Raw genomic sequence first — 72,089 nt, 5'->3', positions numbered from 1 at the left:
GAGCGGAGTTCGCCGTCTTCCGGGGCTTTGCCCGAGTCCGAGCCCTGGGTCGGGCGGAGCGGAGTTTGCCGTCTTCCGGGGCTTTGCCCAAGTTCGAGCCCTGGGTCGGGCAAAGCGGAGTTTCCTATGGCGCGCGGGCGGGCCTGACTGCCTGTCAGCCTCACTCTGTCAAGTGGTACTGCAGTCGGAGCGGCGCAGGCGGCGCTGTCTTTCTGTCAGACCAGTTGGCGGAGCGGCGAAGTGACGGCGGTCACTTCGGCTCTGTCAGCTGAGGGGCGCGCGTCGGGATAAAGGTGTCAGGCCACCTTTGCATTAAATGCTCCTGCGATTTGGTCGGGGTTGCTTCTTGGCGAAGACAGGGCCTCGAGCGAGCTGGGAACGCATTCGCCGCTGAAGGGGGGCCTTAGGTGAGGCGGAGATCCTCCAGGGTCGGCTGCCCTTGTCCGAGGCTAGGCTCGGGCGAGGCGTGATCGAGTCCTTCGAATGGACTGATCCCTGACTTGATTGCACCCATCAGGCCTTCGCAGCTTTATGCTGATGGGGGTTACCAGCTGAGAATTAGGAGCCTTGAGGGTACCCCTAATTATGGTCCCCGACAGATGTCATTGTGGACAAAAGTCACACAATACAACAACAATCATTACAAAGAAGCAAATCAAACATGAACTCAAACATATCAGCACAACATAACTCGATGTTATTCATTCAATCAAAAGACAATCTTGCCTAGGGAAAACAATTTCATATAGTTTTTTTTTGAAAGGTGGGACAAGGTTAGGAATAAGGAAGATATTATAAAATCAAGGAATCTGATCAGAAATAACAAGGAGGTAGACAAGATCAAAACATTATTGTTAGTGACCAAGAGTGAAATAAGATAACCACTAACTGGTGAAGCAAGGATTAATTGTACAACCAAGGATATGAGAAAGTTTTTTTAGGGATACAAAATACAAGGGCATTATCAAGGAGAGAAGTAGAGAGACAAAGGGTTCAATATATCAAGGTAGATATTGTCCAAGGATGACAATACAATGGCAAGAAAACAAGAGTAGAAGAAATCAAGGGTTATATAGCAATATTATGAGTTAGAAAACAACCACAATATAACGTCGTCTTTACCGATCTAGTCGAAAACTTAGCACTATAGAACTATCCTATTAACCTATCCAAGAAGTCAAATAATAGATCCAGGGGATCCATAACAAAACTTCTTGCGGAGTGGGGATAAGACAGAGAATAGGGCATCATCGATAGCTTCAAAAGGGTTTCTTCTGGCAAATTTTGCTTCAAGTTCCGCAATCCTAGCTTGATCATCTTACAATGCTTCTCATTAGAACCTTCTGATAAACGAAGAATCAGATAAGAAGGGTTGATGATAAAAGAGACGAGTTTTGATATAAAGTAAGTTTTTTATGAAGACAATTAAGTCAAGTTTTGAACGACTGACTGGGCTTTCTATTTCTAACTAATCTAGTGACCTACGGTCACATTGCTTTGATACCACTTCTGTCACACCCAATTCCAAGGGCAGAGCTGGGTGCATAGCATATGTGTGCTAGGATCTATTTCCACACATATGTTGACATCACAAGTGTAATATATCAAAAGAACAATGCATAAAAGCATAAATAACGATTATATTAACATATTACACTTCGAACAGACATAATGTCTTAACCTTTATTCATCAAAGTACAACGAGACATGGACATCCATCCACAGGAAGATGACCGGGGGTATCACTAGACTAGCATCCATGGAGTTCAGCATCATATCTTCATCTGCAAACTTCTGATCAAAATTAAGCAAGGGTGAGCTCACTTATGGTCGGGGCTCAACAAGTGGGGGAAAAACTAATGCAAGGTAACAAGGTGAGGCTAAGGTTGAGCAGTAAGCATTTTAGTTGGTCAACATTTTATTAACAACACCTATCTTACTAATAAGTGTGAATCCCAAGTATTCCCATTAAGCAAAGGTATATGAGTATATCAAAAACACTTAAGTGAAACCACTTAAGCAAACCATTAGCAAATCATCGGATCTCGATTTATTTCCATCTTCAAGTTTAATTATCATGTGAGGAGTCCAGGCTGCTCTTAACCGTGAGCACGGCTGATATATCAATTTTACACTCTGTAGAGGTGGTACAACTTTACCCACAAGCCGTGTATCCCCTCTAGCCTGGGTCGGCCAAAACCGTAAACACTTCCGAGGTGAGTGGCTAGGGATCCACTATGAGGCTTTCACAAAATACACTTAATACGAAGCAACCCGCTAAGGTTTCTAAAGACGACGGTGGAGGCCCCCTGGGTGAGGTACCTTAGCCAAGAATACGTCCCCATGTTAACGTGGGCTGCCAACACCTACCGCTCCCCCTCTTGCCCATATTTCAGGTAAGGTTGCCAGGCACTAAGCATATAAAGCTAATTACCAAAGCCAGAGCCATGATAGCACTCGTGGTTGCACTGTTTTCCCAGGTGGTCACTCCATGTTCCAATTAATATGCAATAATCTTGTTTAACCATTGGGTTAACAACAATAATGTAAACTTACCATTTTGGAACATTAATATCATAAGCGGGAGTGACTGCATAAAGTAAAGTTGTAGCAATAGCATAGCTACAAAGGTAGAGTATAATTCCCAGGTTTGATCAAGGAATAAGGTTGGAAAGGTTATCTAAATAGGTAACCCGTCAAATTATGCATATATATTCAAAAGAATAAACTTTATTAAATGTATTGTTTGGGATCAAACAGAGTATGCAGAGAGAGAAGTCCACTTGCCTTGCTTATTGAAAACTTGAGGTCCTTCCACGGATAGGAATAGATCTTGATTCTTAACTACTAGATCAACCACTGAATATCACACAAACAAACAAGAAGAACAAACACCACTCAATAACATGCAACATTCACCATACATAAAGCTAAAAGAAAGCCTAACGAAAAGAGCGTTCGCTTTTCAAAAACGTCACAAGTAATGGTTATAATAAGAAGGTATTCTTTTCAAAAATGTGTGATCTATACTTTATAAAACAAGACATGAGCTTAAAAATATCTTAATTAAAATATACAAATATTGGGTTCATCAATTTTAATCTTTTATAAAACGTCATACGTGATACGTCTAGATTAAGGGTTTATAAGATGATAAAACACGTTATAACAATATTAAACCTTTTAGAGAAGATATATGTTATATATCTAAGGTTAATGGGCTACTAATCACGTTTTTAATTGTAGAAGCATTATGGAGCATATTAAAAATATTGTTAATCAATCACTTATGACAAATTACGATATAAGTCTAAATAGGTTTTATGTGAAAAGATCATTACTATTAAATACCTATTTATGGAAAGTTATGATATATGCCTTAAATGAACTTTTATGTAGGAGACAATGAACAAACAACTATATTTTATTTTTATTAGAAAGTACATGTCCTATATTTTATTAAGAAAGCTATATACAAAACAATATATAAACTAACATTTTAATTATAAAAAGGACATGAACACTAATTTTCTTTATTTTATCCTTTAGGGACCACTAAATGATATAAATAGATAATATGGATTCAATGTGATGAACAAATTAATCGCGCTTGCATTACTAGTTACGGATAGATATAAATGTAAGTTAATTATTAAATTGTGAGGAAATATAAATAATCTATTGATTACATTTAGTTTCAATTTAGGAACATATGACCTAAATCATTTGAAAGGAAAAAGTATAAACTATCATTTTAGTTTATAAAAGCAATGAATCTTATTATCTTTTAATTAAGAAAATATAAATAATCTATTAATTGGACATATATTTATCTTCTGTTTTTACTAAGAAACATATGATCCACATAATCTTTTAAGCTTCTATTTAATACGGCTATACTTAAATATCCATAACAAACCTTATTAAGTCAAAAATATGATATCAATTAAAAAGGTCATTCTTAAATTAGAAACAAATTATCTATCTTATTAGTAAGAAACCTATGTTTAACAACATAATTATCAATTTCTTTATTAGAAAAGTATAAGCGCTTAGTCAAGTCATTTTAACCTTATTATAAATTCTACTATTTCGATTTTTCCTTTCTTTTCTAAATAGAATTTATACGTATAACTAAAAAATGTTTATTTATAATTCCTCTGCCATTAATATACTAAGAATTAATTGTATATTACTAAATAAGACTTTAATAACATATTCATGGTTATTATGACATAAATAAGTATTTTACTAATTCTAAGTAATTAACTGCTATACTTATGAATACATTTATTTTTGACTAGTAAAATTTATAGAAATGCGTGGCTTAATTCCTATTGCAAAATTATACTTATAACAATACTAACCAATTATCGCTCCACACATCAAATCCGTAAACGTATTCTACTATGAAAATCGCCGCGGTAGTGACTAGTGACCGTGCTTATTTTTAGAATTATAAAATCATACGCATATTAAAGCGTTGTCGCGGGGTTTGATTTCAGTTACACGTATACATCGCAAATCTATAAAATCGTACAAGTGAATCGCCAAATCACATCATCTCAATATTAGAACAATAATTCATAAATTAATTCAAAACATGTTTTAGAACATAAATCAACATTTGGGGTTGTTTTCAACCTTGTGGTGAATCGAGGGATTCGGTCGCGGTGAGGCGAGGCGCGGATGGTCCAGTTGGTGTGCTGCGTGGTCGCGTCGACGGTGGACGGTATAATTCCGGCGAGGCGTTTGGACGGCGGGGCGCAAACCTTGGCGAGGCTCCACGGATGGTGAATGGCGTACGACGCGCAAGCACGGGCGGAGCTCCGGTGAACAGCGGATGGACGTGGACTGTCCGGCGACGAGCTGGGCACGACGCGAGCACGGGCTCAACGACGGGTATGTGGCGTTGCTGCGGGTGCTGCGCGGACGAGTGGGAGTGTGTGGAGAGTGTGAGCGAGCACTGAGGTGCGCGGCGAACAGCACTAGCAGAGAACTATGGGGGCCTTGAGTAGCAGGGCGAGCTCTGGCGACGTACAGCAGCCCGAGCAGAGAGCTCGATGCAGGACAGGGGAAGAGCTATGTGCTGCTTTTATAGGGAAGAAAAGGAGAGATTAAGGACAGATTAACACTCCTTCATGCCTAATTAAGCGCTACTTTAATCATCTAGGAAATTGTAGCCATTTAAGCTCCATCAACGCAAGGAGAAACGGAAGCGTTGCAGCACTTAACGCCGAGGGAGGGAGAATGGACGACACGCGGTCAGCGGGGTCGGCTTGGCTTCCTGGCGCGCGACGCTTGGTATCCTGGGCGTCGCGGGACAGTGAGCGGCGCAGGGCGCGTGAGCTGTGCGGGGTCAGGGTGTAGGGCACTTGGCCGGTCGGGCTAGTTCCATGGGAGCGGTCGGTGTTGGGGCCTGGGCACGTCGAGCGCGGGCGGCGTCGGTTCCTGGGCTTTGCGCGGTAGGAGTGCAGGGCGCGGGCAGGGCTTAAGCGCGCGGCTAGAACTTCGTGGCGCGGCGCGGCATCGGGGTCGCGGCTCCGGGCTGGGCTCGGCTTGAGCACGCGCGTCCTGGGCGCTCGGATGAAGCAGGGGAGAGGAGAGATAGAGAAGAGAAGGAAGAGAGCAGGAGAGAGGGAGATGGGAGCAGGCGGCGGCTATGCACGGTTGGGGTGGCTGGAAGATGTTGGCGCGTAGGGGCTCGGCTGATGGGCCTCATGGGCCTGTTCGGCTAGGGTAGATTAGGGTTAGATTTTTTGTTTTTTTTTCTATTTCCTTTTTCTAATTTTGAAATACATATTTAAATACTCCTAAAATTTATACAAATTAACCTAAAATTATTTATAAATATAATATTTATTTTTGACTAATAATTATATTATTTTTGTGAATTTTCATTCAAGAAGGAATGTTATTAAATATTCAAAAACCAATCGTGCGCAATCAAAATTATTCCAAATGCAAATAAATGACACATAATTAAATGAAAAACTTATTACCCTGATTATCACTAAAATTATTAATATACATATTTTCCGAAAACCTTATTTTAGCAATTCATTATTGTTTTGTAAAATGAGATTTTCTTCACAAGATCAAATCCATAGATTGGTTTTGCAAATCAATTCAAACAAAATTTATGCTTTGGCATGAGTGCAACAAACACTTGGTAAAATTTTATCTATTCAAAAATTTCTTCAAATCAATGCTTCCTTATTTGAAAACATAAATATTTTCCTTTCTACTGAAATTTAATAATTCAAATAGGTTCGTTTGTATTTGCTAGATTTAGGGCGTTACACAAAGTCTCTGCATCTATTACAAATAGAAACATGCTCTAATGATGGACTAGTGTCACACCCGGATTTAAGGGATAAAGCCAGGTGCATCTCATATATGCGCCAAAGAAGACAACACATATAATAACAAAGTATATAGAGATAAATGTCACAATATCATCAGAGTACTTATTACATAGTGGAAGTCTTACAAAATAAAAGATAAATATAAACCGAACTAAAGTCCATCCTTGGCACCCTAAAGTCGACTGGGAGACGCCACCTAGAACATGTCAAACTCCTCGTTGTGTGGCTCCTCTTGAACCACTTGTTCTTCTCCTGTGGGGGTGTGAGACAGCAAGGGTGAGCTCACATATGTTCATCGCTCAACAAGTTGTGGGGAAAAATGTGCATGAACTCACCAAAGGTGGAAGCTCATGTGAAGTGTAAGGCTTACCAAAGGGAATGGTTAAAGCTGAGCATTGCTTTTAAAGTTGGTCAAAATTTTATTAGAAATTACTAGATGAGTTAATACCAACCCATAATAATAATAGAACAAAATTAATAACAAATCCCAAGCAATGCAAATGACAAATTGAATTTAGTTCCATAATTTAATCATGCGAGAGTCCTGAGCTGCTCATGACCGTGAGCTTGGCTAGTATACCAGTTTTACACTATGTAGAGGTTGTGCCCTTTACCCACAAGTCATGTTACCCATCTGCCAAGGGGTCATGAACCCCATACACCTCTACCAAGGAAGCGAGGCAGGGTAACACTACGAGGCCTTTACCTAGTTGCACTAGCTTCAGAAAACCCGCTACAGTTTCTAGGAAGAGCAATGCAGGAATCCCCTGTCTTACCGCCATCGCAGCAAAATCAACCCGAGAACCTCCCTACACGCCTACTCCCTACTGCCCTTGCCCCTATCGGGTAAGGTAGTCCTCCACTAGCTTTCCTAGTTAGTCAGCCAAGGGCGTCCCATTCCACCCTTGTGGTGGCACGTGTTTCTCAAGTTAAGCTCCATGTTCCAATTAAATATAGTTATCTTGACATGAACATAAATAACATAATAGAATAATTAGAACATCGATATAATGAAATATTAACCCAAAACCATGTAAAGCAATAGCATAACTACTCAAATGATTCAGGGATAAACAAGGTAAAGGATAACCAGTCTAGGGTGACATATTGGGTCCCATCAAAATTAAACCTATGCATGAATAAGTGATGTTAAAGAACATTATTGGGTATAAAAGTGACCAAGGCCACAACTTGCATGGGACTTAAGATTCCAAGTACCAAGATGATCTTCAGGTGACTCGTAACCTCGCTGCTAGTCGTAACAATACAAACAAATATGGTATAGACAAAATTAATATCACACCAAACATAAGAATAAATCGCATAATAATAATCTATGTGTCGCTACAAGATCGTGGGATCGAGATCTACTAAGATCCAAGTTATGGTTAAGGAGATATGATTTATAGAAGATCTACGTGATTTAAATATTAAAGTATATTATACATTGATTAGTACACATCATATGAGCAATTATTCCATAAATAATTATATCAACTTTAATCTAAGTCATTATTTGATTAAAGATCATCTAGTCAAATTATAACCATAAGATCATAATACTGTATTAATATTAAAGAAGTTAATCCAATTAACATAGGATAAACAAATTAATTATTTACAACATGTCTCATGATAAAATAAGGTTACCAAAGTGTAGATAATTTTATTACAAAGCTAACGCAACTGGAACGAGTCAATTCGGAATTAAAACGGAGGAGTTATGATTTTCCGAAGTATGTATGTGCTTGACACAAAATTAATTAGGTGATCAAATTTAATATGGGTTTCATGTTAAAACAGTGGTACTAAGTGATAAACAATATTATTACAAAATTATAGGAACTGGAATGGATGAAAAAGGATTTAAAATGAATTTTCTATGAAGTATTTAAGTTCTGGAATTATTTTGGCACTAGAAATTCATTTCTTAAAACCTTTTCCCTATTTTCTTGGATTCCAGGACTGCACGTAGGATTTCAGAGAAGTGCAGGGTCTAATTCGGAAGACTCTCAAGGCTCAGGCTACAGCTGGGGTGGACTACAAGTTGAATAGTTTAAAGTGGAGGGTCTCTTTAAGAAAATACTCGGTCGAAGGGGTATATGTTATTCCTAATTGTCCGATCCACAATCGACGATCCTGATTAGATCGAAGCCCCATGAAACGGTACCTAGGGACAACCGTTAGATTTGATCTCGACGGCCTGGGTTTAATGTTACCTACATCGATCACAAGCGCTAGATCTAGATCGGACAAACCAGATTGGTTCAGCCGAACCGGTACGGGTGGACTAATCCTAGCCACTCACTCCAAGATCTACGCCTCAGGACTCATCGACGAAGGGGATACGCTAGATTATATTTAGGCCACCGATCCAGGAATCGACGGCAACAACGTTATCTCCTACCTCCGGCTCGGCTGGCAATGACACCGTGCCTACCCTAGGGTCGCGACCAAACAGAGCCGAAGAAGCAACCTATACGGGCGAGCGCGATCCTGTGTATCACCGCCGGTGGGTGTCCCAGTAATGATGTGGGAAGAGCCCGTGGTGGCGCCCGTAAGCTGCGGCTGCGCCCAGCCGATGAAGGCAGCAAGAACCCCGATGACTACAACCCAGCGCAGGAAGGCAAAATAGGAAGATAGGTAAGGTCGCATGGGTGCCTTACCGTGATCCATGTCAAGGCAGTTCTCCGCTCTCGCACGGTGCGGCCTACGGCACCAGCGGCACCGAAGCACTAGGCGGCCATCACATTCCCTCTGGATCTCTCCTTGCGCTCGACCATGGTGGCTGTGGCTCGGGTGGAGAGTGAACGTGGGAGCGGCTTGAGCCCTATATACCCCGTGATGGAGTCTGAACGAGGGCGGCGTTAGTGGTGGAAATCCTAGATTCCATGGGGTTTGTTGCGCCAATCGAGGGAAGTCCGCGGTGTTTGTAGTTTGGCCGCTCCGAGCGAGGGAAGGAGAAACTGATGGGGATGGCCCACTGGTAGTGACATCTTACTATTTGCGTGGACGCTGGACCAAGGCAAGGCGGACATGCATCCGTGGGCAAGATCCGCGGGTGGGGGAATGAAACGCCTGGACGTGGGCTGGCATGGAGTGGAGAAGGAAGGTGGGCCGGCTATCGCGGGAGGTGGGGGAAGAAGATAGAGCTGCCTAAGCAGGCCCACCCGTCATCGCCACATCACGAAGCAATCCACGCGCGCATCGCGTTTTGACTGCTAGGCGGGACCTGCGTGGCAGTGAGTGCGTGTGAGGCCAGCCCACATGGCAGAGGGCATTCTGCCGCGCACGGGCCCAACAGTGAGGGATGGCGAGCGAGTTGGGCCGGCGAGGTTCGAAATCCGACCCATGCGCAGGTTAATGTTCTTTTTTATTTTATAATTCCTGATTTGTTTTCCTATTCCTTATTCTTTTGAATTTGAACTTCAAATAAATTCAATTCTGAGTTTTAACAAACAAAATAATCCTAGCATGATGTGATGATATTTTATTATTTATTTTATTATTTGAATAATATCGATGCCTAATTCATGAGAGAGAGAAAAGAATAATTCACTCATCCGAAATTTAGAAATATTTACATTTATTAAAAGATTTTGAACTCTGACTTTTTGTTTTGAGACTCAAATCTATCTTTGATAAAATAAAAATATATAATATTGTCATTTACTTAATTCCAAGAAATATTTACTAAGCTAATAAAATTCTTATTCATTTGTTTTCTAGTTTCAAGTTGAATCCCAGTTCCAAACTTTAACTCAAATATTTTGGAAAAACTTTTATGAAATTCCAAAGTTAGGATTTTGGGATGTTACAAATTCTACCTTTCAAACTAACTTGTCTCAAAAATCTGAGTACACATGCAATCATACTAGAATTCCAGCATGGAATGCACATTCACATATTTATTTATTTGTCATTTGACTACTTTATTTCCTTTAGTTGATTATGCACAAAGAAAAGAAGATCAAGAAATCTTTAAAATTCTAGCATATGAGTATATATATTTATTTATTTATCCTATTACCTTTCTCTTATATCAATTTTGGGCATTACAACTAGCAACATTTAATTTTTCTGCTCTAACATTTAAATCAGCATTTAAACCTTAAGGCTAGAAATAGACTCATGGCAGGAAGACAGATTTTTTAGCATTAACACATTTGTCATGTTCTTCATATACAATATCTTCTTGTTTTTCTAATAATATATCCTTCTCATTAAGGGCATCAATTAATTCATTAATTTGTCAACCTTGGACCTATCTAAGCCCTTAAAGAGATCGTTATAATCTATCTCATCATCGGAATCATCATCACCAGAAGAGGTATACTTAGGAGTGTCTCATGTACGTGCCTTCTTCTCTTTAGCCATGAGGCAGATATATTACTCGTTGAGGAACAGGGAGGATTTGTCAAAGGCGGAGGCAGCAAGTCCCTCATCGTCGGAGTCAGATGAAGAGCAGTACGAGTCCTATTCCTTACCAATGTGAGCCTCTCCCTTTGCCTTCTGATAGTTCTTTTTCTTCTCCTTCTTCCATTTCTTTTCTTGTACCTAGTCATTTTCATTATTGAGACATTGCGCAATAAAAATGACTGGACTTACCACATTTGACTTGTTCTTATTGGGGTACTCCTTGCATCCCTTCAATGTGGTCTTGAAACACTTGATTACAAGCATCATTTCTTCCTCATTGAGCCCAGCAGCCTCCACTTATGCCACCTTGTTAGGTAGCGCCTCCTTGCTACTTGTTGCTTTGAGAGCAACAGGCTGTGGCTCGTAGAGAGGAAGCGGTCCGTTGGCAATATCATCAACGTATGTTGCCTCCTTCACCATCATATGTCCACATACGAATTTTCTGACAATTTCCTCGGGCGTCATCTTAGTGTACCTAGGATTCTCATGGATAAGGTTTACAAGATGAGGATCAATAACGGTAAATGACCTTAGCATGAGTCAAACGACATCATATGATCCGTCGATCTTGTACTTCCATAGCTCCGGATCTTGTTCACCAGGGTCTTGAGCCTGTTGTAGGTTTCAGTTGGCTCTTCTCCCCTTTTCATGGCTAACCTCCCCAGTTCCCCTTCCACTAGTTCCATCTTTGTAATCATGGTGGCATCATTTCCCTCATGAGAAATCTTGAGGGTGTCCCATATTTTCTTGGTATTGTCCAAGCCACTGACTTTATTGTACTCATCCCTGCATAGAGATGCTAACAACACAGTAGTAACCTTGACATTCTTATGGATTTGTTCGTTAATAAATACAGGATTATCACTACTATAAAAATGCATTCCATTTTCCACTATTTCCCAACTGCTAGAATGGAGAGAAAATAAATGACTACGCATTGTATGACTCCAAAAAGAGTAGTCGTCTCCATCAAAGTGGAGGGTTTACCAAGTGGAATAGATAATAAATGTGCATTTGAATTGTACAGAATGCGAGAATAATCAAATGAATAATTTTGATTTACCGTTTTCTTTTTCATGGACGAGTCTTCTTCGTCATCGTCCCTTGGTGAAGAAGAGGAGGTGTCACTGTCGTAGTAGATAATCTTCTTGATGCGCCTTTTCTTCTTCCATCCTTTCTCCTATTATTTGAGCCTGAGTCGGTGGGTTTGCCACCTTTTGGCTCATCAATGTTGAGAGTCTCCTTCTCCTTGTCGTTGATCACTATCCCCTTGCCCTTAGGATCCATCTCTTTGGGTGATTAGTCCCTTGAAGAAGAGAACGACTCTAATACCAATTGAGAGCACCTAGAGGGGTTGAATAGGTGATCCTGTAAAAAAATAGCTCAACAAAGCAAACTTGGTCTAATATTAGATTAGACATATATCAAGGGCCAAGTCCGAATAAAGGGAGTGTGGGGAGAAGACTTCTTCACTTAATTTCTTTCACAAGGTGAGTATTGAACTTATAGCAATTATATAAGTGAAGTGAGAGAGACGAATCGCAATAAAATAGAGACAAGTGACACGGCGATTTTTATCCCATGGTTCAGTCAAGTATAATATACTTGCCTACTCCACGTTGTGGCGTCCCAATGGATGAGAGTTGCACTCAACCCCTTTCAACTGATCCAAAGATCAACATGAATACCATGGTTCTCTCTTTATCTCAAGAATATCCCTTTGTGAGGAATATCTACAATTTGGAGTCTCTCATGGCTTACACAATTTGATCTCCAATGAACACAAAAGTAAGGGGGAGTAGAAACACACACAAGAACTTAAGTTGCAGCAACACCACTCACACAAGGCATGAAAAGAGCACAGGAAACAACACAGCGGAGTCACAGCTCAAAGAAGTGCTGAAATCTCTATCTCAATGAAACGATGGTGTGATTGCTAAGTCTCGACGTTGTAGGATGTTCAATGGGTTCTTGGTGTGGTGCTCCATGCGCCTAGGGTCTCTTTTATAACCTCAAGGGACCTAGGAGCCGTTGGAGCTCCATTTGGAAGGCTCTGGTTGCCTTCTGTCTGCGGGTGCACCAAACTGTCCGATTCACACCGGACAATGAATAGTGCACGGTCAGAGAATCGTGTGATTGGCTGGTTTCCTTTTCCAGGGGGCACCGGACTGTTCGATGCACCACTTGACTGTTGGCCCTCAGCCGACGTGGTAGCTAGCCGTTGGCGGCTGGCAGACCGGACTGTTCGGCGCTCCGCGTGGACGGTCCGGTGATTTATAGCTGGCACAGGCTAGAATTCCCGAGAACAGGCAGTTGGCCGGATCGTGCATCGGACTGTCCAGTGCTACGCAGTCCAGCACACTTTTTTCCTTTTTCTTTCTTGTTCTCTTTTGCTCCTTTTGACTTGGTTTCATAAAGTCCCTAGCACTTAGACAAATATGATTAGCACACAAAACAATTGATTAAGTGTCCAGAGCTTACCTTTTTACTTGGTCCATATAGATTTGCACTATGTCCTCTACCAAGCTCAATTTGCTTCATGTACCTTTGCTCATTCATCATGTTAGTCTAAACATACTGTGTTGTGCATTTAATCATCAAAACAATATAGAAATGGTCCAAGGGCACATTTCCCTTTCACTATGTTTTGTAGTTCACATGATGTAATTATGCTTTGGACTTAGGCACTAAGGATGCAACGCCTCAAAAGAAGATATTATTGAAGATCTACAATTATCAAGCAAAGTCCAAGACATGAAGAAAGTGCAATCATTGGCGGACGGTCTGCCCTCCCTGGGTGGATGGTCTGGTGGCTCACTGAATAGTCCGATGCCACCTGGCGGACTATTCGGTGCACCAACGGCTAGCGCGCCAATGGCTAGTTTCTAGTGGCAATGTGGAGGAGAGCAACCAGACAGTCCGGTGCCAAGACTGGACAATCTGGTGTAAAGCTATAGAGTGCAAATGATCGAATTCAAATGGCTATCTCCAATGCCTAGGTGCACCAGACTATCAGGTGCCAACCATCGTTCGGTGTGCCAAAGAGGCAACAACTTTTCTCCCAATGGCTAAAATTGTGTGGGGAGGCTATAAATACCCCCTTAGCCAGCCATATGGAGTGTGTGGAGCAAAAGAAACCAATCCCAAGCAAAGAGGCACATTTCCAAGAGCTCCAACACACAAGTGCTAAAGAAAATCACTCGGCGATTAGTATAGGTGCTTTGCAAAGTGCTTAGACTAGATAGACCGCTATTGCGCTTGCTCTAGGTGTATTCCTAGTTGTGTGAGTGAGGTTAGCAAAACCCACAAAACCCCTCGGCTATCGTGTGGGCTATTGTAATTATACCGAGTGGGGTGAGAATCTTCTGAGATCGTACCAACTGTGTTTGTGGTGCGGCCGCCAACGTGTACCAGAGGGAATGAGCATGTGGCGTTTCAGTCGAAAGCTCAAAAGTGAAGACGGCGGGGGAGTCCGAAAGGAGGCCGGAAGCGAAGCACCACTTGTGCGTGGAGAAGGCCCGCAGCTCTCTACGAAGCTACTCGTCCGTGGCGCTTGGCCCTTACGTTGGATACCCTTTGCGTATGGGCACCAATGAGGATTAGTCGAGACCTTGCGTGGTTTTGGATACCTCAGTAGAAATATCGACGTCGTCCATGGGAGTTTACATCTGTACCTTTGCTCTTTACCTTCTCATTTACATTAATTATTTAAGTTTCAATCTCCCAATTCTAGTTAGATTACTTAGGGTTGGAACTTAGGTTGCAAAACTCCTATTGCGGTAGAGAATGCTCAGTTGTCCAATCCTTCGTATGCTCAGCTATCCAAATGTAGCGTGGACTCATGGTGTGTGTATGAATGATGAACCCTGTAGCAACTGTTCACCTATTCACGGGGTCAGACTAGTATACATATTCGTATATAATTACATAAGTGCCCCATGCCAGGACGCTGACCCAAACCTGCCTCAGCACCGCAACCCGAGGCCGCCACGACCCCGAAGTCACGCACGTCCGTTGATTACTCGCCGTTATTGGAGCATGAACTCGTTCGTTACTCCTTCTCCCATTTCTCTCCATTACGCTCGATAGAAACTGAAGCTTATGATGGCCATTGAAAACCACCAGCGACCTCTCCTCTCCCTCCTGCTCCCTATAAAAGGTAGCAGAGCTCTCTCTCCATTTTCCCCCTACCCAAGCTCGCCCCATCTCTCTAGCTCTCCTCGCTCGCCAGTGTACTGCTCGCCGTCGTTTGTTGTCGTTCGTCCCCGGAGTTCATGGAGCCCGCAGTTCGTCGCCGGAGCCACACACTCGCCATTCGCCGTCCGTAGTCGAGCCCTGCTCTTCTCCACCCGGCCGAACCCCGTCGAACTCTCCCCGTCACACGTGCGAACCCAAGGTTGAAGATGACCCAAATTATTTTGTATATTTTATAAACTACTTTTTGATTCGATTCATGAATTGTATATTTAGTTTGTTGTAATGTGAACATGTGTGATCCACAATTTATGTGTATGTGCGTTATAGAATTTTTGGTAGAGATATGCGATCATTAGTACACCTTGATATTTCATATTAGTCGTGGCATTGATTTTTTTATTAGAAAAATATGACGTAGATTTAGTAGTCACACGTTGGTGATAAAAATACTGGATAAGAAACTTTGTAGTCAAATTTGGTCACAATAAACTTTAGAAACTAATTGGAGAATTATAGTCATAGGTTCATTTTAATGGATTTGGAAAATGGTATAGAACTCATGTCATATGAATAATATAGGATTTCTAGATAATTTATCTAATTATTTTAATAATATTTTCTTTTTATAAAGAAAGGAGAAAATATCATTAGTAGGATGGAAAATAGATTTTTGCTAGTCAAATAAACATGTTTGCAAATTTAGCACTTAAATTTTTAGAGTAAGCAAAATACTAGTTTATGTCAAAATAACCTCACTTGTGTTATAAAAAGTTCGATTAGTATTTATAAGGATTTTTAGAATGTTAAATTCATTTTTGGCTATGCTCAATAATTTGAGTTAGAAATAAAAAGGATAAAAGGTATTAATTTATTTATTAGTATTACAGACAATAATTATCATTTAATTTTATTGATGATGTTAAAATATATTAATACTAGTTAAAACTGTGTTTATTGCACCCACTCATAAATTCATCGTTTAGGACTCACAATAATAGCAATAATCGAATTAATAAGTATTTACGCGATTAGGACGTATTTAAGATGTGATAAGTGCGATATGTTAATGTGCATGTAATGGTGTATGATTATGAAATGGTGCGTGTTTATTTATTGGTGTATGCTTTCTTTTTTATGGCAACGTGTAACGTTATTAGAGGCAGACGATGTGGTAGACGAACCAAATTCGTTCGAAGACGATCCGCAGGACGCATTTGAGCAAGGCAAGTGGATTCTCCCTCTGCATATTCTTTTTGTACCCACTCATTGCATATAATAATGTTTACTTTTTGATATATTGCATAATTTGATGGCTTTGCAAAATTTATGCTACCACTCAACTTAACGATTTTTGATGTCACTCATTAATTGGTTTTAATGTTCCAAAAATTTAATTGGCAATTATGACATTAACCCGATGGTTAAAACGACATTATTTCAAATTAATTGGAACATGTAGTGACCACCTAGGATAACAGTGTAACCACGAGTGCTATCATGGCTCTAGCTTTGGTAATTAGTTTTATATGCTTAGTGCCTGGCAACCTTACCTGAAATATGGGCAAGAGTGGGAGCGGTAGATGCTGGCAGCCCACGTTAACATGGGGACGTATTCTTGGCTAAGGTACCTCACCCAGGGGGCCACCACCATCGTCTTTAGAAACCTTAGCGGGTTGCTTAGTATTAAGTGTATTTTGTGAAAGCCTCATAATGGATCCCTAGCCATTCACCTCGGCAGTGTTTAAGGGTCCGATCAATCCGGGCTAGATAGGATACATGGCTTGTGGGTAAAGTTGTACCACCTCTGCAGAGTGTAAAACTGATATATCAGCCGTGCTCCCGGTTAAGAGCGACCTAGACTCCTCACATTATAATTGAACGTGAAGATGGAATTAAATTGAGATCCGATGATCTGCCAATAATTTGCTTAAGTGATTTCACTTAAGCGTTTTTGTTATATTCATATTCCTTTGTTTAAATGAGATGTTTGGGATTCACACTTATTAGTAAGACATGTGTTGTTAATAAAATGTTGACCAACTAAAATTCTTACTGCTCAACCTTAGCCTCACCTTGTTATACCTGCATTAATTTGTCCCCCACTTGCTGAGCCCCGACCATAAGTGAGCTCACCCTTGCTAATATTTTGATCAGAGGGTGATGCTGGAGACTTTGATGGAGATTTTATCGACGACGATGAATTCTAAGTCTAACGATGCGTCGGTCATCTTCCTGTGGGAGATTGCCCTGTTATTTATTTCCGCTTTACTTTGATGTGATACTTGTTAAAGATACAATGTTTCAGATGATGTAATAAAGTATTCTACTCTCATTACGCCTTTATTGCATTGTCTTTTGATATATTACACTTGTGACGTCAACATATGTGTGGAAATGGATCCTGGCACACATATGGTATGTGCTCGGTTCTACCCCCTGGAACCGGGTGTGACATAAGTAGTATCAAAGCTATGCTGACCCTAGGTCGTTAGATTAGTTAGAAATGGAAAGCCTAGTTTCTTCAAAACTTGCTAATTTCACTCTTATAAATTATTTTATCAGCCTTACCTCTTTGAAATTTCAACTGAGTTGACTCTTCTCTTGTAGATGGTTCGTACTCTCCAAACTACCCGCACCAACACCAGCTACGCCCCTCAGCCCCGGCAGATCCCGGTCTACCCAGCGGTAGTCGAGGAAGTTCCGGCGGATCTCCCTCCCATCCGAGTGGAGAATGTAGTCAATCTGGAGGACAACTCGGAGAAACAGCTGCCGACGCCCACCCCATTGGCAGAGTCCCTGGCCTTCGCAGCTAGGTCATCGACGTCAGCACCGCCTGCACCAGCCTTCCAAGCACCTGCACCCGGAGGCGACGACCCCGACGACTCCGGAGACGACGATGACGAGGACGAAGAAGGTGGAGACGAACACGTCCACGAGGAAGCTGACTACGCCCAGCATGACTACTTCATGGGGTTTGGTCCTGTTGTCGAACATTATACATCAATGTTCGAGACGGGGCACTTCCCCAACCTGCTGCAAGAAGTGCTGCACGCGCTAGGCACCTACGTCCACCCCCTGTACGAAACAAGGCGAGTGAGCGAGCCTCCCGGGCTTGCTATTACATCACTCGCATCCACGTCAGGGTGATGGATGCAAGGGACAGGGGATTCAAGACTCTGTCTGCTCACGAGTCCCTGACACCACTGTCCACCTACGCTGCCTCGGTCAGCGATGCTGCCCATCGGACCCTATGGTCGCTCAGCCACACCTACCGGCAGCAGCTGCAGAACACGAGGTTCAGGCATCTTCCTCAGCGTCTGCGTGGAGGAAGTCAGACCAGCATCGTCCCAGGAGAAGCTGGTGAGGATCGCCTCAACACTCTAGCTGGTGTAGTGGCCGGTCTCAACACCGACCTGGACAGTGCCACCCTGGATCTCTATAGGGTGCACTTGGAGCTGGAAAATGCCCATGCCAGGATTGCACCCTGGAAGCCCAACTGCAAGGACTGGATCCGCCCGAAGCTCAGGTCCCTGCCATGGCGTTGTCTCCTCCCCGCAAGAGGTTGCGCTATGGGGAGCCCGGATCCGTCACTAGGCTGCTTTAGGTGTTTTGAGACATGATGTAATAAGTTATGCTTCACGTTAGACGATGATACTCTTTTAAGTTATCATATTAATAAATAACAACCATGTGATGGTGATTGGTTGAAATGTTTTGATTTGGATCTTTGTTTGAGTGCCATGGTCTTATGGAATGATGGCCATAAGATCATATAAAAAAATAATAAACTTAGGATGTTCCCCTCTAGAATCTTTTCTACTCCTCTAAGATGTTCACTTCCTAACCAATCAGATGGTGAACGCTCGTCAAGGACCCAACAACAACCGGAACCAGCGTGGTCAACAAGTACCACCACCACCAAATCCCAATATGGAGCAGTTCATCGCCGCCAAGATGCAGATTCTACAAGGACTCACTGCGGCTGTTCAACAAATTCAGCAGAACCAGCAGAATCAGCAACATCAGCAGCAACAGCAGTATGCACCCCCGGCCAGAGATAAGCACCGGGATTTCATGAGTCATCACCCGCCGACATTTTCTCATGCGGTTGATCCTCTGGATGCCGATGACTGGCTCAAAGTCATTGGGAAGAAGCTGGACATCACTTAGTGCAACGACCGGGAGAAGGTATTGTACGCCTCGGGAAGACTCGAGGGTTCCACATCCGACTAGTGGGATGCCTTCACAGCGGCACACCCCAACGCGGATACTATAACTTGGCAGGAATTTCAAGAGAACTTCCATGCTCATCACATCCCCTCAAGAATTATGAAGCTGAAGAAGAAGGAATTCCTTTCTCTTACTCAAGGGAATATGTCTGTCAGTGAGTATCGTGATCGCTTTACTCAGCTTTCACGCTACGCACCGGAAGAAGTGGACACGGATGAGAAGCGCCAAGAGCGTTTCCTAGAAGGACTGATTGGACCTCTGAATTACCAACTTTAGAGTCATACATATCCCAACTTCCAGACACTGTTGAAAAAGGCAATTGGCCTTGAGAGTAAAAGAAAGGAGCTATCTGACCACAAAAGAAAATTCCAAGGTCAGTCAAGCAGGAACACCCACCCGAACAACGCTCAAGGTTCGTAGTTCCGCTCTGGAAATCAAGGTGGAAACAATTATCAAGTGCAACGTTCTAGACAGCAAAGCCAGAGAAATAATCAGAGTCAGAACCAACAAAGGAGTAACTCTCAGACCAACCAGAGGTCTGGTGGAAATTCACAGAATCATCAAGGTGGCGCCAGTAACACGCAGGCTAGAAGCAACAACGCACCTGTCCAACCCAATGGCTGCTTCAAGTGCGGTGAGCTAGGCCACTATGCTAACAACTGCCCAAGGCGCAACCAGTAGACACCCCAAAGGAGCAATACTCAGAGGAATGACCAGAACACCCTCGCTCGTGGATCTGCTCAGAACAAGACACCGCAGAACCAGAGCAGAGGAAGGGTCAATCACGTCACTGCGGAATCAGTGCCTGAGGATGCCGACATAGTGTATGGTACGTTCCTTGTAACTCCATACCTGCATCAGTTTTATTTGACTCTGGAGCATCGCATTCGTTTATAACTGAGTCATTTGTGGAAAAACACAACATACCTAAGTACCCCCTTAAGAAGATATTACATATTAGTTCACCGGGAGGTGACATGTAGGCCACACACTCATGCCCCCATGTTAATATCAAGATTCAAGGGATAGATTTTTCAGTCAACCCAATGGTCCTAGGATCCAACGGTATTGATGTGATTCTTGGATGCAACTGGTTGAAAAGTTGTGATGGAGTGATACAGTGTGCCAATGGAACAATTATGTTGACAAGTCCTCAAGGTGAAAGAATCCAAGTTAACATAGAGAAGTCAACAAATGAAAAAGGGAAAACAGTGATCAATCACTTGGAAGAAAAACCCTTGGAAAATATCAAGGTAGTGTGTGAATACCCAGACGTATTTCTGGAGGAATTACCAGGTATGCCACCTGACCGTGATATAGAGTTTTCTATTGAATTATTACCCGGAACCGCACCTATCTCAAAAAGACCTTATATAATGGATGTCAAAGATTTAGTAGAACTGAAGAAACAAATAGAAGAATTACTAGAAAAAGGTTTCATTCGCCCAAGTTCATCCCCTTGGGGAGCCCTAGTTCTATTTGTGAACAAGAAGGATGGTTCGAGGAGAATGTGCGTTGATTATAGAAGTTTGAATGAAATAACCATCAAGAATAAATACCCGTTACCTCGGATTGAAGATTTATTCGATCAAATGAAAGGAGCTAAGATATTCTCGAAGATAGATCTGAGATCAGGATATCATCAGTTAAAGATTCGAGCAGAAGATGTACCCAAGACAGCCTTCACGACGAGATATGGATTATATGAGTTTTTGGTCATGTCGTTTGGACTGACTAATGCACCAGCATACTTTATGAACTTGATGAATAAAGTATTTATGGAATATCTGGATCAGTTTGTGGTCGTATTCATTGACGACATACTGATATATTCTCCGAATGAAGAAACACATGAAGATCATCTAAGGCTAGTCCTACAAAAGCTTCGTGACAACCAATTATATGCAAAATTCTCAAAGTGTGATTTTTGGTTCAAGGAAGTTGCTTTCTTAGGGCATATTGTTACCAATGGTGGAATTAAAGTAGACCCAGGAAAGATAAGTGAGATACTGGATTGGAAGCAACCAAAGGATGCGTCCAAGATTAGAAGTTTTCTTGGATTGGCTGGATACTATAGAAGATTTATTGAAGGTTTTTCCAAGTTAGTGAAACCTCTTACCTATCTACTAGAGGAAGGTAAAGAGTTCAAGTCGGATGAAGCTTGTCAGAATTGTTTTGAAGAACTTAAGAAAAGGTTAACCACTGCACCAATATTGGTAATTCCAGACATCCACAAGGGATTTGATGTGTATTGTGATGCATCACACCTTGGACTTGGATGTGTGCTAATGCAAGAAGGAAAAGTGATAGCTTATGCCTCAAGGCAGCTGAGAAAGCATGAGAAGAATTATCCTACGCATGATTTGGAACTAGCTGCCGTAGTGCATGCTTTGAAGATTTGGAGGCACTATATGATTGGAAACAAGTGCAAGATCTTCACGGATCACAAAAGCTTGAAATATATATTCACTCAGAAGGAACTCAACCTCAGATAGAGAAGATGGCTTGAGTTGATTAAGGACTATGATTTGGAAATACAATATCACCCCGGAAAAGCAAATGTAGTAGCTGATGCTTTGAGCCGTAAGGGTCAAGTGAACAACATCACTACTCATTTGATGTCACAGGAATTATGTTGGGAAATGGAACAACTCAACCTTGGTTTGCTCAATAATGTAGAAGCAACAGTTATGGAAGTTGAATATACTTTGGAAGAAGAGATTCGTAAAGGACAAGAGTCCGATGAGAAGATTAAGGAAATTAAAACTTTGATTGGTTTGGGAAAAACCCCAGATTTCACGGAAGATGAACAAGGCACGGTATGGTTTAAGAAGAGAATCTGTGTACCCGAAATCGAGCACCTACGCCAACTTATTTTGAGAGAAGCTCATGATTCAGCTTACTCTATTCACCCTGGAAGTACAAAGATGTACCAGGATCTTAAGGAAAAGTATTGGTGGTACGGTTTGAAAAGAGATGTTGCTACTCATGTTGCATTATGTGACGTGTGTCAGCGAGATTAAAGCTGAACACCAAAGACCAGCAGGATTGCTACAACCTCTCAAGGTACCCGAATGGAAATGGGAAGAAATCAGTATGGATTTCATAGTTGGACTACCCCGTACTCGAGATGGCTATGATTCAATATGGGTCATAGTAGATAGGTTGACTAAAGTGGCATACTTTATACCTGTGAAGACAACTTACTCAGGAGCCCAGTTAGCAGAATTATACATGTCGAGGATTGTTTGTCTGCATGGAGTACCGAAGAAGATCGTATCAGATCGAGGAACTCAGTTTACCTTGCGCTTTTGGAAAAGACTACATGAGTCCATGGATACCAAGCTAAATTTTAGTTCAGCTTATCATCCGCAAACGGAAAGGACAAATCAAGTGTTGGAAGATATGCTAAGAGCTTGCGCTCTAAAGCATGGTAGAAGTTGGGATAAGAGTTTGCCTTATGCAGAATTTTCATATAACAACAGTTATCAGGCAAGTCTAAAAATGGCACCATTTGAAGCACTTTATGGACGAAAGTGTAGAACACCGCTTTATTGGAATCAGACTGGAGAAAGTCAAGTATTTGGTCCAGAAATTCTCCAAGAAGCGGAAAAGCAAGTGTAGATTATCAGAGAAAACTTGAAGACAGCACAGTCAAGACAGAAAAGCTATGCTGATAATAGAAGAAGAGAGTTGATGTTTGAAGTAGGAGACTTCGTATACCTTAAAGTTTCACCGATGAGAGGAATGAAAAGGTTTAAGGTTAAGGGAAAATTATCACCTCGTTATATCGGTCCATTCAAGATTTTGGAAAGAAAAGGTGAAGTAGCCTATCAGTTAGAGCTACCCGATAGATTATTGGATGTGCATGACGTATTTCACGTATCACAACTCAAGAAGTGCTTAAGAGTACCAGAAGAACAGTTACCCATGGAAGAATTGAATGTTAATGAGGATTTGACCTATTCGGAGTACCCGGTCAGAATTCTGGAAACATCTCGCAGAATTACACGGAGTAAAGTCATTAACATGTGCAAAGTTCAGTGGAGTCATCATTCGGAAGATGAGGCCACTTGGGAAAGAGAAGATGAACTCAGAGCAGAATTTCCCCAGTTATTCTCGGAAGTTTCTTAATCTCGAGGACGAGATTCTTTTTAAGAGGGGTAGGTTTGTAACACCATAAAAGCCATCAATTAAAAATAATGAATTTAGTTAATATGTTAATTAGGGTAATAATTTTTTTTAGTGTTTAATTATTTATTTGCATTTTGAATCAATTTTCTTTGTATGCACTTGATTGATTATCGGATGTTTTTTATCAATTCTTTTTAAAGAAAAACCTAGTAATTAATATAATAATTAAATAATATAATAGTTATTAGTCTAAAAACAAGTATTTTATATACAAATAGTTTTGATGAATTTTTAGGAATTTTCGAGCTCTTTAAAAATACATTTCGGAATTAGAAAAAAAAAGAAAAAAAAACAAAATCTCCCAACCGGCCCACTAGGGGCCCAGACCCCAAACCGTAGCGCGCCGTTGGCTGGCTCTCAGTCGTCGCGCCCCTGTCCAATTCTCAGCCACCAGCCTTCTCTTCCCTAACTCTCTCTCCCTCTCCCCCTATTCTCTCTCCTCTGCTTTTCTCTCTGTCCGAACACGTGCGCCAGGGGTGCCCGACGCAGCGCCTCCAGCCGCGCCCAGCGCCCTGTCGCGCCCGTTGCCGAGCGACCGAGGCCCTCGGCCGCGCCTGGGAGCAGCGCAACGCCTTGCGTGCCGCCCTGCCGCGCCATCCCAAGCGCGCAGGCGAGCCCCAGCCTGCCGCGCGCGCACAACCGCCAGGTCCCCACACCAGGACGCCGACCCGAACCGGCCTCAGCACCGCAACCCGAGGCTGCCGCGACCCCGAAGTCCCGCACGTCCGTTGATTACTCGCCGTTATTGGAGCATGAACTCGTCCGTTACTCCTTCTCCCCTTTCTCTCAATTACGCTCGATAGAAACTGACGCTTGTGATGGCCATTGAAGACCACCAGCGACCTCTCCTCTCCCTCCTGCTCCCTATAAAAGGCAGCAGAGCTCTCTCTCCATTTTCCCCCTACCCAAGCTCGCCCCATCTCTCTAGCTCTCCTCGCTCGCCAGTGTACTGCTCGCCGTCGTTTGTTGCCGTTCGTCGCAGGAGTTCACGGAGCCCGCAGTTCGTTGCCGGAGCCACGCACTCGCCATCCGCCGTCCGTAGTCGAGCCCTGCTCTTCTCCACCCGGCCGAACCCCGTCGAACTCTCCCTGTCACACGTGCGAACCCAAGGTTGAAGACGACCCAAATTATTTTGTATATTTTATAAAATACTTTTTGAATCGATTCTTGAATTGTATATTTAGTTTGTTGTAATGTGAACACGTGTGATCCATAATTTATGTGTATGTGTAACGCCCTGAATTTGGGGGTAGAATTTTTTTTCTTCTTTTCTCTCACCAAATTCAGGCGTTACCCTTTTCTTTTCTCGTTCCCTCGCTAAACCTTGATCTTTTCTAAAGTTATAGCGGGGTTCGGCTTGGAATTCCCGTGTTAAGAAAAAACCCTAAATTATTTTATGTTGTTTGATGCACCATGCCGAACTATGCATTCTTTGATTGCTTAGAAATGTAAGTGCATTCATCTAGGCAAAACGGATTTCGAAAAGGAGAAAAACCTTTTTTTCTTTTTCTTTTCTTTTCTTTCTTTTTCCCTTCTCTCTCCTCCCTTTTTCTCTCCCCCGCGCCGTGGGCCGCCCCGGCCGGCCCAGCCGCCCCCCCCCGCGCGCCCCCTTTGGGCCCAGTTGGCCCAGCCGCCCCTCCCTCTTTTCCCCAAAACCCCTCTCTCTCCCTCCCTTTCTCCCATTTTCTCTCTAGCCGCCGCCCCCTGCCGCTCGGCCGCCCCTGCAGCTCGACCGCCCCCTGCAGCTTGGCCGCCCCGCCGCTCGGCCGCCCCGTCCCCGTCCCCGGTGAGCCCTCCCCCTCTCCCTTCCCTCTCCCCTCCCCTCCCTCTCCCCGGTCAGGCCGCCGCCCAGCCCGGCCGCCCTTGTGGCCGCCTGCCCGCCCGGTTCGGCCCCCGCCGCTCGGCCGCCCGCGCCCCCGGTCCGGCCGCCCGCCCGCCCCAGCCCGGCCGCCCCTGCGCGCCCCAGCTCGGCCGCCCCCCCCGCGCGCCCAGCTGCCCCAGCTCGGCCGCCTCGCGCCCGCGCCCTGCCCAGCCGCCCCTGCCCTAGGCCGGTTCAACCGCCCCCCCCCCCCCCCCCCCCCGTTTTTTTATTTTTTTTATTTATTTTATTTTATTTTATTTTCTTTTATTTATTTTGTTTTGGGCAAGCTAATCACTGTTCATGATATTGAAATAGGAAACTTAATTTAGAATTCCGTTGCGCTAGTTAATTCATATAATCAATTGTTTATCCAGTTCAATGTAGATCAACTAAAAATGACTAGGTTTCCATTAGTGCATATAACTAAATTCTTTTGTTAGAACCAATTGTAACTAATCATTAGTGCATAAGCTTTAACCCCCCCGCGAGACCTTTTCCCGTTTCTTTCTAACCATAATGAATGCGATATCGAATGTCATACTTGATGCATATTCACTTTATTTGTTCCCTTGTATGATGTACTGTTTGTTTCCCAATTTGAATGGATGAATGTATGTATGCTTGCAATCGCATAGAGAACGATCCGGTCGAAGAGCCCGAGGAACTCGCAGGAGAAGCCCCTGAGCAGCAGTCGGTTGGTGGAGGCAAGTGTCCCTTGACCTATCTCTGTCCTATTCATTCTTTAATTCACCTCCCGCATTACACATTTATACCTAAGGATTGACTAGCTTTTGTTATCCATGTCCTTGTTTACCTATTTGGGTTGGATTATTATTGTTTAGCTTTATGCTATTGCTCAACTCTAATCAATGAACATGATGAGATTATCTATGATACGTTGTTTTCCCTTCTCTTATTATGATGTTGTACTTGTGGTCTTCAAGGGGGCTCGAGCGGTTTCTCGAGTGCCTCTCCGTAAGGGGTACTTGTGGTCTTCAAGGGGGCTCGAGCGGTTTCTCGAGTGCCTCTCCGTAAGGACCTGTTCTATGGATGGCCGCTCGGGAAAACAGTGCAACCATGAGGGTGGAATGGGATGCCCTTAGCTGAATAATTAGAGGATCCGGGGTGTAGTTCACTTAGCCGTCGTGCCGTCAATGGGGCTCGGTGTATGCGGCTCGCTCTGCCAAGGTTGATTTGTCCCTTGGGGAGGAGTGCGGTACATTTAGGAAACCTAACGGGTGGCTATAGCCCCGGGGAATCTTTGTAAAGGCTACGTAGTGATGCCCTGCTAGGCCACCTAGGTAGTGGTCAATGGGGAGTAGCTCTCTCCGGGCAGAAAGGGAATCACGGCTTGTGGGTAAAGTGCACAACCTCTGCAGAGTGTTTGAAAACTGATATATCAGACGTGCTCGCGGTTATGAGCGGCCAAGGGAGCTCCAGTGATTAGTGGTACTTGATCAGAGACATTATGGTACAGGTGGTTATGAGATCGATGGTTCTGGTTATGACTATGGTGCTGGTAAGTGGTACTCTTTCCGCTTGGAAAGGAGTACGTTTGGGTTAATAACGTGGGTTAAATCTAAAACTTGGCTTTCTCTACTAGTAATAATAATCTGACCAACTAAAAGCAACTGCTTGACTTATCCCCACATAAAGCTAGTCCACTACAGCCAAACAGGATACTTGCTGGGTATGTTGATGTGTACTCACCCTTGCTCTACACACCAAACCCCCCCATCCCCAGGTTGTCAGCATTGCAACCACTGCTCAGGAGAAGATGAAGCTGTGGAAGGAGACTTCCAGGAGTTCCAAGACTACGACGAGTTCTAGGCGTGGGTTAGCGGCAACCCCCAGTCGGCTGCCTGTGAAGGCCGCAGTTATCTACGTTTCTTTTCCGCACTTTGATTTATTGTAAGAACTATATGGACGTCTCAGACGTACGATGTAATCAACTATTATTCCCTTTTAATACTATTTTGAGCACTGTGTGATGATGTCCATGTTATGTAACTGCTGTGTACGTGAATAACTGATCCTGGCACGTACATGGTTCGCATTCGGTTTGCCTTCTAAAACCGGGTGTGACATAAGTGGTATCAAAGTCGTGCTGACTGTAGGACCGCTAACCTAGAATAGAATGGTCGTTCTAAGGACTATAGACCTCTGTCCCTGCCTTGACTTTGATATCCCTTCAAAAGTTGGTCATACCGACCACACCTATGTTCTACTATATATTATACCTTGCTGAAAATCATGTTTTATTCTAATCCTTCATTTACTTATGATTCATTACTTGCTGGTCATATTGATTCTGTTCTCACCCTTTTGCTTGCGATGTCTTTTGTAGATGGCTCGACTTAGACACACTGCACGAAAGTCCGTCATCCCCTTCTTACCCTCCCGCCTTGCTAAGCGTCCGCTTCGCCGTCCCGTGGCCGGACAGTCCAGCCACTTGGAGAGACTGCACCACCGCCTGCATGAGGAGCAGGAACGTCGACGACAGGAGCAGCAGGGCTCTTCCTTCTCGCTCCAGCAGGAGATAGAGTCTGTGAGGAGCTGCTCCCCTGTGCTTCCTCTGGAGGCGCCCCCTGCACCACCACTGGGCGCCCCAGCCTCTGAAGTAGCTGCTGGAGGAGACCCAGACGACGGAGATGGCGACGACAGCTCGAGCCACGACACCGACTTCTCTGCTAACCATGAGCTGGAAGGATGGTTTGCTCGATCCATCACTCGCGACGCCGCTCGCGGGTGTCACTTCCACGATGCGCTTGATACCCTGCTACGTCGGGCACTTAACCGGCATACTTGGTCCATCGAGTATCGCTGTGTGGTCTACCAGCACAGTCGTGGGGTCTACCCGGACCGCTGGGAGGCGACCTGCTTGGTGCGCCGTCCGGAGAACAGTCTCCAGGGTGCGGAGGCCTGCTCAGAGCACTATTCTATCTCTGAGCGGGGCTCAGCTGAGGCAGCCATGCAAGATGCTGCACGGCGTGCGCTTTCGCACTACTGCTCGGTTTTCGGTGGGGTAACTGACGGTCTTGACCTGAAGTATTACCCCCGCCGTCCATCTGGCAGCACAGGAGGCGTGATTGTCTCACCTGTCGGTGAGGGAAATCCTAGGTTGAGCAGCACAGTCAACCTAGCCGCCGTGCTAAACACGGAGCTGGACCATGCACTAGACGAGCTGAGTAGGGCTCGTGCTGAGATCGCCCTGCTGCGGGCTGAGCGCACGGAACGTCGTCATCTGGATGATGGTTCCCCCGCTCCCGTCGGGACTCAGCACCTGTACCGCTCACCTCGGCGTGGACACCAGTCTTATGGCAATCCCGACTGCAAGACCAAGATAACTCTAGAACCATAGATCGTTAGAGTTGGATCTTGTAATTAATACAAAATATATATACATAGAAGTTTCAGTCTTAGCGTTAGTCTCGCTCTTAGTTAGTCTTAGTTAGACAGGGTAGTTTGCTATATCCTGTGCATTTATGTTTGTCATGATGAACTTTGTTTGGTTTGGATCTTTGTAATGATTGTCAACAGAGTGTGGGTATCCCCTGCATTTTGGTTTACCTATTATGTTAATGGAGTTAGTTATATAGTTGGGAAACCTTTTATTCCACTTTCCTCTTTATCTGAGAAGTTGTGTGGTCTGTGTTGGAGATCAGTGAAGATGCTCATCTGTTCGGTGCTGTTGAAGAATTCTATACTCTTTTCTTATGCTGCAAGATTTGCAAGATCAGTTCTGATGTGTGGTTGCGTTCTGCAGATGTCAGAGAACAGGCGCAGAGGAGGAAGGCGTGCTCAGCAGGAGCGAGCCGCTCCGCAGGAGGAGGTGCCCCAGCAGCAGCACCTGCCGCCCCCGCCCCCGATGTCCATCGAGCAGATGTTTCTGATGCAGACTCAGGCAGTTCAAGCCATCGGTCAGACTCTGGCCGCCATTCAGCAGCAGCAGCAACAGCAGCAGGCCCCACCTCAGCCTCAGCCTCAGATGCCCAGAGACAAGCGTGCTGAATTCATGACAGGCCATCCACCAACGTTCGCTCATTCTTCTGACCCCATGGATGCTGAAGACTGGCTGCGCACTGTGGAGCGGGAGTTGCATACCGCTCAGTGTGATGACAGGGAGAAAGTCCTGTATGGTCCCCGTCTGTTGAGAGGAGCAGCCCAGTCATGGTGGGAGTCTTACCTCGCCACCCATGCCCACCCCGACGCCATCACCTGGGAAGAGTTCAGAGGAAGCTTTCGTCAGTACCATGTTCCTGCAGGTCTGATGACAGTGAAGAAGGAAGAGTTCCTGGCTCTCAAGCAAGGGCCGTTGTCTGTCAGTGAGTATCGAGACAGGTTCCTGCAATTGTCTCGCTATGCTCCTGAAGATGTCAACACCGACGCCAAGCGGCAGTACCATTTCCTAAGAGGCTTGGTTGACCCTCTGCAGTACCAACTGATGAATCACACCTTCTCGACATTCCAGCACCTAATTGACAGAGCAATCATGACAGAGAGGAAGCGTAAGGAGATGGAGGATCGTAAGCGCAAGATCAGTGGACCCCAGCCTGGAAGCAGCAGTCGTCCTCGTTTCTCAAGCAATCAATCTCAGCAGTTCAGGCAGAACCAGCGTCCACCTCAGCAGCATCAGCAGTTTCAAAGGCAGTATCCTCAGCACCAGTACCAGAACCGTCAGAGCAATCAGTCAGGAGGTCAGTTTCAGAAGCGGAATCAGCAGGCACCTCGTCTTCCTGCCCCAGCAAATCAGCAGAACAATCAGGCAGCACCAGCTCAGGTTGGAAACAGGGCATGTTTCCACTGTGGAGAGCAAGGCCACTGGGTGATGCAATGTCCAAAGAAGGCAGCCCAGCAGCAGTCAGGCCCCAGTGCCCCAGCAAAGCAAAATGTGCCCCAGCCTGGAGCAGGCAATCGCCCTCAGCCGCGCTACAATCATGGAAGGCTGAACCACTTGGAGGCTGAAGCAGTTCAGGAGACCCCCGGCATGATAGTAGGTATGTTCTCAGTCGACTCCCATATTGCAGAAGTGTTATTTGATACCGGAGCAACGCATTCTTTCATTACTGCATCATAGGTAGAAGCACATAATCTTCCAATTACTACCATGTCAACCCCCATTCAAATTGACTCAGCCGGTGGTAGAATTCGAGCCGATAGCATTTGTTTGAATGTATGTGTGGAAATAAGGGGGATAGCGTTTCCTGCCAACCTTATAGTAATGGGTACTCAGGGAATAGATGTCATCCTAGGGATGAATTGGCTAGATAAGTATCAGGCAGTTATCAGCTGTGATAAGAGGATAATCAAGTTGGTGTCCCCACTAGGAGAGGAAGTGGTGACCGAGTTAGTCCCGCCTGAGCCAAATAAGGGAAGTTGTTATCAGATAGCTGTTGATAGCAGTGAAGCAGACCCAATTGAGAGTATCAGGATTGTGTCTGAGTTCCCGGATGTGTTTCCAAAGGACTTACCGGGTATGCCACCAGAGCGGAAAGTTGAGTTTGTCATAGAGCTTCTTCCTGGAACCGCCCCTATCTTTAAGAGAGCCTACAGAATATCTGGACCAGAGTTGGTAGAGCTTAAGAAGCAAATTGATGAGTTGTTAGAGAAAGGTTACATCCGGCCAAGCACCTCGCCTTGGGCCGCTCCTGTCTTGTTCGTGGAAAAGAAAGATGGCACCAAAAGGATGTGCATCGATTATCGAGCTTTGAATGAGGTCACGATCAAGAACAAGTATCCCTTGCCCAGAATAGAAGATCTGTTCGACCAGTTGAGAGGAGCCAGTGTGTTCTCCAAGATTGATCTGAGGTCAGGTTATCATCAGCTCAGGATCCGACCTTCGGACATTCCGAAGACGGCGTTCATTACCAAGTATGGTTTGTATGAATTCACAGTGATGTCTTTTGGTTTGACCAATGCGCCAGCGTTCTTTATGAACTTGATGAATAGTGTATTCATGGATTATCTTGATAAGTTTGTGGTGGTATTCATTGATGACATTCTGGTTTATTCTCAAAGCGAAGAAGAGCATGCAGATCATTTGAGGATGGTATTACAGAGATTGCGAGAGCACCAGTTGTATGCAAAGTTGAGCAAGTGTGAGTTCTGGATCAGTGAAGTCCTGTTCTTGGGTCATATAATCAACAAAGAAGGATTGGCTGTGGATCCGAAGAAAGTGGCAGACATTCTGAACTGGAAAGCGCCAACAGATGCCCGAGGAATCAAGAGTTTCATTGGAATGGCCGGATATTATCGGCGATTCATTGAAGGGTTTTCGAAGATTGCGAAACCAATGACAGCGTTGCTAGGCAACAAAGTTGAGTTCAAGTGGACCCAGAAATGCCAAGAGGCCTTTGAAGCGCTGAAAGAGAAGTTGACTACAGCGCCTGTCCTAGTCTTGCCTGATGTGCACAAGCCATTTTCGGTGTATTGTGATGCTTGTTACACAGGTTTGGGATGTGTGTTGATGCAAGAGGGAAGAGTTGTGGCCTACTCGTCCCGACAGCTGAAGGTTCATGAGAAGAACTACCCAATCCATGATCTAGAATTGGCAGCAATGGTTCACGCACTGAAGACATGGAGGCACTATCTGTATGGACAGAAATGCGATGTTTACACAGATCACAAGAGTTTGAAGTACATATTCACTCAGTCAGAGTTGAACATGAGGCAACGAAGATGGTTAGAGTTAATCAAAGATTATGAGTTGGAGATTCATTACCATCCAGGCAAAGCAAACGTAGTGGCAGATGCGTTAAGCAGAAAGAGTCAAGTCAATCTGATGGTCGCTCGTCCGATGCCTTATGAGTTGGCCAAGGAGTTTGACAGGTTGAGTCTCGGATTTCTAAACAATTCACGAGGAGTTACAGTTGAGTTGGAACCTACCTTAGAGCGAGAAATCAAAGAAGCACAGAAGAATGATGAGAAGATCAGTGAGATCCGGCGACTGATTCTAGATGGCAGAGGCAAAGATTTTCGAGAAGATGCAGAAGGTGTGATCTGGTTCAAAGACCGCTTTTGTGTTCCCAATGTCCAGTCTATTCGGGAGTTGATCCTTAAGGAAGCTCATGAGACAGCCTATTCGATTCACCCTGGCAGTGAGAAGATGTATCAGGATCTGAAGAAGAAATTATGGTGGTACGGAATGAAGAGGGAAATCGCAGAGCATGTGGCTATGTGCGATAGTTGTCGAAGAATTAAGGCAGAACACCAGAGACCTGCTGGATTGTTGCAACCGTTGCAGATCCCTCAGTGGAAATGGGACGAAATCGGTATGGATTTCATAGTCGGATTGCCTCGCACTCGAGCCGGCTACGATTCCATCTGGGTAGTAGTGGACCGCTTAACCAAGTCAGCCCACTTCATACCTGTCAAGACCAACTACAGCAGTGCAGTATTGGCAGAGTTGTATATGTCTCGGATCGTTTGTCTTCATGGTGTGCCAAAGAAGATAGTGTCAGACAGAGGAACGCAGTTCACCTCTCATTTCTGGCAGCAGTTGCATGAAGCCTTGGGCACGCATCTGAATTTCAGTTCAGCTTATCATCCGTAGACAGATGGCCAGACCGAAAGGACCAATCAAATTCTTGAAGACATGTTGAGAGCCTGTGCGTTGCAAGATCAGTCCGGATGGGACAAGAGATTGCCTTATGCAGAGTTTTCCTACAACAACAGTTACCAGGCCAGTTTGAAGATGTCACCATTTCAGGCGCTTTATGGAAGGAGTTGCAGAACTCCGTTGCAATGGGATCAGCCTGGAGAAAAGCAAGTGTTTGGGCCAGACATTTTGCTTGAAGCCGAAGAAAACATCAAGATGGTCCGAGAGAATCTGAAGATAGCGCAATCAAGACAGCGAAGCTATGCAGACACAACAAGAAGAGAGCTGAGTTTCGAAGTCGGAGACTTTGTCTATCTGAAAGTGTCACCGATCAGAGGAGTCAAGAGGTTCGGAGTTAAAGGCAAGCTAGCACCCCGCTACATTGGTCCGTATCAGATTCTTGCAAGACGTGGAGAAGTGGCTTACCAGCTCAGTTTGCCCGAGAATTTGTCTGTTGTGCATAATGTCTTTCATGTGTCTCAGTTGAAGAAGTGCTTGCGTGTGCCAGAAGAGCAGTTGCTAGTGGAAGGTCTTGAAGTCCAGGAGGACTTGACCTACGTTGAGAAGCCAGTGCAAATCCTTGAGGTCGCAGACCGAGTCACCCGAAGGAAGACCATCAGAATGTGCAAAGTCAAATGGAATCACCACTCTAAGGAAGAAGCAACCTGGGAGCGTGAAGATGATCTGATGGCTAAATACCCTGAGCTCTTTGCTGGCCAACCCTGAATCTCGAGGGCGAGATTCTTTTAAGGGGGATAGGTTTGTAACGCCCTGAATTTGGGGGTAGAATTTTTTTCTTCTTTTCTCTCACCAAATTCAGGCGTTACCCTTTTCTTTTCTCGTTCCCTCGCTAAACCTTGATCTTTTCTGAAGTTATAGCGGGGTTCGGCTTGGAATTCCCGTGTTAAGAAAAAACCCTAAATTACTTTATGTTGTTTGATGCACCATGTCGAACTATGCATTCTTTGATTGCTTAGAAATGTAAGTGCATTCATCTAGGCAAAACGGATTTCGAAAAGGAGAAAAACCTTTTTTTTCTTTTTCTTTTCTTTTCTTTCTTTTTCCCTTCTCTCTCCTCCCTTTTTCTCTCCCCCACGCCGTGGGCCGGCCCAGCCGCCCCCCCCGCGCGCCCCCTTTGGGCCCAGTTGGCCCAGCCGCCCCTCCCTCTTTTCCCCAAAACCACTCTCTCTCCCTCCCTTTCTCCCATTTTCTCTCTAGCCGCTGCCCCCTGCCCTAGCCGCCGCCCCCTGCCGCTCGACCGCCCCTGCAGCTCGGCCGCCCCCTGCAGCTCGGCCGCCCCGCCGCTCGGCCGCCCCGTCCCCGTCCCCGGTGAGCCCTCCCCCTCTCCCCTCCCCTCCCTCTCCCCGGTCAGGCCGCCGCCCAGCCCGGCCGCCCCTGCCCGCGCGTCCAGCCGCCGCTCGGCCGCCCCTGTGGCCGCCCGGCTCGGCCGCCTGCCCGCCCGGTTCGGCCCCCGCCGCTCGGCCGCCCGCGCCCCCGGTCCGGCCGCCCGCCCGCCCCAGCCCGGCCGCCCCTGCGCGCCCCAGCTCGACCGCCCCCCTGCGCGCCCAGCCGCCCCAGCTCGGCCGCCCCACGCCCGGGCCCTGCCCAGCCGCCCCTGCCCCAGGCCGGTTCAACCGCCCCCCCTGTTTTTTATTTTTTATTTTATTTTATTTTATTTTATGTTCTTTTATTTATTTTGTTTTGGGCAAGCTAATCACTGTTCATGATATTGAAATAGGAAACTTAATTTAGAATTCTGTTGCGCTAGTTAATTCATATAATCAATTGTTTATCCAGTTCAATGTAGATCAACTAAAAATGACTAGGTTTCCATTAGTGCATATAACTAAATTCTTTTGTTAGAACCAATTGTAACTAATCATTAGTGCATAAGCTTTAACCCCCCCGCGAGACCTTTTCCCGTTTCTTTCTAACCATAATGAATGCGATATCGAATGTCATACTTGATGCATATTCACTTTATTTGTTCCCTTGTATGATGTACTGTTTGTTTCCCAATTTGAATGGATGAATGTATGTATGCTTGCAATCGCATAGAGAACGATCCGGTCGAAGAGCCCGAGGAACTCGCAGGAGAAGCCCCTGAGCAGCAGTCGGTTGGTGGAGGCAAGTGTCCCTTGACCTATCTCTGTCCTATTCATTCTTTAATTCACCTCCCGCATTACACATTTATACCTAAGGATTGACTAGCTTTTGTTATCCATGTCCTTGTTTACCTATTTGGGTTGGATTATTATTGTTTAGCTTTATGCTATTGCTCAACTCTAATCAATGAACATGATGAGATTATCTATGATACGCTATTTTCCCTTCTCTTATTATGATGTTGTACTTGTGGTCTTCAAGGGGGCTCGAGCGGTTTCTCGAGTGCCTCTCCGTAAGGGGTACTTGTGGTCTTCAAGGGGGCTCGAGCGGTTTCTCGAGTGCCTCTCCGTAAGGACCTGTTCTATGGATGACCGCCCGGGAAAACAGTGCAACCATGAGGGTGGAATGGGATGCCCTTAGCTGAATAATTAGAGGATCTGGGGTGTAGTTCACTTAGCCGTCGTGCCGTCAATGGGGCTCGGTGTATGCGGCTCGCTCTGCCAAGGTTGATTTGTCCCTTGGGGAGGAGTGCGGTACATTTAGGAAACCTAACGGGTGGCTATAGCCCCGGGGAATCTTTGTAAAGACTACGTAGTGATGCCCTGCTAGGCCACCTAGGTAGTGGTCAATGGGGAGTAGCTCTCTCCGGGCAGAAAGGGAATCACGGCTTGTGGGTAAAGTGCACAACCTCTGCAGAGTGTTTGAAAACTGATATATCAGCCGTGCTCGCGGTTATGAGCGGCCAAGGGAGCTCCAGTGATTAGTGGTACTTGATCAGAGACATTATGGTACAGGTGGTTATGTGATCGATGGTTCTGGTTATGACTATGGTGCTGGTAAGTGGTACTCTTTCCGCTTGGAAAGGAGTAAGTTTGGGTTAATAACGTGGGTTAAATCTAAAACTTGGCTTTCTCTACTAGTAATAATAATCTGACCAACTAAAAGCAACTGCTTGACTTATCCCCACATAAAGCTAGTCCACTACAGCCAAACAGGATACTTGCTGAGTATGTTGATGTGTACTCACCCTTGCTCTACACACCAAACCCCCCCATCCCCAGGTTGTCAGCATTGCAACCACTGCTCAGGAGAAGATGAAGCTGTGGAAGGAGACTTCCAGGAGTTCCAAGACTACGACGAGTTCTAGGCGTGGGTTAGCGGCAACCCCCAGTCGGCTGCCTGTGAAGGCCGCAGTTATCTACGTTTCTTTTCCGCACTTTGATTTATTGTAAGAACTATATGGACGTCTCAGACGTACGATGTAATCGACTATTATTCCCTTTTAATACTATTTTGAGCACTGTGTGATGATGTCCATGTTATGTAACTGCTGTGTACGTGAATAACTGATCCTGGCACGTACATGGTTCGCATTCGGTTTGCCTTCTAAAACCGGGTGTGACAGTATGTGCGTTATAGAATTTTTGGTAGAGATATGCGATCGTTAGTACACCGTGATATTTCATATTAGTGGTAGCGTTGATTTTTTTGGATTAGAAAAATATGACGTAGATTTAGTAGTCACACGTTGGTGATAAAAATACTGGATAAGAAACTTTGTAGTCAAATTTGGTCACAATAAACTTTAGAAACTAATTGGAGAATTATAGTCATAGGTTCATTTTAATGGATTTGGAAAATGGTATATAACTCATGTCATATGAATAATATAGGAATTCTAGATAATTTATCTAATTATTTTAATAATATTTTCTTTTTATAAAGAAAGGAGAAAATATCATTAGTAGGATGGAAAATAGATTTTTGCTAGTCAAATAAACATGTTCGCAAATTTAGCACTTAAATTTTTAGAGTAAGCAAAATACTAGTTTATGTCAAAATAACCTCACTTGTGTTATAAAAAGTTCAATTAGTATTTATAGGGATTTTTAGAATGTTAAATTCATTTTTGGCTATGCTCAATAATTTGAGTTAGAAATAAAAAGGATAAAAGGTATTAATTTATTTATTAGTATTACAGACGATAATTATCATTTAATTTTATTGATGATGTTAAAATATATTAATACTAGTTAAAACTGTGTTTATTGCACCCACTCATAAATTTATCATTTAGGACTCACAATAATAGCAATAATCGAATTAATAAGTATTTACGTGATTAGGACGTATTTAAGATGTGATAAGTGTGATATGTTAATGTGCATGTAATGGCGTATGATTATGAAATGGTGTGTGTTTATTTATTGGTGTATGCTTTCTTTTTGTATGGCAACGTGTAACGTTATTAGAGGCAGACGGTGTGGTAGACGAACCAAATTCGTTTGAAGACGATCCGCAAGACGCATTTGAGCAAGGCAAGTGGATTCTCCCTCTACATATTCTTTTTGCACCCACTCATTGCATATAATAATGTTTACTTTTTGATATACTGCATAATTTGATGGGTGTTACCTAATTAAGGATTTCCTAGATTTACCAACTGTATTCCTTGTTTAACCTGGGAAATTGTTAAGCTTTGCAAATTTATGCTACCGCCCAACTTAATGATCTTAATGTCACTCATGAATTGGTATTAATGTTCCAAATTGGCAATTATGACATTAACCCGATGGTTAAAACAATATTACTTCTTATTAATTGGAACATGGAGTGACCACCCAGGATAACAGTGCAACCACGAGTGCTATCATGGCTCTAGCTTTGGTAATTAGCTTTATATGCTTAGTGCCTAGCAACCTTACCTGAAATATGGGCAAGAGGGGGAGCGGTAGGTGCTGGCAGCCCACGTTAACATGGGGACGTATTCTTGGCTAAGTTACCTCACCCAGGGGGCCACCACCATCGTCTTTAGAAACCTTAGCGGGTTGCTTAGTATTAAGTGTATTTTGTGAAAGCCTCATAATGGATCCCTAGCCATTCACCTTGGCAGTGTTTAAGGGTCCGATCAATCCGGGCTAGATGGGATACATGACTTGTGGGTAAAGTTGTACCACAACTGCAGAGTGTAAAACTGATATATCAGCCGTGCTCCCGGCTAAGAGCGGCCTGGACTCCTCACATGATAATTGAACGTGAAGATGGAATTAAATTGAGATCCGATGATCTGCCAATAATTTGCTTAAGTGATTTCACTTAAGCGTTTTTGTTATATTCATATTCCTGTGTTTAAATGGGATGTTTGGGATTCACACTTATTAGTAAGACAGGTGTTGTTAATAAAATGTTGACCAACTAAAATGTTTACTGCTCAACCTTAGCCTCACCTTGTTATACCTGCATTAATTTTCCCCCACTTGCTGAGCCCCGACCATAAGTGAGCTCACCCTTGCTAATATTTTGATCAGAGGGTGATGCTGGAGACTTTGATGGAGATTTTATCGACGACGATGAATTCTAAGTCTAACGATGCGTCGGTCATCTTCCTGTGGGAGATTGCCCTGTTATTTATTTCCGCTTTACTTTGATGTGATACTTGTTAAAGATACAATGTTTCAGATGATGTAATAAAGTATTCTACTCTCATTACGCCTTTATTGCATTGTCTTTTGATATATTACACTTGTGACGTCAACATATGTGTGGAAATGGATCCTGGCACACATATGGTATGCGCTCGGTTCTACCCCTGGAACCGGGTGTGACACAACTCCACCAAATTTCTTGGAACTAGAGCTATCCCAAACATGGCTTAGTCTATTGTTCAGTCTTTCGAAGGTGGCCTCCGAAGCTCCACATTGTGGTATGGTATCTTTGAAGATTGCTCCCCGAAATGCACTTAGACAATAGATTTTGTTATTTGTGGACCTTTGGCAAAGCCTTCTCCCTAACCATCGGTGTTTGACAAGTGCTACTAATGGTCGAACGTTATTTTGTTTCTGTTACAACGCACGGACATGTTATTAGTAAATCAGAAATATTTAGATGTTTTGGAGTTGGCGTCTGCCATAAAGTACAGCTATTTCTCATAAATAGAATTGCCCATGTGAGGTTGTCTTGTTTACAAAAAATAATCTAATATAATTCCTTTTAAACTCAATCTTTTAAGGGAACTTACACATTACAACATAACCACACGGCCATATGTAACAGTAATCATAATAGTCAACAACAGAAAACATCACATTTCTCTTCGTGACATAATGAATAGGTAGATTCTATTATAGCTAGGACAAACAACATTGCAACGGGCGCTGGCTCTCCAAGTTTCGTGAGCCAAGAGCACGACACACTGATCAAAAGTGAGCCCCGAGTTCATCTCCAGCCTGCAGGTGGCTTGTGGTGGTTGTTGGGCCCCGGGGGAGCGTAGTCCTGTGTCTCGAAGGCCATCCTCGCGGTGATCACGGATTCATCATCCTCTGGCACAAACTTCTCATTTTTCATCTGAAACAGACGATGCATGAAAATTGATCAAGTACGTGTTCTCGAAAGCATAATAAAGTAAAAGAACCCTCTCAAAACCAGATAGCTTCTGCATGGCTTTGTTTTCACGGTGTGGGAATCCTCCAATTTTTCACGGGATTTTCATTTTTCCAAAGAAATTAGTTCATTTTCTCTTAAGAAAATAGAAATCACTTGGAAGTTTGGGAACCTCATTTCACTACAGGATTCCTATTTTTTCAAGAGAAAATGAAATAATTTCTCTTGGAAAAATAAAAATCCTGTGGAAAAATAGAGTTCACAAACTAGATCTAAACTCTAGAATAATTTTGTGTGAACTTCTAGCTAGGAAATCTTCCATTCGCGAGACTCCTTTAATTTCTTCTAAATGGTGAATATGCAGTAGTCGGCGAAGATGGGTCAAGAATCAAGATGGTTGCCTTTGCTCGAAAAAGGCAAGTAGTCAACAGTGTGTGGTATTACCTTTGGCTGTAGAGTGCTGCTTTGAACCGATGGTATCTGACCATCCTCTTGCATGGCCATCTTTTGCACCCCTAGAAACCACAGAAACAAGTGGCCAGATCACTGATGACATGCCGACGCAGCAAAGCTAAGAGACAAAGGAAGGAATCAAGCAGGCAGATTGAGAGAGATAACTCACTTGAGAGAGCTACAGCAATGGAGGGAACCAAGAAGTAGAATGCCAACAAGGTGGCCAGAAGACACACAGCCGGTGCCCTCTTCATTGCAAGGGTAGTAGTCTAGTCGACAGTGCAGTACGCTATCTCTCAAGCTCTCAATAATGGAATTCCTTCGGTTGCCCCATCTGGGCCCCTTTTTATGGCGTATGTCATGCAACCTAGATAGTTCGTTTAGGGACCAAAGTCAAAAAGGCAATGGAATTCACAAAGTCTAATCGATGTTTTAGTGGAATGACACTGACCAACTTTTTTTTTGCTGACTTTCTCCCCCTCCCACTAGTATAGTAGGCGTTGAAGTGCTCCTATTAGTCCATATCTCATCTTTCTAGGCAATTGTCATGATGCTTTGTTGGGTGAGGAGACCTAGTGCCTTCTTCTATTAAAAGAAGACGAGTGAGACTAATTAAGACGGTACTCCATCCATATCAAAATATAAAGAGGTATGACTTGGCATGATTTTCAATCTTATAGATCTATAATTTATGTTAGGCTACAGTATTTCTAGCAATAAAAGTGTAACAAGGAGATAATGCTTTCAAATAAGATTTTTTTTTATGAGGACATCATCAGCTCAGATATATTAACTACTTCTGAGTCAAAGGTACCACCGTTCTATATTAGGTTTATCTTTGATATGAATTGATGCTACTACTATACCATAAATTATGTACATTTTCAGTTTTAGAAGTACTTACATGGATCAAGAGAATAGTTGGTTTTCTATATAGAGAGCATGAATGATTATTGAAGTTGATTGGGGGATTTTATTGATTTTAATTTAGCTATATATTGCTACTTCGCCTTGCATTGTGATTCAGTTAAACTACTGTTGAGCACCAGAAATATACGGCCGGACGGTCCGCGGTGGTGGCGCGGACGGTTCGCGCGCTCGCAGAGTCAGTTAAGGTTGCGAGTTTCTCACGTAATTTGTTAGCTAAATCCGCGGGATTAGCTCGGAAAACAACTTGTAGTGGATTCAGACCTCCCCTTTATATAGATGAAGGGCTACGGCCGATTGAACCCCCAACAGTCGATCAAATCAAGTTTATTTTTCGTTTTACTTATGCATTAGAAGTAGTTCTAGTTTAGCTCTAGGTTAGCCCTTCCCTACCCTAAATTCTTCGCTTCTTTTCGGCTCTACGTCGATTAGAGGTGTCTAGGACGGTCTGCCCACCCTAGACGAAGCCTAGGATCTCTCCTCCCCGACGGGGTCCATCCCAGGAGCGAGATTCAGGCGCCGTCAGCGAACTCCGCCGCCCCTTGCACGCGCGGACCGTCCGGCCCCTGGCCGCGGACCGTCCGCGCCTGTGCAAAGAGCACCGCCGCAGGTTCTCAATGCAGTGATTGGTGCTCGGATCAGCACCAGCACACTTTTTGGCGACTCCGCTGGGGACAAGTGTCTAGATCTACTAAGAATCGGGCCCTCAAATGGCCAGTTCTAAAGATCACACCGATATTTCCCCAGACAATATCCTGAAGCCTGCTGTTGAAAGTCTGATGGCCGATGAGCAACAACAATACGAGGACTACATGCGTCAAGCGAAGGAGAAATTCTTGTCACAATACACGGTAGATCGCCACCAGAAAGTTATCAAACATAGAGAGACCGACGTCGCATCTTTTCTATCTTCGCTTCAAGTCCCCAACATAAGTAAACCCAACAACATCCAATCTATTAAACAGTACGTAGATCATCAACAGAATCAAATGAAACAACTGATTTGAGAGTTAGAAGAATCAATTAGAAAATTAACGCGTACATTGGAGAAGTCTGTTGCTCCTAGTTTTCCATCATATGAAACTAGTAACATGATATCTATGTCTAATACATCTGTGACAAATGGGGATTTGCAGCCCCAGCCATTATATGGTATTGCCGATGAACTCATATCCAGGGCAAGTACCACCACTACCATCCCTACTTGGCAGATCGGCGCCCCTGGACACGGTCGGACTGTCCGAGCTTTTGCCCGGACAGTCCGGCCCTTACGCAGACCGTCCGGCTTTCCCTGCCGGACAGTCCGGGACCGTACCAGGGCCACCGCGTGGCGCTCCAATAATAGCGAACACAACCGGCCAGTTCGGATGTACCACCGTACAGACCGGATAAGCATACGCAGAACCTACTGTCGCACACTACGCACCAAATTATTACACATCACAGCAGCAGTACGTTCTGCCCCCTACATATTTAAACCACAGCATGTCATACGATCATAGGCCGATCAACATTATCGATCGGTCACGGCAAGAAGGTCGGCATAACAATGCCCGATCGAATGAACACCACAGCCTAGGGTCCGGTGGTTTGCCACCGGGCACGATGGAGAAAATTAGGGGAGAGATGGCTGAACTATTTCGAGATAGGCTCGGAGTTAGTGTAGCTAGAGTGGGGTAATCATATCAGAAGCCATATGATCACCGGTTTGACATTGTCCTATATGGCCATATCCACAAGGGGCAAGGATACCGGAGTTTTCAAAATTTTCTGGTGAAAATGGGAGAAGCACATACGAACATATAGGCCAATTCCTAGCACACCTAGGCGAATTGGCCGATGGGGAAGCATTTCGTGTTCATTTATTTTCTTTATCCCTTACTGGTACCGCTTTTGCATGGTACGCCACCCTGCCTCCTAATTCCATTAATTCCTGGAATGATCTAGAGAGTAAATTTTATGAACATTTCTTTTTCGGGGAATATGAATTAGGGCTAGCTGATTTAGCTTCAACGCGACAGGGACGCCAAGAATCGGTTAACGATTATGTTTGGAGGTTCTGGGACACTAGAAAACCGATGCTTTCGGATCCATGTTGTGGACAAAGAGCTAGCAGGGCTAGCTTTTAATGGGTTGCTATCCTACTTAAGAGACAAATTAGATGGGACCCAGTTCTTTTCAATAGCTCAGCTACATCAGCGGGCTTTAGCTTGTGAAAGCCGATTTAAAGAGACATCACAATCGTCCGTCCGTACTATACATCTAGTAGAGCGTGATAATTCAGATGATTAATCCGTAGATGTATATACCACTGAGTTTGTTTGGACAACAAAGGCCAAATCTTTTGCATGTTTTTCCTTACAGCCAGTTCAAAAGAATTGGCAAGAAGAGATTAAATTTACCTTTAATGTTACCAAATGCGATAGGATATTTGACGAACTACTAAAAAATAGCAACATTAAATTAACTCATACTATTCCTCCTATAGAAGAATTAAAGAGACGTGCTTATTGTAAGTGGCATAATTCTTTTTTCTATGCCACCAATGATTTTAATGTTTTTCGTCGACAGATACAATCGGCCATAAATGAGGGCCAGTTGGCTTTTCAGGAGATGCAAGTGGACACGCAGCCATTTCTTATCAATACCATAGAACCCACATGCAAAGATGTCTTGGTTCGGTCCGAAGTAGCTGATAGAGGCAAAGGCGGAAACATCGTCATTAGCGATCCCCGCACATCAAATATATCACAAGAAGAGATTGCTCGAAAGGCTTCGGACAAGGAGACTAGCAAGTCTAGAGGCGCCAGGGGACATACTCAATTAAGGAGCCGAGCACGGCAACCTGACCTGAGCATCGTGGACGGTCCGACACATACGCGCGGACAGTCTGGTGCTCAGACAGACGGTCCGGCTGACTCAGCCAGACAGTCCACCCATGGCCAGAGGCGTCAGCGTCCACACAAAGCAAGGAAAAAAACACAAGGGCAAAGCCAACATGATGCACATGGTCGGCTGGTAAAAGTCGGCCCTACTTTCGATCAATTGCTAGCCAAATATGTTGTCAAGAAAGTCGTTTTACGCGATCGGTCAACAAAGAAACCCCGGTCACCCACTAAAATAAAACAGCCGAGTAAAACGGCCCGAAAGATGATGCAACAAGCATCGCATGTTCATCCTGCCACGTCAGGATGCTTCCCACCCACTTACTCATCATCATATATTGTCCTATTCAAATATGGAATGGTACGACGATGAACCCATGGTACATGTGTACTCCCTTTGTCTATTCAGGCTGGGGGGCACCTCCATTCAAATCCTTTTGATCCATTGATCAAATGGTCATGGCCGAGAAAGATGTAGTCCTAAACGGCCTTTATGCATTGCGGCTCTATTGAATGATCTCCATATTGGATTGAAAAGCCGGTGGCTTGCATCAGGTTTAGTTCATATGCTTTTGGTTCGTCAATCTCCACCAAAAGGTAGGGGGCATACGTTGAGCACCAAAAATGCACGGTCAGACGATCCGCGGTGGTGACGCGGACGGTTCGCACGTGCGCAGAGTCAGTTAGGGTTCTGAGTTTCTCACGGGATTTGTTAGCTAAAACCGCGGGATTAGCTCGAGAAACAACTTGTAGCGGATCCAGACCTCCCCTTTATATAGATGAAGGGCTACGGCCGATTGAACCCCCAACAATCGATCAAATCAAGTTTATTTCTTGTTTTACTTATGCATTAGGAGTAGTTCTAGTTTAGCTCTAGGTTAGCCCTTCCCTACCCCAAATTCTTCACTTTTTTCGGCTCTATATCGATTAGAGGTGTCTAGGGCGGCCTGTCGACCCTAGACAAAGCCTAGGATCTCTCCTCCCCGACGGGGTCCCTCCCGAGAGCGAGATTCAGGCACCGCCGGCGAACTCCGCTGCCCCTGTGCATGCGCGGACCGTCCGGCCCGTCAGGCAGGGAACTCGAGCATGCACCAGGTCGCAGACCGTCCGGTCTTTGGCCACGGACCGTCCACGCCTGTACAGAGAGCATCGCCGCAGGTTTTCAACGCAGTAATTAGTGCTCGGATCGGCGCCAACAACTACTACCCGCCGTCTATTTGTCTTCAAAACATAGTCATGTTATGTTTTCAAATTGAATCCTTCATATTGAACTGTCAGGACAATACTTATACTCGTTAATTTTGGTTATTTGATTGTTTGCAGTAGTGCCATCGTGGAGTTGGCCATGTCCTACCCACAAGATAGCGATTTATATCGTTGGAGAGTTGGTGTGTCGGTCGCTAAAATGTGCAGAGTCCTTGGACAATTGGAGTCGGATGTTGAACGTCGTCGATCTCTACCAATGGAGATACCCATATTCATCGAAAGATAAATCCATCCCTACTCCAATCCCATCAATATCACTTATTTCTAACAAAATTCACGTAGAGTAAGGTGATTATTGTGGGTCGACAAATATGAAGTTTGAATCTTAAAAAATGCACAATTAATAATTAAGGAAATAGAGGGAACAATGTGAATCCAAAATTGCATGGCAAAGAAACGGACCTCATGTAATTATTTTCTGATGATGTCTATCTCTATTCCTAATCCAAACCCAAATAACAGGAAAAGAAAACTAAAGGCACACTATTTATTTAAATCTTTTAGATAATGGAATGGACGCGATTTCCGGCATGGAATACGTATACACACACATTCACAAGGATCTATCTTGAACCGTAACAGGTGAATCTTGCACGCCCGACTCCACCACACTGCACCAAAAGCAGGTACTTACATACAAATTCTTTTCTTATTTATTTGAGTCACCACCATATATAATCCGGACACATACAGATACAGAAATGTCTGAGGGCGAGACAACTAACTCGTCCACACGAGGAGATGTGATGCTTGCCATGAAAGAAATGTCAATTTTTTGACAAACAAATTAATGATTCAGATCAAGAAACTATCCATTTTTAGACTGATATGGCGGTCGCCGTCATAGAAAACTGGACGGCACTTCGATGAAATATTAAATATATTTGCAAATAATAAAATGCCCGGCACTCGGCAGTGCATGCATATATAGAAAGATATTTTCACTTGGCAACGTGTGTGGATCATTCATAGTGGGGCATGCACGAAGATGGGAACCAGTGGCTGGAATTTCTTGTTTTGTCGGCAGTGGAGACGTCTGCAGGCAACCTCTGCGGCCGGAGTGGAGGATCCTCTTGGTTCATCTCAAATCTACACATAAAATAGAAATAGAAGGCATAGTTTGTGCGTTGTTGAGTACGGCAGGCACGTGTAGGAATAAGTTTTCTCTCTATAATAATTCCTCCCACTCCTAACTCATGTGGTGTGGAATAGGGTGGATTTGAGTGCAACCAAACTATCCTTAAAACGTGACGCGTTTAGCCATCTTTGCACATCTATGTGAAGCTTATTTGGACATCTAAGGCATGTTTGGTTCACTACCTCAGTTGCCACACTTTGCCTAACTTTTCTGCCTAAGGTTAGTTATTCAATTCGAACGACTAACCTTAGGCAAAGTGTGGCACGTTTAGCCACAAACCAAACATGCCCCTAGTCTTTCTCTCCCCTGTTCCAAGACATCTTCTTTCTTTGTCCTACCAACAAGGCAACAAGGATACTCCGGTAGTTGTGGGTGGGGTAGGGGTCCAACTGCACGGAGGCCACCAGTATCCAGACTATCCATTCAAAACATTCTTGAAAAAATAGCATAAGAAGTGGTTTTATATTGGTAACCACCATCCTAGATTTTTTGAATTCCTTGGCCAGCGTCCAGTCGACCGCCTTGAGTGGATGAGTGATCCCCCGCCTAAATATTCTAGAGCCATACTTAGTGTTGTAAAGAGGATATAGGATATGAAGGCACTCGGGTTGTCTGGCGTGCATGTGGCAGCCAGTTGGATATAGTGTTGAGTCCCCTTTGAAGGAGAATACCAATTATGCTTGGGAATACAGTGGATTGACCGACCCTTCTTGTACCTTTAAAGAGCAAATTCAGGACCCTGAGGTGAAGGCCTATTTGAAGCAAATCTTCAGTTCATTTGGAGATTGCTCAGGCAATTGTTTTGTCAAAGCTTATTCCTTGACAGAACCTTACCTAATGGTATGTTCAACAACTCTTCCATTTGATATTACATTGAAAATTACCTGACGCTGACTTTACTCTGACTTTACTGTAATTTGAGTTAGATGTTGGTGTTATATTTGCCTCCATAGGATCCAATATATAATCCTAAGGATTGCAAAGAGTCAGGCCCCAGCCACTTCCCATAGTAGTTGGCTGAGAGGGTCTCCAAAGGTCCTCCTCTAGAAACTCATACCAAGTCCCCTCCAACCTCAAAGAGGAGGAAGAAAGAGAAGGGCACAATGGTGGTCTCACAAAGATGACTCTCCTACAACTAGGAGCCCCCGATGCTCAAAACGCATCAAGGTCTAGCCCCCCCAACATTATTGGGAGAAGAGGATGAGGAGATCGCAACTGAACCCCAAACTCAATCGGTCGCAACGCCCGATGCCAGGATGATTAGGTTGCTAAGGCCGAGTTTCAGGGAGGCTCTTCTGCTTTCCTAAAAAATAACATAAGAAGATATGCAAGGTACAATAGTATCATAGTTATCATCATCTTTAACATTTCAGGACATCATAGGATTCTCTAAACGACTCGGTTGGTACACCTCCGCCAAATACTCGTCCACCTCCTAATGCCCTAGCCGAGTCAGAGCCCTCCACTAGTGTTCTTGAGTGATTGAGCCCTAGCGGATGAGCCCATAAGGACCGAGCCACCTAAAGTTTTTGAGGGAACTCCTCCAAGCGCCTCAACCCCAACCCTGGCACCAACGACAGTACCTAATGAGCCTAGGGTTGAGGACCCTATTGTTGGTTGTATAACTCCATCGGTCGAGTCCTCTAGTGCGCCTGTAGAGTCCCTTGGTGCACCGGTCGAGACCTCCACAAAGCCAAGTACTCCTCCAGCCCCTAAGGAACCAAGAGGTAAGCACCCTTTGAGGTATGATTGCTTCAATTAATCATTTCATAACTCCCATTGTTTTGGTTCAATAACTATTGCTTGCCACCCAAACCTCCTCATTGAAGAGGTTCTTCGTGATTGCAAGGCCTAGTGTCTGATGAAGATTACCGAGCTATTATAGTAGCGTGTGGGGATTACTTGCTAGCCCATGTTGATATAGGTGAAGATTGTCGATGGTTAGAGAAGGCCAATCAACATGACAATGATCTCTACCTGCATTAAAAGGTATGTCCCTTTAGTACCATGTGATTGAAACACTCATCTTATCTCTAACTTATTTGTTGATTGGAAATTATAAACGAGCTAGATGGGAAGTCTCTTCTTCTCATATTGTCTCAAAAGAAGTGTCAAGCCACCAAAACCATGGAAAAGGACTTAGCAGAAGAGAAGGCAATCAATATCATGTTAATAGAAACGGTTCAAAAGATGATAAATGAGCTTGAATCCAAGACCCTTGAGGTTGAAGTCAAAAATCATGAAATTGAAGGTATGAGCCTTAACTTGGTGACTTAACCAACTTTGATATTACCTGCCACTAACTTAGAGACGATAACCTTGCAACTTTCAAATCGCTTGGCCTTATTCCTGAAGTAGCCAAAGACTTGACCGAAAGGTCCTTACCGCCTAGGACAGAGCGTCCATAGGGCACGCCATGGAAGATGCCCATGCAACAACGAGTGGGACGGTTAACCAAGCCACCACGCCACCCCAGCGTGAGGGGGCAGCCATGTCGTTTCACGTCTCATCAAGCCGCTCGCACCGAGTGGTGTCATGATGACTATCCCCTTTGCCACGCTACGACAGTAACTACATCATATCAACCAAGTAAAAAACTTGAAACTCACCTTAAAATTCTCACGCGGAGAGAGGGGTGGACCGAGCAAGCTCCCAGAGAACCACAAGCTAGGTGACTGGCCCATAGGTCATTTCCTCGCATCCACGTCCATGGTCGAACCTCACATTCTCCTGCGGTAACCCGGTTGATGGGTGGCCATGAGGCCCCTCTTTGGTCGGTCGGAGTGACCAAAGGGCCGATATAGGATTGAATAAGGAAGGACTCAATGAGATGCCCCAGCAGGTCGAGCCCCCAGTGGAACCACTCGCCAAGACCTAACCCAAAAGAGGGTGGTTGAATCTCACTTGGATAACCCGTTTGGAGCTTGATTGTTGCTTTCCCGCGCTGACTAGGTCGATGGAGGGCGGCCCTCCCCTTGAAAAGAACCTCGAGCAAGCTTTCGGGGGGAGAAGTGTGCTGACCAAGGATCAAATACTCAGGGAATGATCGACCTAAAGGGGCATCACCCAAAGACTACACTCGGATTTTGACGCCCGTCATAAATATCCGAGCAAAAGTGGACCCATGCTCAGTGCGTGACGACCACCGTAGGCAGGTTATGTCCTTATACTGTACAATAAACCCCCAAGCAATTCATATGAATTGCTCGGGGGCTCAAGGGCTACATCTAGCAAATGCAATCGCGCGTACCCAAGATTCTGATACCCGTCGGAAACAACAGAGCAAAAGTGGACCCACGCTCAGTGTGTGACAACCACCGCAGGCAGGGTCTGTCCCTATATTATGCAATAAACCCCCAAGCAATTCACATGAATTGCTTAGGGCTCTAAGGTACATCTAGCAGATGCGCTCGCGTGCACTCGAGATTTTGACGCCTGTCAGAAATAACTAAGAAAAAGTGGACCGACGCTCAGTGTGTGATGACCACCGCAGTCAGGGTTCGTCTCTATACCCCAAGCAATTCACATGAATTGATCGGGGGCTCGGGGGCTACATCTAGCAGATGCGCCCACACGCACCCGAGATTCTGACGCCCATCAGAAATAAATGAGCAAAAGTGGGCCCACACTCAGTGTGTGATGACCACCGTAGGCAGGGTTCGTCCCTGTACTGAGCAATAAACCTCCAAGCAATTCATGCAAATTTCTTAGGGGCTCGAGGGCTGCTGTTGGGTACCTAAGAACATGGTACCCAAAGCAAGGCCCATAAAACATTAGCTTCTTGCCGACCAAAGTCTCCCCATCGAGCAAGTATGCAAGGCAAGGCAACCGACTAGGTCCATGTCGAGCAGGACTGCGAGGCGGAGCGACTGACCAAATCCCTACCAAACAAGGTTGTGAGGCAGAGCGACCGACAGGGTCCCGGTCGAGCAAGTCCGCGAGGCGGAGCGACCACCAGGTCCCCATCGAGCAAGTCCACAAGGCAAGGTGACTGACCAGGTCCTCGTCGAGCAAGTCTGCAAGGCAAGGTGACCGACCAAATCCCTATCAAGTAGGATCGCGAGGCGGAACGACCGACCAAGCCCTTTCGAGCAAGTCCGCGAGGCGTAGCGACTGATCAGGTCCCTGCCGAGCAAGTCCGCAAGGTGGAGCGACCGACCAAGTCACTATCGAGCAAGTTCGTGGAGTGGAGCGACTGAGCAGGTCCTTGTTGAGCAAGACCGCGAGGCAGAGCTGTCTTAACTAGGTCTTAACCAAGGAAGAGAAGCAAGATGGAAACCCAAGTCAAACGTCTCAAAATCCACGCCTACTAAGACAATACATGACATCTCGGGCCATGGCCAGTCATCCGAATGGTAGGTCGTAGGCACGTCGAGAAACCGCTAAAGACATGAACACACCTCCGGAGCACGGTCCCAAAATGTGCTTCCACATCTTCGAAGGACCGAACGACCCTGATCATAAAATACCTCAGCATCGGAGCTTCATACTGGGTGTATGCCTACGCACACCAACGAGTGACGTAGGCTTGTGACGACAGGCAAGACCGCACGACGCGTGATTGCTCCATACGACTTACCCGCGGGACCCTTCGCGCACTATCACAAGGATGTTAGCGAAAGACCGACAAAAAGAACCCGTATGACGAGCGAACGAGACAGTACGCTATAATGGGAGTACGGCTACGCACGACCCTACGGGCAGCACCAGAGGAACCACGTTGCCTAAGGGTCGCCAGTGGAGCTCCTCCCAACAGAATGCAAGTCCTCATTGTAGAGTCCAGCCCTTAAACTATAAAAGGGAAGGACCCCCTCTTTTTCTGAACACACAGGCACACCAGTTGTAACACGTCCTCAACAATACTACGATCAACACTACACGAGATTATGACGCAAGCTTGAGCCAGAATAATCCACCGTCTCAAATCCATCGCTCGAGACTCAACGATTCACCATTTGGAGTGAGTCTGCGCTAGCATCCCCGCCAAACACAAATCTTACCGTCTCTATTTTCTGAAACCACGACAGATGTCTTATGTCTGAACTTAATTGTAGTTAATGATAATCAATTCATGTTTTATCCGCCAAGTATCCGGTATATGCATTTATCCGGCCAAATAATATATGTATTTATCACTTATCAGTCCGAGTTAACATTCGATCTTTGTATTCGTATCAATCTCGTTTCTAAATATCTATATCCGATTCCGAATCTAATTAAAATACATTAAGGCAGGATCCGTTTTCACCCTATATATATTGTTATAGGTAAGCTTGGTATTGGACCTACACGGCTGGAATCCAAACGTCACGGGATCACGGCGACTGGCCAAATTTTGGTCAGGACGACGTGGGCTCAAATCCGAACGCGTCCGAATTCTGAACTCAAATCTCCTTTGCCCCTCTCTCCCAAAAAAATTATCCTCAGCCCAACGCCGGCCTTGGTGAGGCGGCCCGCTGGCCCATCCATCCTGGAAAACGGGCCGGAAAGTCAGAGGGACCAGCGGTGGGCAGTTGGCCCCAAGGTGACAGCCGCAGTGGTGCCGGCGGTGTGGCACGTAAAATTAGGCGGGTGAAGCTGACCCGGCTGGCGTACGCAAGCGACCCGGCAGTTTCGAAACCTCCGAAAGCGTCATTTAAAGCCCACGGGTACCACCACTCTACTCTTCGTCCTCCTCGATCGTCCCAACAACCGCAATGGCGCAGCAGAGGCTTCTCGCTCTCCTCCTGGTGGCGGCCCTCCTCGTGCTCTCCTGCTCGCAAGGTAAGGTTGACGCGGCCGCCGCGCGCCCGGCCAGGCTAGCTAGCGCTGCTGCCTGCTCTTCCGATTCCGTATAAGTGATGCCGTCGCTGTGTTGGGTTGTGATGGAGCGCAGGGCTGGTGGAAGCGCGGAAGGTGCAGGTGCGGCGCGCGCCCCTCGGCGGCGGCCGCCTGCTTCCGGAGGCGATGATGGCGTACACGACGACGGACTACGGGCCCCCCACTGCCAACACCAACACCCACGGCGGCATGGTCCCGTCGCCGGACGACCCCTCCTCGCCGCCGACGCACTGACCGGCCAGTCGATCTCACCGGCAACAACTGTCTTGTTCTTTGGGATTGGAGCTTTGGAAGAGAAAATTGGAGGATAGGATCGGAAGAAGCTGGTGGTCGTGTTCTTCTCCCTTTTTGGGCGCGCGTGTTGTGTGCTGCTGTGTCTGTGTACTCCAGCTGTAGCTGCTGCTGTGCTTAGCTGATTGAAGTTTGAACTGTAGTGGGTCCACAGTATTATGCATGTTTTGTTTGGTGAGACGTCAGAACCCATCATTGAATCTTGTCTGAATCTAGTCAGCTCTATGTAAAGTGGAAGCGATACATGAATGTACGTAGTAAAATGGAACAGAATTCGTCGCCAGTCCAGGCTGCAGTGCTCCCCTCTAGCTAGCTACACTGCTTGTGTTTCTCTGTCTCTGTGCATGCATATGGATGCATGTGAACTCGATCAGTTTGGTGCCTCTGAACTGAATGATTACCGTTTTCTTTTCTCCGGGTGTCCAATGTGTGAAGACCGATCGATGATTGATGGCTAGAGCTGAGAGCCACCCTCGCAACATGCGCAGCGCCTAACCCACCCCGATCTCCCAAACAGATATAAAATGAGTGTCAACCAAAATACTAAAATGGGGTGGGTGTGGGGGGAGTGTCTTCTGTATACGGGGCCTAAAATGATTGATGTCAAACAAGAATCCTTTGGAGCTTCGCTTCTGTTCATTTTTTTTTCTTTCCTTGCAAAATACTAAACAGAGTGTACTGCCGCCCGAGTCAACTCCGTGAGTTGAAGTCATGCAAACTAGAGACTCTAGGAGCGAGCCGTAAGCTAATATATTTAGTTTGAGGTCAAAGTAGGATGGGCGAAGGCGATACTGTTCTCTCGATTTTTTTTATCACATCATCACCAAAACTACACATTGTTACCAAAACTACTCAGGTGTTTATATCGTTCCTACGTAACTCTCGTCCAAACATTATAAAAACTATAATTAGATTTTTCATCCCCTGGTATACATTCAACCAAACACATCCTAATAAATTAAAGACCGCCACGCCGCCGCATGCAATTGCTCAGCTCATCCGATTCTTCAAGTCATGTAAACTGGTTGCATTGCATTGCATGCGTGACAGATGTTGACTCGGGAGAGTGACATCCGTCAGCAAACATGCATGTCAGCCTTGGACCCTTCGTGATCAACGGTTCACCCTTTATCACATTCTTTATCACATTAACTCGATCATGCATCCGGCCGGCCGGCGACGATGCGGCATGGGGAGGAGGAATAAATAAAAGGCCGGATTCTTAAGGTCGATGCTAAGACGAATCTGGCAGCATGCCTATCCGACCTTTCCTTCTTGCGAAGCTTCCTCCTGAAGCGCATGCAACACGCAGTATAAATAAATAAACAGCGCAGTATAAATAAACTATATACATATTGCCCCTCGTTGATCAGCTAGTTTGCCTCGAGAGGGTCCAGGATTTTCAACTTGGCTATTCAAAATCTAAATAGTCTAAATTTTTTTGGACAACCTTAAACCTACTAATAGTTGATTGCCTGTGCATTGCGACGGCTTGCAACAATACACATAAATTATCCAAAAAAAGATCTCAAGATTTTTTTATTGATTGTCTCTGTTCTCCGCATAATATTTTTATTTGACTAACCGAGTCGACATCGTGGTAAAGGAAATGTCATGTAGACAGGCAATGCCGAGCCATCGAACGGGTATCATAGGCAGCAAATCAGGGACCCTCATCTCTCGTCTCCCCCACTTCCAAGGTTCGTAGAGCAGGAAAAGAAAGAAAGAGGCAGTCATATCTGTTCGTTGTCGGAGAAGGACACGACGAAGACATGGACATCTAGAGGCGACATAGATAGTACACCGCTAGATACATATAGGGAGAGAGCACGCAAGCGGAGAAAGAAGCCCAGCCAGAGCAGCTCCAAATCGAGAGGCACCCGCACCAGGCATCAGTCCGAAAAGGGCGAGAGAATGCGAGTGCCTTCCAGCCTGGACCCGCCGAGGCGACACAACACCACCCCCAACTTCGTAGCATATGCCGACTGCTACCGCGCTACGGGCCTTGGTTGTCCAATATCTCAGATCTGGACTCGTCATCGCCAAGATAACCTAAGCATGGCAGGCGTCATCGTGTCCTCCTCGGCGGCACACACGAAGAAAAGCCAGGAGCAAGACCGCCCGTACTCGCGTCGATCAGCTCGCGGCTGTGACTGTGGGCAGGGCATCAAGTTGGGGAGGAAGAACAGGGCGAAGGCCGGGAAGACGAACGGGACGTCCGACGACGGCGAAAACGATGGTGTGTGCATGCTGTGAAACACCCACATGGACATAAAATAGCCACTTCGTGGGCCGGTGTTGGGGCTGGTGTCGGACAAATACGGGGAGGAGGTGCCTGCTCCCACGCCCTCTACCGAGAATGGGTGGTGTGGAGGTGGAGGCGTGAGGGGAGAGAGAAAAGAAGCGGGATGACAAACAATGTGGCGACAACTGAGGCGAGGACCATTATTATCGTGCAGAAGTATAGATAGCCAAATGAGTCGTGTCTCTCGGGCCGGTCTAGGGCACGACCCATTTAATAGTGCCTGGGCCAGCCCGACACAATCATCGTGTCGTGCTTGGACCATAGCCTCGGCCCGTAGTACTGTTACAGCCTGGCACGATTATAGTCTATTTATTTAACAATACTCATATATACATATATACTATTTATATTCAATATTGAAAACAATTAACCATGATGTTCTACTAGTTAAATGTCTTCACTCAGTGTCTCTCGCCCTTTTCCATCAGGGCTTGGGTTCGAACCCCACCTCCTGCATCACTTTTTAATATTTTACGCTAATTTAACCACTCGACTCGCTAACAGACGTGGAGGTTGTGTGCATGGAGGGATGCAGCGGGTTAATTTGAGATATATGTAAGGGGTTATTTGAAAAAATATGACACGGGATGACGGCTCACAACAATACCCACGTAAATTATCCACCAAAAAGATCTCAAGATTTTTTATTGGTTGTCTCCACTCTTCGCATAATATTTTTTATGAACGCACGAGTACCATAGGCAGCAAATCAGAGACCATCATCCCTTGTCTCCCCCACTTCCAAGGTTTCGTAGAGCAAGAGGGGAAGGGAAGAGGCGGGCATACTTGTTCGTTGCCTAGGCATATGGAGACGATATAGGTAGTATACCACTAGATATATATATGGAGAGAGCACGCAAGAGGAGAAAGAAGCCCAGTCAGAGCAGCTCCAAACCAAGAGGCACCAGCACCAGTCGTTAGTCCAAGAAGGGCGATGAAAGGGAATTAGGCTTACACCTTTTTCCTAATTGATTTTGGTGGTTGAATTGTCCAACACAAATAATTGGACTAACTAGTTTGCTCTAGATTATGAGTTCTACAGGTGCCAAAGGTTCACAACAAACCAATAAAAGGATCGAGAAAGGATTCAAATATTGAGAGCTAAAGTCAGTCGAAGTGTGCTCTGGTCTGGCGCACCGGACTTTCCGGTGTGCCACCGGACAGTGTCCGGTGCACCACCGGGGTCTCCAACTCCGAACTGCTCACCTTCGGAAATTCTGGAGGCCGCTCTGCTATAATTCACCGGACTGTCCGATGAAGCACCGGACAGTGTCCGGTGTGCCAGCGGAGCAACCGCTACCTCCGCGCCAACGGTCGCCTGCAACAGCATTCAATGCGCTACAGTGCGCGCAGATGTCAGGCTCGCGCCAGAAGGCGCACCGGACAGTCTACAGAACCTGTCCAGTGCACCACCAGACTGTTCAGTGGCCCAGAAGACAGAAGCTCCAACGGTCGAACCCTAACGGTTGGGTGACGTGGCTGGCGCACCGGACAGTGTCCGGTGGCGCACCGGACTGTCCGGTGCGCCATGCGACAGATAGCCTCCCAACGACCACTTTTGGTGGTTGGGGCTATAAATACCCCAACCACCCCACATTCATTGCATCCAAGTTTTCTGACTTCCCACACCTTACAAGAGCTATAGCATTCAATACAAGACACACCAAAGAGATCAAATCCTCTCCCAAGTCCTTAGCTCATTTCAAATCCAATAGTGACTAGTGAGAGAGTGACTTGTGTTCATTTGAGCTCTTGCGCTTGGATTGCTTCTTTTTCTCATTCTTTCTTGTGATCAACTCAATTGTAACCGAGGCAAGAGACATCAATTGTGTGGTGGTCCTTGTGGGGACTTTGTGTCCCATTTGATTGAGAAGAGAAGCTCACTCGGTCTAAGTGACCGTTTGAGAGAGGGAAAGGGTTCAAAGAGACCCGGTCTTTGTGACCACCTCAATGGGGAGTAGGTTTGCAAGAACCGAACCTCGGTAAAACAAATCATCGTGTCTCACTATTTATTTGCCCACGATTTGTTTTTCACCCTCTCTCTCGGACTCGTTAATATTTCTAACGCTAACCCGGCTTGTAGTTGTGCTTAAGTTTATAAATTTCAGATTCGCCCTATTCACCCCCCTCTAGGCGACTTTCAATTGGTATCAGAGCCCGGTGCTTCATTAGAGCTTAACCGCTCGAAGTGATGTCGGGAGATCACGCCAAGAAGATGGTGATTGGCGGTGAGAAGTCCGCTACAAGCCACGGGAAGGCTCCATCAAGGGAGTCCGCCAACAACAAGAAGGATGGATCCCCTTCACGCATTCGATCACACAAGAGTGGCGAGAAGAAGAAGAAAATGAAGAAAGTGGTCTACTACGAGACCGACTCTTCCTCGCCCTCTACATCCGGATCCGACGCCGCGTCCGTCACTTCTAAGCGCCAAGAGCGCAAGAAGTATAGTAAGATCCCCCTACGCTACCCTCGCATTCCTAAACATACTCAATTACTTTTCGTCCCATTAGGCAAACCACCGACGTTTGACGGTGAAGATTATTCTAGGTGGAGTGATATGATGAGATATCACCTAACCTCACTCCACAAAAGTATATGGGATGTTGTTGAGTTTGGTGTACAGGTACCATCCGTAGGGGGATGAAGATTATGATGAGGACGAGGTGGCCCAAATCGTGCACTTCAACTCCCAAGCCACCACTATACTCCTCACCTCTCTAAGTCGAGAGGAGTATAATAAGGTGCAAGGGTTGAAAAGCGCCAATGAGATTTGGGACGTACTCAAGACCGCGCACGAAGGAGACGAGGTGACTATGATCACCAAGCGGGAGACGATCGAGGGGGAGCTCGGTCGCTTTCAGCTTCGTCAAGGGGAGGAGCCACAAGAGATGTACAACCGGCTCAAGACCTTGGTGAACCAAGTGCGCAACCTCGGGAGCAAAAAACGGGATGACCATGAAATGGTCAAGGTTATTCTTAGATCACTCGTTTTTCTTAACCCTACACAAGTACAATTAATACGTGGTGATCCTAGATACACACTAATGTCTCCCGAGGAAGTAATAGGAAAATTTGTGAGCTTTGAGTTGATGATCAAAGGCTCAAAGAAGATCATCGAGCAAGATGGCCCCTCCACGCCCGAAGCACAACCGGTCGCATTCAAGGCGACGGAGGAGAAGAAGGAAGAGTCTACATCAAGTAGACTCCCCATTGACGCCTCCAAGCTCGACAATGAGGAAATGGCGCTCATCATCAAGAGCTTCCGCCAAATCCTCAAGCAAAGGAGGGGGAAGGACTACAAATCCCGCTCTAAGAAAGTGTGCTACAAGTGTGGTAAGCCCGGTTACTTTATTGCAAAATGTCCATTATCAAGTGACAGTGACAGGGATAACGACAAGAAGGGAAAAAGGAGAGAAAAGAAGAGATATTACAAGAAGAAGGGCGGGGATGCCCATGTGTGCCGCGAGTGGAACTCCGACGAGAGCTCCTCCGACTCCTCCTCCGACGAGGACACCGCCAACATCGCCGTCACCAAGGGACTCCTCTTCCCCAACGTCGGCCACAAGTGCCTCATGGCCAAGGACGGCAAAAGGAAGAAGGTAAAAATCAAAATCCTCCACTAAATATGCAACCTCTAGTGATGAGGATAATTCTAGTGATGAGGAGGATAATTTGCGCACCCTTTTTGCCAACCTAAACATGCAACAAAAGGAAAAATTAAATGAACTAATTAGTGCTATTCATGAGAAGGATGAACTCTTGGACTCCCAAGAGGACTTCCTAATTAAGGAAAATAAGAAGCATGTTAAGGTTAAGAATGCTTATGCTCTAGAGGTAGAAAAATGTGATAAATTATCTAGTGAGCTAAGCACGTGCCATGATATTATTGCCAACCTTAGAAATGAGAATGCTAGACTAATTGCTAAGGTTGATTCAAATGCTTGTGATGTTTCAATTCCCAATCTTAGGGATGATAATGATAGTTTACTTGCTAAGATTGAAGAATTAAATGTCTCTCTTGCTAGCCTTAAGATTGAAAATGAAAAATTAATTACTAAGGATAAAGATTTAGATGTTTGCAATGTTACCATTTCTAATCTTAGAAGTGAAAATGACATATTACATGCTAAGATTGTTGAATTAAAATCTTGCAAACCCTCTACATCTACCGTTGAGCATGTTTCCATTTGCACTAGATGTAGAGATATTAATGTTGATGCTATTCATGATCACCTAGCCTTAATTAAGAAACAAAATGATCACATAGCTCAACTTAATGCCAAACTTAATGAGCATGACTTAGAAAATGAAAATTTTAAATTTGCTAGAAGCATGCTCTATAGTGGGAGACGCCCTGGCATCAAGGATGGCATTGGCTTCCAAAAGGGAGACAATGTCAAATTTAATGCCCCTCCCAAAAGATTATCTAACTTTGTTAAGGGCAAGGCTCTCATGCCTCAGGATAACGAGGGTTACATTTTGTACCCTGCCGGTTATCCCGAGCACAAAATTAGGAGAATTCACTCTAGGAAGTCTCACTCTGTCCCTAATCATGCTTTTATATATAAGGGTGAGACATCTAGCTCTAGGCAATCAACCCGTGCTAAATTGCCTAAGAAGAAAACTCCTATTGCATCAAATGATTCTAACATTTCATTTAAAACTTTTGATGCATCTTATGTTCTAACTAACAAATCCGGCAAGGTAGTTGCCAAGTATGTTGGGGGCAAGCATAAGGGGTCAAAGACTTGTGTTTGGGTACCCAAAGTTCTTGTATCTAATGTCAAAGGACCCAAAACCGTTTGGGTACCTAAAATCAAGAACTAAATTTGTTTTGTAAGTTTATGCATCCGGGGGCTCAAGTTGGATCATCGACATCGGGTGCACAAACCACATGACAGGGGAGAAGAAGATGTTCTCCTCCTACGAGAAAAACCAAGATCCCCAACGAGCTATCACATTCGGGGATGGGAATCAAGGTTTGGTCAAAGGATTGGGTAAAATAGCTATATCACCTGACTACTCCATTTCCAATGTTTTTCTTGTAGATTCTTTAGATTATAACTTGCTTTCAGTTTCGCAATTATGTAAAATGGGCTACAACTGTCTTTTTACGGATATAGGTGTTACTGTCTTTAGAAGAAGTGATGATTCAATAGCATTTAAAGGAGTGTTAGAGGGTCAGCTATATTTAGTAGATTTTGATAGAGCTAAACTCGACACTTGCTTAATTGCTAAGACTAACATGGGCTGGCTCTGGCATCGCCGACTAGCACATGTTGGAATGAAGAATCTTCACAAGCTTCTAAAGGGAGAACACATTTTGGGACTAACAAATGTTCATTTTGAGAAAGACAGGGTTTGTAGCGCATGTCAGGCAGGGAAGCAAGTTGGTGTTCATCATCCACACAAGAACATAATGACGACTGACAGGCCACTCGAGCTCCTACACATGGACCTATTCGGCCCGATAGCTTACATAAGCATCGGCGGGAGTAAGTACTGTCTAGTAATTGTGGATGATTATTCTCGCTTCACTTGGGTGTTCTTTTTGCAGGAAAAATCTCATACCCAAGAAACCTTAAAGGGATTCTTGAGACGGGCTCAAAATGAGTTCGGCTTAAGGATCAAGAAGATAAGAAGCGACAACGGGACGAAGTTCAAGAACTCACAAATCGAAGGTTTCCTTGAGGAGGAGGGCATCAAGCATGAGTTCTCTTCTCCCTACACGGCTCAACAAAATGGTGTAGTGGAGAGGAAGAATCGAACTCTATTGGACATGGCAAGGACCATGCTTGATGAGTACAAGACCTCGGATCGGTTTTGGGCCGAGGCGGTCAACACTGCCTGCTACGCCATCAACCGGTTGTATCTACACCGAATCCTCAAGAAGACATCATATGAACTCCTAACCGGTAAAAAGCCCAATGTTTCATATTTTAGAGTCTTTGGTAGCAAATGCTTTATTCTTGTTAAAAGAGGTAGAAAATCCAAATTTGCTCCTAAGGCTGTAGAAGGCTTTTTACTAGGATATGATTCAAACACAAGGGCATATAGAGTCTTTAACAAGTCCTTTGGACTAGTTGAAGTTTCTTGTGACATTGTGTTTGATGAGACTAACGGCTCTCAAGTAGAGCAAGTTGATCTTGATGAGCTAGATGATGAAGAGGCTCTGTGCGTCGCGCTAAGGAACATGTCCATTGGGGATGTGTGTCGTAAGGAATCCGAAGAGCCTCCACAAGCACAAGATCAACCATCTTCCTCCATGCAAGCATCTCCACCAACTCAAGATGAGGATGAGGCTCAAAATGATGAAGGAGAAGATCAAGAAGTTGAGCCACCTCAAGAGGAGAGCAATGATCAAGGGGGAGATGCCCATGATCAAGATAAGGAAGATGAACAAGTTCCAAGGCCACCACACCCAAGAGTCCACCAAGAAATACAACGAGATCACCCCTGAACACCATCCTCGGCGATATTCAAAAGGGGGTAACTACTCGATCTCGTGTTGCTCATTTTTGTGAACACTACTCTTTTGTTTCCTCTATTGAGCCACACAAGGTAGAGGAAGCACTTCAAGATTCGGATTGGGTGGTGGCGATGCAAGAGGAGCTCAACAACTTCACTAGGAATGAGGTATGGCATTTAGTTCCACGTCCTAACCAAAATGTTGTAGGAACCAAGTAGGTCTTCCGCAACAAGCAAGATGAGCATGGTGTGGTGACAAGGAACAAAGCCCGACTTGTGGCCAAGGGTTATTCACAAGTCGAAGGTTTGGATTCCGGTGAAACCTATGCACCCGTAGCTAGGCTAGAATCAATTCGCATTTTACTTGCCTATGCTACTTACTATGGCTTCAAGCTTTACCAAATGGACGTGAAAAGTGCCTTCCTCAATGGACCAATCAAGGAGGATGTCTATGTTGAGCAACCTCCAGGCTTTGAAGATAGTGAGTATCCTAACCATGTGTATAAACTCTCTAAGGCGCTTTATGGGCTCAAGCAAGCCCCAAGAGCATGGGATGAATGCCTAATAGATTTCCTTATCACTAATGGCTTCAAAGTCGGAAAGGCCGATCCTACTTTATTTACTAAAACTCTTGCAAATGATTTGTTTGTATGCCAAATTTATGTTGATGATATTATATTTGGGACTACTAACGAATCTACATGTGAGGAATTTAGTAGGATCATGACACAGAAATTCGAGATGTCTATGAGGGGGGAGTTGAAGTACTTCTTAGGATTTCAAGTAAAGCAACTCCAAGAGGGCACCTTCATTAGCCAAACGAAGTATATTCAAGACATTCTAAACAAGTTTGGGATGAAGGATGCCAAGCCCATCAAGACACCCATGGGAACCAATGGGCATCTCGACCTCGACACGGGAGGTAAATCAGTAGATCAAAAGGTATACCGGTCGATGATAGGTTCTTTACTCTATTTATGTGCATCTCGACCGGATATTATGCTTTCCGTATGCATGTGTGCAAGATTCCAAGCCGATCCCAAGGAAGCTCACCTTAGGGCCGTAAAACGAATCTTGAGATATTTAGTTTATATTCCTAAGTTTGGGCTTTGGTACCCTCGAGGATCCACATTTGATTTAATTGGTTATTCGGATGCCGATTGGGCGGGGTGTAAAATTATTAGAAAGAGCACATCGGGGACTTGCCAGTTCTTGGGAAGGTCTCTGGTGTCTTGGGCTTCAAAGAAGCAAAATTCCGTAGCTCTTTCTACCGCCGAAGCCGAGTATATTGTCGCAGGCCATTGTTGCGCGTAATTACTTTGGATGAGGCAAACCCTTAGGGACTATGGTTACGAATTAACCAAAGTTCCTCTTCTATGTGATAATGAGAGTGCAATCCGCATGGCGGATAATCCCGTTGAGCATAGCCACACTAAACACATAGCCATTCGGTATCATTTTTTAAGGGATCACCAACAAAAGGGGGATATCGAGATTGCATATATTAACACCAAAGAACAATTAGCCGATATCTTTACCAAGCCACTAGATGAACAAACATTTAAAAACTTAGGCATGAGCTAAATATTCTTGATTCTCGGAATTTCTTTTGATGTCTTGCATACATAGCTCATTAATATACCTTTGATCATGTCTCTTTTATATGCTATGACTAATGTGTTTTCAAGTGTATTTCAAACCAAGTCATAGATTGAAAGGGAATTGGAGTATTCGGCGAAGACAAAGGCTTCCACTCCACTCCATCAAATTACTCATCCTTCGCCGTTGCTCCGAGCCACTCTCCAACTTTGGTATAATCTTCACCCATATTTTGTTCGCCAAAGGGGGAGAAAGTAGTTATAAGGGCTTATATTTCACTCAAGTATCCGTTTTTGGCGATTAATGCCAAAGGGGGAGAAAGTATTAGCCCAAAGCATAAGTTTCAAAAATTTTGAGTTAAGAAAAGATTTTTCAATTGATGATTTTTCAATCGGTATTCTATTTAGAATTTCAAATTGGTACAACCTCTTCAAAACTAATATCTAAAACCCTCTTGAACACTAAGAGGAGGATTTAATTGAGGGGGAGTTTTGTTTAGTCAAAGGAAAAGCATTTGAAACAGGGGGAGAAAATTTCAAATCTTGAAAATGCTTATCAAAATCCTATTCATTTACCTTTGACTATTTGCAAAAGAACTTTAAAAAGAATTTACAAAAGAATTTGCAAAAACAAAACATGTGGTGCAAGCGTGGTCCAAAATGTTAAAAATAAAGAAATCAATCCATGCGCATCTAATGAGAATTTATTGGTTCAATTCTTAGTAACCTTTGCACTTACATTCTGCAAACTGGTTCAATTATGCACTTCTATATTTGCTTTGGTTTGTGTTGGCATCAATCACCAAAAAGGGGAGATTGAAAGAGAATTAGGCTTACACCTTTTTCCTAATTGATTTTGGTGGTTGAATTGCCCAACACAAATAATTGGACTAACTAGTTTGCTCTAGATTATGAGTTCTACAGGTGCCAAAGGTTCACAACAAACCAATAAAAGGACCGAGAAAGGATTCAAATATTGAGAGCTAAAGTCAGCCGAAGTGTGCTCTGTTCTGGCGCACCGGACTGTTCGGTGTGCCACCGGACAGTGTCCGGTGCACCAGGGTCTCCAACTCCGAACTGCTCACCTTCGGAAATTCTAGAGGCCGCTCCGCTATAATTCACCGGACTGTCCGGTGAAGCACCGGACAGTGTCCGGTGAAGCACCGGACATGTCCGGTGTGCCAGCAGAGCAACGGCTACCTCCGCGCCGACGGTCGCCTGCAACAGCATTCAATGCGCTACAGTGCGCGCAGATGTCAGGCTCGCGCCAGAAGGCGCACCGGACAGTCTACAGAACCTATCCGGTGCACCACCGGACTGTCCGGTGGCCCAGAAGACAGAAGCTCTAACGGTCGAACCCTAACGGTCTGGTGACGTGGCTGGCGCACCAGACAGTGTCCGGTGGCGCACCGAACTGTCCGGTGCGCCATGCGACATACAGCTTCCCAACGACCACTTTTGGTGGTTGGGGCTATAAATACCCCAACCACCCCACATTCATTGCATCCAAGTTTTCTGACTTCCCACAACTTACAAGAGCTATAGCATTCAATACAAGACACACCAAAGAGATCAAATCCTCTCCCAAGTCCTTAGCTCATTTCAAATCCAATAGTGACTAGTGAGAGAGTGACTTGTGTTCATTTGAGCTCTTGCGCTTGGATTGCTTCTTTTTCTTATTCTTTCTTGTGATCAACTCAATTGTAACCGAGGCAAGAGACACCAATTGTGTGGTGGTCCTTGCGGGGACTTTGTGTCCCATTTGATTGAGAAGAGAAGCTCACTCGGTCTAAGTGACCGTTTGAGAGAGGGAACGGGTTCAAAGAGACCCGGTCTTTGTGACCACCTCAACGGGGAGTAGGTTTGCAAGAACCGAACCTCGGTAAAACAAATCATCGTGTCTCACTCTTTATTTGCCCACGATTTGTTTTTCACCCTCTTTCTCGGACTCGTTAATATTTCTAACGCTAACCCGGCTTGTAGTTGTGCTTAAGTTTATAAATTTCAGATTCGCCCTATTCACCCCCCCTCTATGCGACTTTCAGGCGAGAGAATGAGAGTGTTCCTAGCCCTGGACCCGCCGAAGCGACACAACACCACACCAACTCCGTAGCATATGTCGACTGCTGCCACGCTACGGGCCTTAGTTGTCCAATATCTTAGACCTGAACTCCTCATCGCTAAGATAACCTAAGCATGGCAGGCGCCACCATGTCCTCCTCGATGGCACTCACGGAGAAAGGCCAGGAGCATGACTGACTCGCCCCGTACCCGCATCGACGAGCGTCGGTCGGCTCACGGCTGCGACCGTGGGCGGGGGCAGCAGGTTGGGGTGGAAGAACAGGGCGAAGGCAGGGAAGATGAATGGGACGTCCGACGACGGCGAAAACGATGGTGCGCGCATGATGTGAAACGTCCTCATGGACGAATACGGGGAGGAGGCGCCTGCTCCTACGCCCTCTGTCGAGAATGGGGTGGCGTGGAGGTGGAGGCACGAGGGGAGAGAGAAAAGAAGTAGAATGGCGAACGAGGTGGTGGCAACTGAGGCGAGGATCATCATTATCGTGCAGAGGTATAGATGGCCAAATAAGTCGTGTCTCGCGAGCCGACCCGAGGCATGACCCATTTAATCGTGCGTGGGCCAACCCGGCAAGAGCGTCGTGCGGTGCTTGGGCCGTAGCCTCGGCCCGTAGTGCTGGTCCGGCCCGACACGATTATTATTTTTTATTTTTCAAAAAAAGCATATATACATTTGTACAATTTATATTCAATATTATAAACACCTGAGTATGATGTTCTACTAGTTAGATAGCTTCGCCTAGTTTCTTGCACTCTTCTACCATCAGGGTGTGGGTTCAAACCCCACCTCCTGCACCACTTTTTAATATTTTACGCTGAGGTGATTTGGAAGAAATATAGTGACTTTTTTGTAAAAAGATGACACGGGACGACCATTGAAACTGGTGCTTTAAGTATAGTAGAGATTTATCTATATCATCACCTTATAATACATCGGTTTGAACTTTGCAAAACCCAACCAACCAAATCACCATCACATTCATAACCTCCACTGAATTCATCAAATAAATTACACCCAAACTTAGCACACCAAACCAATGGTTTAGATCGCAGGATAACCTTTCTCTTACTCACTCAAATTCAATGGACAATATTAGGATCATCCCACATCCCTTCTCTCCCCCCTCGACCTCGCCGCCCTCAACCTCCCCCTGACCCTGCCGGCTGCCGCTCTATCTCCCTCTCCTCACTCATGTCATCGTTGTCGACCCCTCCCCTTTTCCGGAATCGTAGCGTTAGCACAAACTATATATTAGTCATTTATAATATATCACAGTGCAAATCACATAACATATATACCAATAGCAAAATATTTCATGTACTTGAACCTAGTTCAATATTCGTGTAATCACAAATTTTGGACGTGGGTTGTTGGGTGTTGGGCCTTTCCCACTGCGCTAGTGCGCTCGCTGGCCTGCGTTGTCGCACCGGGCGTTTGTGGTTGGTGTGCCGCACACTCTCAACTCACACAGATATCGCGTCACACCACCATCGCCCGTAGGGGTGACAATCGATGTGTACTTCCCGTGCCCCATCGCCGCATTGCTGATTTAGGGTTCTAGGTTCATCGGTTTTTCAATGGGGACAGAGGCGGACTGAGAACATATTGACAAAAGCAGATGTTGGGACGAAGTCCATGGAAATTGTCGAGGATAGTGTTGGGCGCAGCCGCATACAGGCCTAGTCAGGACTCGCTGTGGAGGGGTGCGGATTGAGAGATGAAGGAATAAAGGCCCAATAAATTAAGAAACAATTTTTCGCTATTTATGGTCTAAATACATGTGTTTTTCTATTTTTTTTTGTATGCATACTTGTACTATAGACAATATATATTTATTTTTTCTCAAAAATCATAGGTATTCATTAGAATACCCATGTATCAATAGTGGGCCCGCCGTTGCACATAACAGGTGGATTATGCCTATAGATGGCTATATGGTCTGAGGTCCATCACAACACATTAATTATAGATTTGTCTGGTCTAGACACGACATGACATGATGGCTACTGTGCCTATACTTACCAGCGGAGGCAGAGCGCCCCCCTGCTTGGGAACGTACCTAGATTTGGCTCACCGATTCTGCAAGGGGTCGCTAGACCTCCACCCTACATATCAAAGGGGGTCGTCGGTCCATCGCGGTCCATGCTCATGGGAGGTCCACCGCCCGTGCTCTTGGGAGGTCTATTCATATCGCTGTGTTTCCTGTTGTAGTGTCAAGCCAACAGCCCAACACCACATGCTCCTAAGATCCCATAGACAAAGAACTAGGAAGGGATCCATAGTGGCATCTTGCATGGGGAAGTCGGATGGGGGAACTAGTGTGGTGATGGGTGTGTATGGTAGTTTGAGGTGGATGTGCATGTCTCTAGGGTTTGAAGTGTGCATTGTTTATGATGGTATTTGGGTTGCCTCTTCATTCACGGGCCTCCTATCTACTGGGCCTCAGTTCCTTCGGTTAACCAAACATAGGAACTGAATTGGGCAGAGTTATTTTGGTTTGAACATATTGGGAACCGATTTTACTTTGGTTTTGGTTCTGGTTATTTTGGTTTGTTCTAGACATAGCATTCTGGCGAGTTTAGCAAGGCTAGATTGAAAATCCATCCTCGATGGTATTTATGATATTTATCTATATTTGGTCTTAATGAGACTTTGAGTACATTGTCACACAACTGTTTGATATGTGCATGTTTAGGAACTACAACTTTGTCATCCTCACCTTCGTCTATAAATTCGGTAAGGGCCACACATCGGACCTGAACCTTGTAGGTCACTGCAATCCCTCGTTGGGTAGTTGCAAGTGTCTAAGCAAGGTCCTACTCTCAATCGACGGTGGCGAGGGCGACTATAGCCTTGTGTCATAAAGGGACGTTCGATAGAGAGGGGATGTGAGCTAGTTGTAGTTGTCCGCATCCTTAGACCTAGGTGTCGCATTGTTTCCCCTCCCCTCCCATGGGTGGCGGATAAGCTTCAATTTTGGTCTGGCTCCGTCATTGCCTATACCGGCTCTCCCCAATGAAAGGGTCACTGCTTTAGGATGGCACAATCCAATTAGGAGCGAGCCAAATGTAGCATGTTAGGTTTCTTTGTATGAAACTCAAAACCCTAGTTTATATATCTTAGATTTATTTGTATATGCTCTCTTATGGTGATCTTGTTTCTTTGAAGCCATGTCCGCTCTTCACTCCCTCACAAGACTTCTCTTCAGGTGACACCTCTCCTTCTGGACATATGGCAAAACCGCGCCCATCCACGACGGTTGCACATACGATGGCACTTTTTCTAGTGGTGTCGCCCTCTCGATAGCTCGGCTGGCATGTAGTGCACAGCCACACTCGCCCACGGTTACCGTTGAAAGGGAAATGTGCCCTTGGGCCATTTCTAAGTATTTTGGTGATTGAGTGCCAACACAAGTGCTTAAATGTGAATCTATGCCCATGGATGAACAAAGTGCAAATCAAGAGTAAAGGTATGTTTCTAAGCCTTAGTACATTGGTTTTGTGTACTAATATACTTGTCTAAGTGTTAGAAATAGAAAGAAGAAGAAAAGAAAAGAGGTGAAAAAGGCTTGGCTGTGTATAGCCAAGACTCAGCTCTGTCTGGCACACCGGACTGTCCGGTGGTGCACCGGACAGTGTCCGGTGCGCCAGGCTGGCTCGAGCGAAGTGGCCGCTCTCGGGAATTCGCCGATGACGTACGGCTAAAATTCACCGGACTGTCCGATGTGCATCGGACTGTCCAGTGAGCCAACGGTCGGCCGGGCCAACGGTCGGCCGCGGAATCTGCGCGCGACACGTGGCCAAGCCAACGGCTAGAAGGGGGCACCGGACTGTCCGGTGTGCACCGGACATGTCCGGTGCGCCAACGGCTCCCAGATCAGCAACGGTCGGCTGCGCCATTTTAGGAAGGAAATCAGGCACCGGACAGTGTCCGGTGTGCACCGGACTGTCCGGTGCACCCGACGACAGAAGGCAAGATTGGCCTTCTAGATTTGCTCTCAACAGCTCCTAGCTGCCTTGGAGCTATAAAAGGGACCCCTAGGCGCATGGAGGAGCACACCAAGCAACCTTAGAGCATCCTTGATCATCCACACTCAGTCTTTGCGCATTCGTTTGTCATTCTCAGTGATTCGAGCTCCGTTCTAGTGAGAACTTTGAGATAGTCTTTTGAGCTCGATTCTTGGCCGTGTGTGTGCGCATTTTGCTGTGGATTTGTGTGTGTTGCTCCCCTCCCTTACTTCGTGCTTCTTTGTGAACTTTAAGTGTAAGGGCGAGAGACTCCAATTTGTGGAGATTCCTCGCAAGTGGGATAAAGATAAGCAAAGCAAAACACCATGGTATTCAAGTGGGTCTGTGGACCGCTTGAGAGGGGTTGATTGCAACCCTCGTCCGTTGGGACGCCACAACGTGGAGTAGGCAAGCGTTGGTCTTGGCCGAACCACGGGATAACCACCGTGTCATCTCTGTGATTGATCTTTGTTGGTTATTGTATTTTGTTGAGGATTCCTATCTAGCCACTTGGCAATTATTGTGCTAACGATTAACCAAGTTTTGTGGCTTAAGTTTTCAAGTTTCACAGGATCACCTATTCACCCCCCCCCCTCTAGGTGCTCTCAATTGGTATCGGAGCAGTTCTCTTCAAGAAAGGGACTAACCGCCCGAAGAGATGGATCCTAAAGGCAAGGGGATGGTGATCAACGACAAGGAAAAGGAGTCCTTCGTCAACGAGCCCAATGATGACAAGCTCACCGACTCAGGCTCGGGACACAAAAGAAAAGACGGGAGAAAGAAGAAGGCAAGGCGCATCAAGGAAATTGTCTACTACGACAGCGACGAATCTTCCTCCTCCCAAAAGGACGACGACGACTACGATAAACGAAAGACGGTTAACTCAAACTTTTCTTTCGATTATTCGCGCATCCCGCATAGTTCAAATGCTCAATTGCTTCCCATTCCACTTGGCAAGCCCCCTCACTTTGATGGAGAGGATTACGGATTTTGGAGCCACAAAATGCGTACTCACCTGTTTTCTCTCCATCCAAGCATTTGGGAGATTGTGGAAAGTGGAATTAAATTTGATAGCTCGGATAGCCCTATGTTTATTAATGAACAGATTCATAGAAATGCACAAGCTACTACTGTATTGCTAGCCTCTTTGTGCAGGGACGAGTATCACAAGGTGAGCGGCTTGGACAATGCCAAGCAGATCTAGGACACCCTCAAGATCTCTCATGAGGGAAACGACGTCACCTTGCTCACCAAAATGGAGTTGGTGGAAGGCGAACTTGGACGGTTCGCGATGATAAGGGGGGAGGAGCCGACGCAAACATACAACCGGCTCAAGACCCTTATCAACAAAATAAGGAGCTACGGGAGCACGCGATGGACGGACCACGACGTCGTCCGCCTAATGCTAAGGTCATTTACCGTTCTTGATCCTCATTTGGTGAACAATATACGTGAAAATCCTAGGTACACCAAGATGTCGCTCGAAGAAGTTCTTGGGAAATTCGTTAGTGGACGAATGATGATTAAGGAGGCAAGGTACGTGGACGACGCCTTGAATGGTCCGATCAACGAGCCACAACCCCTTGCTCTCAAAGCAACACGAAGCAAGGAGGCGCTACCTAGCAAGGTGGCACAGTTTGAGGCGGCCGGACTTAATGATGAAGAGATGGCTCTCATCATCAAAAGATTCAAGACGGTGCTTAAAGGTCGCAAGGGACAGCCAAGCAAGACCAAAGCCAAGGGGAAGTGCTCATGCTTCAAATGCGGTAAGCTTGGTCATTTTATTGCTAACTGTCCCGACAATGATAGTGATCAGGATCAAGGGAACAAGAGGGAGAAAAAGAAGAACTATAAGAAGGCAAAGGGCGAGGCTCATCTGGGCAAGGAGTGGGATTCGGACTGCTCTTCATCCGACTCCGACAATGAAGGACTCGCCGCCACCGCCTTCAACAAGTCATCCCTCTTCCCCAACGAGCGTCACACTTGCCTCATGGCAAGGGAGAAGAAAGTAAGCACTCATAATACTAGTACTTATGCTTCTTCAAGTGAGGATGAGTCTAGTGACGATGATGAGATAGATTACTCATGCTTATTCAAGGGATTAGATAGAACCAAGGTAGACAAAATTAATGAATTGATTGATGCCTTGAATGATAGGAATATACTTTTAGAAAAGCAAGAGGATTTGTTGTATGAAGAACATGATAAATCTGTAGAAGCTCAGAAATCTCTTGCTCTAGAAATTAAGAGGAATGAAATGCTCTCTAGTGAATTATCTTCTTGTCATGAAACCATTGCTACTTTAAAGAGTGTTAATGATGACTTAAATGCTAAACTAGAAGTAGCTAGTAAATCTAATTCTTGTGTAGAACATGTTGAGATTTGCACTAGGTGTAAAGATTTCGATGTTGATGCTTGTAGTGATCATTTAGTTTCAATTTCCAAATTAACTGAGGAATTGACTAGTCTTAATGCCCAACTTAAGACTAGCAAGAATGAATTTGATAAACTAAAATTTGCAAGGGATGCCTACACGATCGGTAGACACCCCTCAATTAAGGATGGACTTGGCTTCAAGAGGGAAGCCAAGAACTTAACAAGCCATAAGGCTCCCATTCCCGCTAAGGAGAAAGGGAAGGCCCCTATGGCTACTAGTGCTAAAAAGAACCATGCCTTTTTGTATCATGATAGGAGACAAACTAGAAATGCTTATAGGAGTTATAATGCTTACGATGATTTTTCTCATGCTATGTTTGCTTCTAGTTCTTCATATGTGCATGATAGAAATGTTGGTAGAAGGAATGTTGTTCATAATATGCCTAGAAGAGATGTTGTTAATATTCCTAGGAAAGTTAATGAGCCTTCTACAATATATCATGCTTTGAATGCTTCCTTTGCAATTTGTAGAAAGGATAGAAAGGTAATTGCTAGAAAGTTAGGGGCAAAATGCAAGGGTGATAAAACTTGCATTTGGGTCCCTAAGGAAATTGTGACTAACCTTGTAGGACCCAACAAGAGTTGGGTACCTAAGTCCCAAGCCTAAATTTGCCTTGCAGGTTTATGCATCCGGGGGTTCAAGCTGGATTATTGATAGCGGATGCACAAACCATATGACGGGGGAGAAGAAGATGTTCACCTCCTACGTCAAGAATAAGGATTCCCAAGATTCAATTATATTCGGTGATGGGAATCAAGGCAAGGTAAAAGGGTTAGGTAAAATTGCAATTTCTAATGAGCACTCCATATCTAATGTGTTTTTAGTAGAGTCTCTTGGATATAATTTGCTATCTGTTAGTCAATTATGCAACATGGGGTATAACTGTCTATTTACAAATGTAGATGTGTCTGTCTTTAGAAGAAGTGATGGTTCACTAGCTTTTAAGGGTGTATTAGACGGCAAACTTTATTTAGTTGATTTTGCAAAAGAAGAGGCCGGTCTAGATGCATGCTTAATAGCTAAGACTAGCATGGGCTCGTTGTGGCATCGCCGCTTAGCACA

At 45.1% G+C, this 72,089-nt stretch overlaps 2 protein-coding genes across 2 annotated transcripts; one reads left to right on the top strand and one right to left on the bottom strand.

Annotated features, from left to right (window-relative positions):
- Positions 1–38,936: 38,936 nt before the first annotated feature.
- LOC100278276 (uncharacterized) lies at positions 38,937–40,117 on the bottom strand. Its single transcript, NM_001151604.1, has 3 exons — positions 39,975–40,117; positions 39,797–39,867; positions 38,937–39,316 (listed from the first exon to the last, which is right to left on the bottom strand). The coding sequence occupies exons 1-3, from the start codon at positions 40,057–40,059 to the stop codon at positions 39,188–39,190; spliced, it is 285 nt and encodes a 94-aa protein (NP_001145076.1). The 5' UTR covers positions 40,060–40,117; the 3' UTR covers positions 38,937–39,187.
- An 11,495-nt stretch (positions 40,118–51,612) lies between these two features.
- On the top strand, positions 51,613–52,415 carry LOC100304006 (uncharacterized). The gene is made up of 2 exons (NM_001329106.1): positions 51,613–51,784; positions 51,897–52,415. Exons 1-2 carry the CDS (start codon positions 51,718–51,720, stop codon positions 52,073–52,075), a joined length of 246 nt encoding a protein of 81 aa, NP_001316035.1. The 5' UTR covers positions 51,613–51,717; the 3' UTR covers positions 52,076–52,415.
- Positions 52,416–72,089: the final 19,674 nt, after the last annotated feature.

This window comes from Zea mays, chromosome 7 (assembly GCF_902167145.1).
Source record: "Zea mays cultivar B73 chromosome 7, Zm-B73-REFERENCE-NAM-5.0, whole genome shotgun sequence".
Lineage (NCBI taxonomy): Eukaryota > Viridiplantae > Streptophyta > Magnoliopsida > Poales > Poaceae > Zea > Zea mays.
This window is presented reverse-complemented; position numbering and strand designations above follow the sequence as displayed.

Bases quoted from the DNA above. Each gene is read 5' to 3' on its own strand.
- LOC100278276 (NM_001151604.1), bottom strand. From the start codon at position 40,059: ATGAAGAGGGCACCGGCTGTGTGTCTTCTGGCCACCTTGTTGGCATTC. The intron at 39,868-39,974 runs GTGAGTTATCTC...TGTGGTTTCTAG, and splicing joins CATTGCTGTAGCTCTCTCAA to GGGTGCAAAAGATGGCCATG. The intron at 39,317-39,796 runs GTAATACCACAC...CGTCTGTTTCAG, and splicing joins GCAGCACTCTACAGCCAAAG to ATGAAAAATGAGAAGTTTGT.
- LOC100304006 (NM_001329106.1), top strand. From the start codon at position 51,718: ATGGCGCAGCAGAGGCTTCTCGCTCTCCTCCTGGTGGCGGCCCTCCTC. The intron at 51,785-51,896 runs GTAAGGTTGACG...GATGGAGCGCAG, and splicing joins CGTGCTCTCCTGCTCGCAAG to GGCTGGTGGAAGCGCGGAAG.